General features: G+C 35.7%; 1 protein-coding gene and 1 long non-coding RNA gene across 2 annotated transcripts; one reads left to right on the top strand and one right to left on the bottom strand.

The window, feature by feature from the left end:
• The first annotated feature begins 1,301 nt into the window (after positions 1–1,301).
• On the top strand, positions 1,302–47,292 carry LOC138329979 (transforming growth factor-beta receptor-associated protein 1-like). The gene is made up of 22 exons (XM_069277292.1): positions 1,302–1,629; positions 6,043–6,095; positions 6,346–6,439; positions 7,664–7,762; positions 8,812–8,898; positions 11,366–11,470; positions 12,084–12,218; positions 12,546–12,706; positions 13,134–13,266; positions 15,041–15,136; positions 16,712–16,816; positions 17,185–17,376; positions 17,608–17,801; positions 18,776–18,844; positions 19,314–19,386; positions 20,027–20,161; positions 20,723–20,823; positions 22,743–22,854; positions 23,329–23,489; positions 25,021–25,093; positions 25,673–25,863; positions 45,557–47,292. The coding sequence occupies exons 1-22, from the start codon at positions 1,555–1,557 to the stop codon at positions 45,696–45,698; spliced, it is 2,586 nt and encodes an 861-aa protein (XP_069133393.1). The 5' UTR covers positions 1,302–1,554; the 3' UTR covers positions 45,699–47,292.
• On the bottom strand, positions 25,947–35,681 carry LOC138329980 (uncharacterized). Its single transcript, XR_011209503.1, has 3 exons — positions 35,384–35,681; positions 27,600–27,675; positions 25,947–26,574 (listed from the first exon to the last, which is right to left on the bottom strand). It is a non-coding gene; the product is annotated as an uncharacterized lncRNA (long non-coding RNA).
• Positions 47,293–56,165: the final 8,873 nt, after the last annotated feature.

Consider the following 56,165-nt stretch of genomic DNA (forward strand, 5'->3'; position numbering starts at 1 on the left):
AACTTCAATTATCGAAATCCAAGATGATTGCCTGGCGGCCATCTTGTTGACCGATCGGTCCCAAAATGCAATATGCACAACTAGGGCCCTAGAGAAACCTACATATGAAATTTGAGAGAGGTCCTTTCTGTATTTTCTGAGAAATATAGCGGTAACAAACTTGGTGTGTGTTGTGGGGATCCCATATGGAAGAGCAGTGTTCCAGTTTGGGTCGAACTAGTGCTTTGTATGCGTGTGCTTTTATATGTGGTGAATTATTTTTTAAGTTGCGCTTTAAGAACCCTAGTGATCTGTTTGTATTTGCGGTGATATTATTTATGTGCATGTCCCATTTTAGGTTTTTTTGTAGTGTTAGTCCTAGATATTTGCTTGAGTTTACTTGCTCGAGTGTATGATTGTGGAGTGTGTAGTTGTGAGTATTTTGTTGCGTTTTGGTGTAACACTGATTATGTTGCATTTATCTGAGTGAAATTTCATTAGCCAGTCTGTTTCCCATTGTGCTGATTCCACTCCGACGTTTTGCCATTCACTACAACTCTTTGTTTTCTTTAAAACAGAAAGGTTTGGATCCAGGTGGAAAACTGATCACCAATGCCATTTTTTGCGAGTTTATGTACAAATCGGCCATGAGGTACTTTATCGAAAGCCTTCATAAAGTCACAGTAAATAATATCCACGCATGCTCCGTTATCCAAAATAGCTGTCCATCTATCCATGACATTGATAAGTTGAAGAACCGTGGATCTACAGTCTATAGAATCAAACTGAGCGTTACTGAATAGCTTATTTCTTTTCATGTGACTGATTCTGTGTTTCTGATGATGGCGGGCTAAAAATGTCCAGAAATGAACGAACGGGAATCCTGATTTTCAGTATTTATTTGGATTTTATGTACTGCCCCATTGTTAAATATATAAAAAGCTGAGTCGTAGAAATTTGATCTGAGTTCCGGGATTGTTAGCACTGTTCCGTGACAAAGTGCTTTGGAGGGATAGTATTGCGTCCAAGTTGTTTCAACCCTGACTAAGTTAACGTTACACCTCTGAACAGTTACAGTCGTCTAAGCAGTAAACCATCTCAAAAATATAATATTAATACACGTTTATATATTAAAGATGCTCAACCGCTGACAAATGATATTTTTTCACTATCAAAAACAGGAGCAGACGATTTGGTATTTTTCTACAGTTACAAATGTTACTTACTTTACGCCATTGAAAAGGTCGAGCTTCTAATTTTACTTCAAGTTGAAAATATGAAAAATAATTAATTGCATCCCGAAAAAAATCCATTTATGCTCTGTCGGCGGTGGAGCATCTTTAATATCTGTTCTGGCTATAAAAAGGAACATTTTTACATAATCAGCTTACAATATCGGTATTTCACAATTTGGAAGAGTTGTCGTTACTGAAGCGAAGTGGGTGGAATCGACCGGAAGTTAGTGAGGGTGCTGAATCCAAAATGGCGCTGCCCTGTACAATATTTAGGGTGTCATCCTGCTGTCAGAATATCAGCATGTTTTTACGTTTTCTTTAATTCACAAAACGCGAAAAGATGAGTGTCAAGGCATTCGAATTGGTCCCCGCAATCGAGCGGATCAAGTTGATGTCTGATAAGGCAAAGACGCAGGTAAATATTGAGATGAACAGTGAAATTAGCGGAGTGAAATTCGACGGTTCTTTCCGTCTCTATCTGATTTTAGCACTGTAACGATTTAGGGGTAAAGTGGATACAAATACAATATCAGCCTCACATAAGATAAATCATGCACATCCTAACCACCACCAATATTATATGATATCGAATCAAAGTATACGTAGTTCACTCAATATCCAAATTAATTACTTTACTGTACAGCTGCTGAATGTGTAATCCAATAATATTAGATCTCGATATTGAGAAACTTCTGATGTGCAATACCTACACGACGTAAAGATCAAAAGTGTCTCGTCGTGCTATACTTGTACCTGTAACATTGTTGGAGTACGGAATGTAGTGTAAGTTTTATGTGATGAGATGGATTATATCCCACTAGTCTAATAAACTGGATAAAACCAAAGGATTCTTCGGGATGTACTAAAGCATTTAATTGCCTTCTTGGGGATTCATGGTCCTATATTTATAATTTTGCCAAGATTGTGCATGCATGCAGACAATTTGATAAAACGATCATTAACGAGTTAGGATTAATTTGCCTGCAATCCTGGGAGAATTCATCCTCAGTCCAGGTATATGTCACACTATCGCTGACCCCTGGGTCCATAAACTACATTTGCTAATAATTCATACAGATTGTAGTTCAAGTTATTGGCACTGTTGTGTAAATGAAACAATTAAACAAAATGAAAAACCATTTGATATTGGTCTGGATATGCACTCAAGCATGACACAGGTAAGTCAGCCTTCACATGCTGGGCTGGGTTCAATTTGACTAGGTGTTGTGAACCTAGTGTGGGATGACCCCAATACGACGGGAGTGTTGTGTAATTGGGTCTCGAACACACTTTCCACTTTGCCGGGAGTGAACAAGTCAGTTGGGATATCACAACAAAGTGGCAAATGAAATCCAGAAGTGAAGTGTTTAAGTGATGAAAATCACTTTTGATATCAAAAATGTTGATGTAACATCCAGAATTCAAAACTTTCATGGAAATAAAAAGGTGCTAATAGAAATTTTAATAAAATTTAGGCAAACATCTCTAGAATTAATCGCTTTCTAAAAATTCACCAAGGAAAAAATCCCAAAGCTGCCACTTGTTAAAACTCATGTTGTTCTCTGTGTTTCATTTGTAACTGAGATTAATCATACTTTTTTTTGGTTTGTTTAGTTTTACGTCCTATTAACAGCCAGGGTCATGTAAGGACGTGCCAGGTTCGTTGGTGGAGGAAAGCCGGAGTACCCGGAGAAAAACCACCGGCCAGCGGTCAGTACCTGGCAACTGCCCCATATGGGATTCGAACACGCATCCCAGAGGTGGAGGGCTTGTGGTAATATGTCAGGACATCTTAACCACTCGGCCACCGCGCGTGCGTTAACACACGGTTACTCCACACTCCAGTAACCAAATAAAGCGTAGCACAAGAGACAGGATAACAGAGCTGTAGCAGGCGATTATTTTGAGCTGAGAAACAAGTATTTGATATAAAACATATGTAATAAACAAACTTAAACAATGTACATATAGTTAACAAAGTTGAAAGTAATCACACATTTAAAGTTATGCAGAAGTTGCGAGTAGTATTAATTTTATTACAAAATATCAAAATTGCCGCTCGACAAGCCCTTTGGAAATATTACATCTTTGGGTAAATAAATCTTCATAGTGTAACGTTTACGTGTTCTTTTTGGGATGGAATGTGGTGCGATTAACTACTTGACAGCATGGATACAGTTCTGAACTTTATTAATCCACAGTGAATCCAAAGTACATACAGTTAACAACAAAGTATAAATCCTCATCATACTTTCACACTAATCTTGGCCAGGCTCTTTCACACAATGTTAACACAAGTCTATTTACAAGTTCATCCTCACAAAGTAACGGGACTTCTACCTACTTCTAAAACTACAGGAAAACACTCTTTATGTAAAGCGCGCACCTCTATTTATACGGCTTCCATGATAATTAATATTCATTAACTCCCAAATTGTTCTATTGACCAATCCTAACCTTTTACCTTATGCATGTGCTCAACATGTGCCTAATATGGACCAAGGCGATGTCCGCAATGCGACACTGACCAAAACCATGTATACATCTATACCTAGATGACCACTACGTGTAACCAATTGACTTTCAGTGTCTCCGTAAACTAAAGCGTTTAAATGGAAAGGTGCTATCTACGAACCAAAGTGAGATGCGTAAACCTATACCAGATTACTATTACAGCCTTTACAGTACTCAAAGGCCTCCGTACTTGAGTAGAACAGATTGACTTGACTATAACTATGTTCCCTATTTACACTAAATAAAATGTCTATCTTTCCTAAACATATAACTTTCTAATAAAACAAACTTTATTCTCAAAATCACTACAATAGCACACTGCCACCTGGGCTATAAATGCAGAATGAAAAAAATCACAGCCATCTAAACCTGGGGTATCTTTAAAAGCATGACCCTGGCAATTCATAGAATGTGAAACTAATAAAACCCTATCATGATGATAATCAGTGTCTGCAGTGTGATGTTTTTACATTTAATTATTTTCATGTGATGAATTGAAGGCATTCTCCTCTGCCTTTACTAATGTTGTATTATTGATGTCCTATATATAGATATGGTTATAATTAGAATGAATATCAAGAATACAACAGTAGTAAATTGTCGTAGGAAACGTTAAAGTTATTTTATATTAAAGATACTCCACGGCTGACAGAGCATAAATGACAGTCATCATTTGAATAATAATTGGTGTTTAATCGTGTATGTATATGTCTAAAATGAACACAAAAAATAATATGAAATAATTTATTTTGCCTTTGGTGCATGTGCAATCAGTACTTAATTCCATATAGGATATAGTTCCACGGAATTTTTCGGGATGCAATTAATTATTTTTAGCCCACCATCAACAGATGGTGGGCTTTTCAAATCGCCTTTTTGTCTGTGGTCCGTCCTTCCGTCCTTCTGTCCTTCCGTCCTTCCGTCCGTCCTGTAACAATTCTTGTTACCGCTATTTCTCGGAATGTACGCCAGGCAGCCATCTTGGATTTTGATAGTTAAAGTTTGTTACCGCTATTTTTCAGAATGTACTAAAGGGATCTTTCTCAAATTTCACATGTAAGTTCCCCTAGGGGCCTAGTTGTGCATATTGCATTTTGGGACCAATCGGTTAACAAGATGGCCGACAGGCAGCCATCTTGGATTTTGACAATTGAAGTTTGTTACCGCTATTTCTCAGAAAGTACTGAAGAGATCTGTCTCAAATTGCATGTGCAGGTTCCCCTAGGGGCCTAGTTGTGCATATTGCATTTTGGGACCGATCGATGAACAAGATGGCCGACAGGCCGCAATCTTGGATTTTGACAATTGAACTTTGTTACAGCTATTTCTCAGAAAGTACTGAAGGGATTTGTCTCAAATTGCCTGTGCAGATTCCCCTAGGGGTCTAGTTGTGCATATTGCATTTTGGGACCGATTGATTAACAAGATGGCCGACAGGCCGCCATCTTGGATTTTAATAGTTAAAGCTTGTTACCACTATTTGTCAGAAAGTACTCAAGGGATCTGTCTGAAACTTCATGTGCAGGTTCCCCTAGTTCTCTGGTTATGCATATTGCATTTTGGTACCGATCAGTGAACAAGATGGCTGACAGAACGCCATCTTGGATTTTGACAATTGAAGATTTTTTCCGCTATGTCTAAGAATGTACTGAAGGGATCTGTCTCAAATTGTATGTGCAGATTCTTCTAGGGGTCTAGTTGTGCATATTGCATTTTAGGACCGATTGGTGAACAAGATGGCCGACAAGTAGCCATCAAGGATTTTGATAATTAAAGTTTGTTACCGTTATATATCTCAGAAAGCAGTCAAAGGATCTTTCTGAAATTCCATGTGTGTAGTAATATGTAGTAAAAGCTTGAAAAGCTGAGAAAAGACAAAGATCGTTCCTAGGTGGGCGCCAAGATCCCTCTGGCATCTCTTGTTTATATTTGTAACTTGAAGTAAAATTAGATGCTGAAACTTTTCAATGGTGGTAATAGTGTCTTTTGTAACAGAAGAAAAATAGTGAATCGTCTGCTCCTGTTTTTGATAGTGAAAAAATACCATTTGTCAGCGCGCGCGCGCTGGAGCATCTTTAAATTTTGGTATTTATGTTATAAAACAGCTGCACGAATTTGTGCTCAGGTGATTATGAGAAACTTGAGTTCAGTAATATATGTGATATGTCCACTTCATGAATATAACACCGTATATTTTTTCTTATAAAAGTCTTTGTGCACATTTCCCTTAAAATTATTTATGACATGACAGATGGGTCTATATAGCTACTGTATAAGAAATGTATGCTATTTCTCATTTTCTGTTCTCTTACAGATCGAATGCATTGATTTTTGTGGGAAAAACTTTTACATTGGAACTAGTGATTGGTATGTATTGGAACTTAAAAGATTTTTTTTTTTTTTTTTTATCATGAGTTAAATTCTTTTGCACTATATATTCTCCTAGCATATTTCTTTGATCCGAAAAAATCACCAAATCTACGATGTGTACAAAATTACATTTTAATTGATCATTTCCCACATGAAGAATGATTCCTGTATTTATCATAAAATTACATTTTCACTGATAATTCCTATGTGTTATTAAATTTTCACTGTTATCTTTTTTTCGTTTCAGCTTTGTAGTTCACTACATGATTGAAGAGCGCCAGTCATCAAGTGGAAAAGTAGTATTTCATAATGAAAAACTTGGTCATAAGTATTTGGCGTTGGTAAGTGGGTCCGACTTCAACCTAGGCTGAGAGAAGGAAGAATTGGGTGTGTGCTAAGGGCTAATACTAGTTATAATCAAACTCTGTTTACAATAAGATATAATGAAAGTCTGGGGATCAACAAAAGTACTTCTTTATAAGCATAGTTTGTTATTGTACACATATTATAAACTTCTTATGAATGAACATTGGCAGAGAATGAAAATACTATGTTTTAACTATGAATTTGTTTCAAGTGTGTTCATTATATACATGCCTTACTGTAGCAGATTTCTTGACTTGTAAACAATGTCTATTCTCCCCAATTTAACGTTATGCATCAATACAGTAAGTCTAGATCTTGTGTATTTCGTGTTATTGAGAAGTGGTTGTTACATGAATGGTATGATATATTGTTTTAGACTCAAATATTTGTTTTTGCATCTTAAAACCTTCTCTGTTATTTAAGCATTGAAGTCACTATTTTTAGCTCACCTGGCCCAAAGGGCCAGTGAGCTTATGTCATGGCGCGGCATCCGTCGTCCGTCTGTCCGTCAACATTTCCTTTAAATCGCTACTAGTCATAGAGTTCTGCATGGATTGTAACCACATTTGGCCACAAACATCCCTTGGGAAAGGGGAACAGAACTTGTATAAATTTTGGCTCTGACCCCCCTCCTTCAGAAAAGAAACAATGAACCTGTATTTAGAACATTACTTGGCATTACAAACCAGGTGAGCGATACAGGCCCTCTGGGCCTCTTGTTTAATTTCATCGTGGTATGGAAGAAATTTTGTTTGCAAACTGTGTAAATCCACATAACGGATTCTCACAAAGGTTTGCAAACAAAATTTATTTCATACCCCGATGAAATTAAAAAATAGTGACTTCAATGCTTATAATTAATTTTCCAGACTACTTTATAAAATAAAATACATTTACATGTACGATTCTTTTGATTTTTCCAAGGGATTATTTTATGCCAAATCAATATGCAATGTAAATGTTTCTATTATGATGTCAGGATAATGTCGGATTTCCGCGCCATTCCGGATTTTTTTTCATCATGGAATGCAAAAAATGAATAGGCCAATCAGAAAGCCTGAAACAAAGAAAAATTAATTATTACAATATACAAATTATTTTGTAAGTTGGAACTCCTTAAAAAGCTAGTGCTTTTGTTTTCATATTCCTAGTTGGCTAGTATGATCAGGTACAATAATGATGATATTTTTCTGTTGTAGAAAAAGCCAGTTTCTCAGCTGAAGGCAGCGTCAGCTTTAAATCGAATTCTAGTCTTGTGTGATAATACTCTTACCTTACTCAACATGTTTGATTTAGAGGTGAGTAAATCAGGATTTTCTAGATCATCTGTCGTAAACAGTCAGGATGACCTATAGTCATAGAGCTATGTCTGTTAACGTTACCATCCACTAGCTATATATATGCATTATATTTTCACTTTCACAACTTGTTTCTCAATACTGAAGTCTTATTTTGACCAAAAAGTACCTGGAATGCTACAAAGTTAACAAGTAAGCTTACCTTCATGATCAGTATCAGTAACTGGGGTGATATAGGCTAAAATATTCAAACAACTTCCTTTCATTTCCATGTGAGCATGAGGCCGAGAGATCTGATATTTAGTCCGTAACATTCTGGTTCCAATGTTCAAATGTATGTTGTTGACCTTCATTTTTGGTCACAAAGATAGGCTAAAAATATTTTAAACAAACTTCTTCACATTACCTATAACTCAATAGACATTATGTTGGATGTGTAGCATTCTGGTACATGTATGATGAGTTCGGAAATCAGCTTGATTTGACAGTAATTTACAGAGTTATTGCCCTTTGCATTATAAATTATTATTGGACCTTGTGAACTTGGTAATTTGAGTAGATATATACAGGGCTTAATGAATCTTTGTTAGTATAGACTTACATTGGAAAGATCTTGGACAAGTTAGTAAATCAGCTAGATTCAACAGTAATTAACAGAGTTATTACCCTTTGCACTAATAATTATATGTTTCTTATTCGTGAACAAAAGACATCAGTTTGCTAGAAAATGACATAACTAATTTGTATCAAATATCAGGTGACAGTTAAGGCCCATTGGCCTCTTGTTAACTTTCTATCTGAAGAGTGCTTGAATTTTCCATGAAGATAATATCCTGCTTTCGCATACTAGTATTACAGAATTATGTGGGTAGGTATTGATTGTGACGTCATGTGTTTGCAAGCATAATGTCATAATATTCCGAGAAAACAACACGAACAAAATAATGATGTCACAATGGATACCTACCCAAAAGGGAGGTAACTGTATAATATGCAAAGATGGAATAACTGATATCATACAATGCTATAGACATCCGTTTTATTTTCAGCCAATCATGAGTGGAGCAAAGGTGAAAGGAGTGACATGTTTTTGTTTGAATGAGACAGCTGTCCGTAACAGTCCCTTCAGTGTAGAGGTAAATAGTGTATACTTACTATACTATGCAACAATATAGGCGTGATTGGAAATTCAAATGACCAATAGGTAGCTGATGTTGACCACCAACATAGTCAACAGGTTGCTGATTCTGAAAATCAACATGGCCAGCAGATGGCTGATTTTGACAACCAACATGGTCAATTGGTGGCTGATTTTGACAATCAACATGGCCAACAGGTGGCTGATTTTGACAATCAACATGGCCAACAGGTGGCTGATTCTGAAAATCAACATGGCCAGCAGATGGCTGATTTTGACAACCAACATGGTCAATTGGTGGCTGATTTTGACAATCAACATGGCCAGCAGATGGCTGATTTTGACAACCAACATGGTCAATTGGTGGCTGATTTTGACAATCAACATGGCCAACAGGTGGCTGATTTTGACAATCAACATGGCCAACAGGTGGCTGATTCTGAAAATCAACATGGCCAGCAGATGGCTGATTTTGACAACCAACATGGTCAATTGGTGGCTGATTTTGACAATCAACATGGCCAACAGGTGGCTGATTTTGAAAATCAATATGGCCAACAGTTTGCTGATTTTGAAAATTAACATGGCCAACAGTTTGCTGATTTTGACAATCAACATGGCCAACAGATCACTGATTCTGAAAATCAACATGGCCAACAGGTGGCTGATTTTGACAATCAAATGACCAGCAGATCGCTGATTCTGAAAATCAACATAGCCAACAGTGTGCTGATTTTGAAAATCAACATGGCCAACATTTTGCTGATTTTGAAAATCAATATGGCCAACAGTTTGCTGATTTTGAAAATCAATATGGCCAACAGGTGGCTGATTTTGAAAATTAACATGGCCAGCAAATCACTGATTCTGAAAATCAACATGGCAAACAGTTTGCTGATTTTGAAAATCAACATGGCCAACAGATCGCTGATTCTGAAAATCAACATGGCCAACAGGTTGCTGATTTTGAAAATCAACATGGCCAGCAGTTTGCTGATTTTGAAAATCAACATGGCAACCGGTTTGCTGATTTTGAAAATCAACATGGCCAACAGATCGCTGATTCTGAAAATCAACATGGCCAACAGGTGGCTGATTTTGAAAATCAACATGGCCAACAGATGGCTAATTTTGGAAATCAACATGGCCAACAGATCGCTGATTCTGAAAATCAACATGGCCATCAGGTGGCTGATTTTGACAATTATCATGGCCAACAGTTTGCTGATTTTGAAAATCAACATGGCCAACAGGTGGCTGATTTTGAAAATCAACATGGCCAACAGATCGCTGATTTTGATATCAACATGGCCAGCAGATCGCTGGTGCTGGTTTTGATATCAACATGGCCAATAGGTTTCTGATTTTGAAACTCAACATGGTCAATAGATGGCTAATTTTAGAAATCAACATGGCCAAGAGGTGGCTGATTTTGAAAATCAACATGGCCAACATTTGGCTGATTTTGAAAATCAACATGGCCAACAGGTGGCTAATTTTGAAAATCAACATGGCCAACAGTTTGCTGATTTTGAAAATCAACATGGCCAACAGATCGCTGATTCTGAAAATCAACATGGCCAACAGGTTGCTGATTTTGAAAATCAACATGGCCAGCAGTTTGCTGATTTTGAAAATCAACATGGCAACCGGTTTGCTGATTTTGAAAATCAACATGGCCAACAGATCGCTGATTCTGAAAATCAACATGGCCAACAGGTGGCTGATTTTGAAAATCAACATGGCCAACAGATGGCTAATTTTGGAAATCAACATGGCCAACAGATCGCTGATTCTGAAAATCAACATGGCCATCAGGTGGCTGATTTTGACAATTATCATGGCCAACAGTTTGCTGATTTTGAAAATCAACATGGCCAACAGGTGGCTGATTTTGAAAATCAACATGGCCAACAGATCGCTGATTTTGATATCAACATGGCCAGCAGATCGCTGGTGCTGGTTTTGATATCAACATGGCCAATAGGTTTCTGATTTTGAAACTCAACATGGTCAATAGATGGCTAATTTTAGAAATCAACATGGCCAAGAGGTGACTGATTTTGAAAATCAACATGGCCAACATTTGGCTGATTTTGAAAATCAACATGGCCAACAGGTGGCTAATTTTGAAAATCAACATGGCAAACAGGTGGCTGATTTTGACAATCAACATGGCCAACAGTTTGCTGATTTTGAAAATCAACATGGCCAACAGTTTGCTGATTTTGAAAATCAACATGGCAAGCAGGTTGACATTTAATTCACATGTTTTTTCACTTGAATTTCAAATGAAGAAAATATTCATATGAATTTCACTTAAAAAAAATTATGCGAAATTCATGTGAAAAAAATTTCTGTGAAGGCAGGGTTTACAGTAGTATTTATGCCTGTTAAACATCAGTTTTGAGTTTGAACGATTGCTTTAATACTAAATATTGACCATCGTTTATTTTTGTTAACAGATTTGTGTCGCTCTAAAGAAAAAACAGCTGCAGTACTACACTGCCACTGAAGACAAACTTATCCATGTGAAGGATATCTCCTTGTCTGAGCCAGCTGTTTCCTTGGTAAGGTGTCTTCTTAATACAGATCCATTCCTTGTCACAATGTTCCTACAATTTATATAAGGTGTCTGTAATAAGTGTATGATGACTGTTTATAACGAAGTGGTTATGTTGGTCCCCTGAAGTTCGTTATAACCATGTTTTACTGTATGTGTTGTTTGGGCCACAATATGGTAGGGAGAATGGAGGGGGTGTGTAGGGATGGGGTTTTGTCCCACTGTCTCATCTAAACCTGTCCTGTCTAATTTTGTTTTCTTTTGGTGATGGGTATTTACATACTTTGGTTATTTTTTTTTATTTTATAAACTAGTCATGTATGCATGGGAAACATAAGAATAATGTATACTCAGAATAAAAAAAAATGATGCTATATTTTTCTATTGTAAATTATTTTGGATTAAACAGTGGTTATTTTCAAAGCATTGTTACATACAGATATTTATGGGTTTGATAACTTAACACCCAAGTGGGTGTTTCAGGGTGTGTAAATTTGTTAAGGGGAGATAATCTGTTTATATTTCAGGATATATAAATTTGCTAAAGGGGAGATATACCTAATTGGATTTCATTTCAGGGTATGTAAATTTGTTAAGGAGAGATAATCTTTTAATTTCAGGGAGTGGATGGTAGTTTTATTTGTGTTGCCACTACAAGCCAATATTGCATGGTGAACTATGAAACAGGCCATACACAGGACCTTTTCCCCTTTGACAGTGAAAATGGAAAACCTCTGATTCGCCGCATCAGTAAGGTAACCATATGTGGTGACCATATTTCACACAAACTGGAAACAGCAATTTTTTTTTTCAATTTTTATAGTCATTGTAAAGAATGTTATCATTAACAGCTTTGCCTCAATATCATGGAATTTTGTAAAATTAATGCAAATTCTTAAATATGTATTTTTTCTCTACTCTAGAGTAATTTGCAAACCTTCAAATATGTCTATTCATATCATTGTGCTAACTTTTTCAAAATTGATTGATTAACATATTCACAAAACCAGACATTCCAGGCGTATTTTTATGAATTTTCATGAATATTTTTATGTAATTTTTTTTACTTGTATGGTTGTCAGGAGGAGTTCCTGTTGAGTGGGCCGAGTGCGTTAGGAATGTTTGTCACATCAGCTGGTATATCCCAGAGACCTCCGCTTCAATGGTCGGAAAATATACTCGGTGTCAGCTACATACATCCATACATCATAGCCCTCAACGATGAGTTCATCACCATACACAGGTGAGGGGTCAAGGTCATTAGCTCAGGGTCAAGGTCAACAGACAAGATATTTATATTACAGACAAATATCATCAAACAAAGGTACAGTAAAGGGTTTAGAATTGAAATCTACCCATAAGAGAAATGACTGTGATATATGCATAAATGGAATTCACTAAGATGTACTATCATATGAACAGGTGCTCCTTTGTAAGAATGATTCACCTTGATTCCTATATATATCTCAGTAGGGAGTATGCTGAGATAATTCATTTTTTCTTAAAATTTTGTCACCATTCAGAAAAACGAGCGTTTCACTTAGATCTAGAGACGTCCTTACCTTTTTGACAGACTCATATAAGATTTTGTTGATAAATTCTATTTAGATAACTCAGAAAAGATCAATATTTTGCTGCAGTAATTTACGAGAAAATATTTTGTATTCCAGTATCCTTGATCAGCAGCAGAAACAAGCCATCCCCTTCCAAGGAGGCTCCTTCATCGGGAACTTTGACGGCAAAATGTTTGTAGCTTCTCAGAAAGAAATTTACTCCCTCGTCCCTGTGGCCTGGGAAAAACAGGTAAAGATCTTAGGGCTGTTCCAGCAAAACATATATGGTAGGGGGGGAAGGCACTTTGAAATTGGGAGACCCACCGATAGAAGCGATTTTCAATTTTGTTGACCCCTCCACATATCTAAATTTTTTGTGTTCGAGACTATGGCAAAGAAGCGAATTAATTTTTTATTTGGATTGACATCTTTTTCGATTTACATATATTGATTTTTAGCATCACCAAAGAGTCCTAGGACAAAATTGTATCGTATAGGGTGCAGTGAACTATTGTTTAATGTGTTGCATCTATTATTAAATGTATAAAGGTACAATCTTCCTAGAACCAGTGGAAAATCTAAAGATACTGAAGTGTTCCACAACTTAGGGTTATGCAAGACTCATTGTCATGATAAAACACTATATAAAAACACTAAAAAAATATATTTTTTTATTAAAGATGAACAACACTAATAAATATTGTTAGAAATTAATATTTGTCTCAACAGTTATTTTTGTAGTCAGGATGACTGACAGCGACATTATAAAACACAAATTTTGCATTTTATTTCAAAAGGTTACAAATGCTTCAGATAGACCCACCCACAGAAGTGATTTTATTGAAATGCCACCCTGGCACAGAAGTAATTTTATTTTGAACCCACCATGGCACATACTAGTTTTTAAAGTGCCTTCCCTGGGTGCCATATATATTTTGCTGGAACAGCCCTTAGTTAGAATATCATCAGGTTTTTAATTTTGTAAGTCAGAGTTATATTTTCTCTGCAACCTCACTATGTAATTTTACGTAACGCAGTGTTGTTCAGCACATACCTGTATCAGTTTATTTTGATGTCACAATTGCTGTGCCAGCAATCACGGAAGATGGCCGTTCAAATGACTATTCCATGACAATAATGAATTGTTTCTTCATTATAGATGAAAAATCTCTCAACATTTTCTTATAGAATTGTTATCAAATGTAAATAAAATCATTAAACTGCATTTAGATGGCAATTGTGGTAGTATGAATGCCAACTGGACAGCGACAAATTCAACATGAAGCACTAACAGGCGTCATTAAATTTGTTGTTATCTAGTTTTCATACTCCATTAACTGCCATCTAAATGCAGTTCAATGCTTAAATACATTGTGAACAAGTTTTATTAGCATCTTGTCCATGATTTTCATTTTTAACCTCTGCTAATAATTAACTTCAAGGAAGATCCAAGCTCAAAGCTCATCCTGGTGTATGTGATGATCAAAAATCAAGAAGTGTACTTTCTACACTAGCATGGTATATGTCTATTGGTATATATCGCATGCAATAAGCCTTTGTATGCTGTTAATAATAACAGAAAATGACAAAATAATAAAATTATTGTAGCTATCATCTACTAAAAGATACTAAGATAACTGAAAAGATGACAATGCAACAAAAATAGTTCATCTTTATTCTTTATTTATAGCTGATTTAATATTTATGGGAGTCAAAATATTCCTATTTTACCTAAAAAATTATAAAATTGAACTTTAATTGTTTTGAAGTTTCTGGTTTTCATGGTCTATATGACTCAAACATCTCTCATACTTCGCAGATCAAACTTTTTGTGATCATAGCAATATACCGTGAAATCACAAAAACATTATCTCTGCAAAAATAACTAGCTTATACATGAAATATATGTATATTTTTACCCCAAAATCATCAAAACATAATTTATTCAATTAATGATATTGTGACATCTTTTTATTTGTTTTTATATATTCATACATATTAAATGATTAAATGAATTGTTTTAGGTGCAAGCACTACTTGCGGACAAGAGAGTTTCGGAGGCCTTAGATTTAGCTCGAAACGCCAACCGTGTAGGCCTCAGCAAGGATAAGTTTAACAAGGTAAATAACCTCCTCAAAATCAGTATGTGTAAAGGTATTCCACATGTCATTAATCAATGTAATATAAGATAATATAAAATATAAAAAGGAGTATGAAGGTTGAAAAAAAAATGTTATTTTTAAAGTAAGGCGTTGGTTTTATCTTTCCCTATTGGTTATAGTCTTTTTACTTTAAAGTTGTATTTCGTGTAATTTTCACCATCACAATCTCTTATAAAACATACAATGTGTGAATATGGATTCTTATTTAAGATGGTTCAGATCCATGAAAGCATCAATATACTATTGACATAGTAGTAAATATATAGCATGAAATATATCACACATTTTGAAAGAACCGCGCCACAGTCAACATCATGTTTCAAACTTTCAGGTAAGATCGGAAAACCGAGTTGCATCACATTACCGACATCGGCATTACCCGTATTGATCGGAACCTCCCGAGCCATATCACGTGGTCAATATCGACATTACCTGTTCAGATCGGAACAGATCCGAACAGTTTGGATTCTTCCAAGCTATTTTAAACATGTACACATTAAAAAACAATATTTTAATTTAACTCTTTAATAACTTTGTGAATACAAACTTTACAAATGTAGGTAAATATCGAAAGTTTAAAATTTAGAGGCAGAGAAAAATACATGTATGTTAAACTCTAAATTCTAAATACTTTTTCTATGCCAAAAATACAACAAGTCACAGACCATACAACTTTAATTTGTAAGATTAATTTAAATTTCATTTTGTCTTAACTGTTCTGTCCTTTTGCTTTCTGTTCCATCCAGTTGCCTCCCTTTACAATTTGTTCAGATTGCACATATTAACAATGGTATTTGATAAGTTTGCTGTCATACAGATATTTTTAATCTTTATCATTATCCAAATCACTTGTCATTAGTTGTCCGTCATCAGTCATCTGTCACTCAAACTTGGGATTGAACAGAAAACGATACAGTCAATCAGGCAACATTTTGAAAACTGAAGTTTAATTCTGCCATTTCACAGAAAATACTTTTTTGTAGCCATAGATTTCCTAAATTGTAAATATTTTGATTTAAAATGAAAAGTAGAAATTCAGACGACTGGTTCGCCTTTTGTCAGGATAATGTGACCGAGTGAGGTTTGTTGCTTGGTGTCTTCTACCGCATGCTTCAGTGATATAGCAGTATAAAAAGGGCTACAGGTGCACTATACAAGAAGACACAACATGAACATACCACAGTCTCCCAAAACACGCACTTCACATACGCTACACACTGCATACATGGCAGGCCGTCCTTACATGACCCTGGCTGTTAAGAGGACGTTAAAATAATCAAACAAACAAACAAGAAATTAAGATATATATCCTTCTGAAGTTGAAGTTTTGACAATTTGTTTAGTATTTATGTGTAGACCTCGTGTTCTCAAAATTTTAATTGAGAAGCAAAGAAAGATCCATCTTCCATTTGACTGATAAAGATCTGTGATCAATAGTGGTTGTCAAATTCCCAGAATAAAGATCCCTCAGAGATCTCTTGTAATTTTAAAGAGCTTAATATTTACATTTTTATGTTTTGCCTTTTTATACAGATATTCAGGAGATTTGAACAGCAGGCAGCGTTTATTGAGTTTTCTCAACAACATTTTGAGGAGGCTCGTGAGTTATTTAAGGAAGGACTAGTGGATGTTAGGGAGGTAGGTAACCTAGAGTCCATTTACTGTATACATGGTTATTTACGGGGTCCCTTTTTTGGGATTTTACCTAAAAACTAGAAAATTAGATTGCTGGTTTTACTATAAGTTCAAGATGTGGCGTAGTTGTTTAAATCATGACGTCACCATCCTGTTTGCCACAGCCAATGAACATACAAAAATAGAGCGTTAGTGAAATCATTGAAAGTGATTGAGTGATAATATCTGTTGGTAAGGTGAAATTATGTCAGTTTAATAGTTTATGTATACAATTATATTTGATGACATGAACATTTAGACAGAAAACGTGAATCTTATAGACTATTGATATATCAGTACTTCTTTATCCCTGCCTCTTGTTTTTTCCTCAGGTTTTAAGTTTGTATCCCCGCCTCTTGCCGTCCAATTGTAATTTTACAAGATCTGTGCCACCTCTCCATGAGATTGCTGACGTGAACCAGTTGTGTCGTGGAGACGAGTCCGTGATGAAGGAATATCGAAACTTTCTACGAGTCTACTTAGAAGATTTACGAGGCACAAAGGCTGCAGTTGGATATAAACAGGTCAGTTTAGACAAATACTGCTACCCTTAGGCTGGTGTAGTAGAAACCGATATCTCTCTATAAATTGTATCTTGTTTCTGTGTTATATTTGCCTGCATGTTTTAGATAAGCCTAAATTCCAGATATGAGACTACTGTATAGCTGCTAAGTGTAATATTCACCAGGTTTTTAATTTCGCTAAATTCGTGAATCCATCCAAATTTCCAAAATGTTATAAAACATTTTTTGCAGGAAATTGATGTTGCTTTACTGAAACTGTATGCTGAAGTGAATTCACCAGAGTTAGTTCCCCTGATAGCTGTAGATACAGGTTGTGACTTAAAGGATTGTGTGGAATGTCTGGAGAAGTATGAACGGCACCATGCATTAGCACTGCTGTACAAAGTCCACAAGGAGAACGACAAGGCCCTCGCCGTGTGGATCAGGTAAGTTAGATATTGTTATAAATAAATGCTGCCAGGTTTTTATCATGTGATGAGATAATATTGAATGAAACTGTAAGTAATTTTTAGAGAATAGATTATTAAGCTCATCTTATCAAGATCAAATGAAATGTTAAAAAATAAAGAAAGATGCCTTGAAGGTACATTCTTATGCAAAACTACTTCAGAATCAATATATGCTGTAACTTGTCTAAAGCAGATGTCAATAGCACCATTATATTTGACAGCTTTAGACAGGTTTTCGAATTATACTGGTTTTAATTACTATTAACAATGCCATACACTTTTGCTAGAATACACAGAAATCCAGAGTAGACAATGGCCAGTTTTGACAAGTTTGTACTACCGAGGTTATATAATATTATTGTCCTGTGTCTGTAGACAGCGTCAGACCCTTTGTTGAACATGGGTAGAGACTCTCCGAGATTCATTCACTAACTTATAAATGAAAGCCCATTGATTAAGATGTTATCATAACTAAATGTTAAAGATGTTCCACCGCCGACCGAGCATAAACAATACCCACTGATGTATAATCATGTTTATGTGTGTCTAATTAACACGAAAATTCATATAAAATAATTTATTTTGCTTTTGGTGCCCGCACAATCAGTAGTTAATTTCATATAGGCATAGTGCCATGGATTTTTTTCGGGATGCCATTAATTATTTTTAATATTTCTATCTTGAATTGAAATATTAAAGAAGCTCAAACTTTTCAGTGTTGGTAATGGTGTAAAGTAAGTAACTTTTGTAACTGAAGAAAATAACTAAATTAAATTTGTTTGCTCCTGTTTTTGATAGTGAAAAAATACCGTTTGTCAGTGGCGGAACATCTTTTGATAGAGAAAAAATACCATTTTTCAGTGGCGGAATATCTTTAAGAAAGCCTTGCTGTCATTTACTGTCTTGACCATTTTGTGTCCAGTGAAACCTTTTTGATTTCTATCTTCTAGGCTTGTCAACGGAGAAATTGTCGACGAAAGCTTTCCAGGCCTAGAGTTTGTCTCAGAGTTTCTAGCCAAGTAAGGTTTTTTTTTCTGTTTATTATTCTAAATCAATTGAAATAGAACTTTTTAATTTTCCTTAAGACAGACTCGCCTGTACATGTGTCTGTTGTCTCTCAGATATCTTTTCATGGTCAGACTTCTTTCTGTGACTGGGTAAAATAAACAGGCTTTTTGAAGTCTACATCTGTGAAATAATGACCACCTTTATGAGGTGTTCTGACCTGAACGGGTTATTTTTGTGTCGGTCTGAAATACAAGATGGCCGCCATCTGGAAAACACATTTTGAACTTGAGAAGGTGATAAAAATGGAAAATAGAAATTAACTCGCCATGAAACATCTTGATTTACATGTTAAAATAGCTAAGAAATGCTTGTTAGTCCTTAGCCAAAACCTGAATATTTGGTATTGGTAGATGTATTGTTTTCTTAGCCTGATTAACCATCAGCTGATTTAGTAACTGTCTATTGTAATCTTTGTTCCAGCCTAAATGATCATGAATTGGTGTGGAAGTATGTGGACGCTGTATTGGTCAAAGATGCACAACTTGGGGTCAGGGTACGTTTAACTTTGCAAGGTCTCAACCAGAGTTCAAGGTCATTCTAAGTCATAGACTATAAACCAGATGCACCAAGGGGCCAGTTGTTTTGACCTGTCCAAAGTACTAGTCTCCTGACTGTTGAATATCCTAGATTTTTAATTCAACAAGTATAAGGAGTCACACAGGTCATATAGGCACAGACTTCTAATGTTCATCAGCTCAAGGACAAAGATGACAGAACTACAGAATGATTAGTATTAATTTATTGCGGGAAATTTTTCTTGCTCCTGATTGAGTAAACTACACTTTCCTGCTCTGATACAACACAATATCAACCAGAAAATTCATAGCTTTGCATTGTGAAACACCCCAAGTTGACATAAGATTCCAAAAGTTCAAGGTCGTACTCAAATATAGAAATCTTGCATTGTGACGTCATGTTGTATAATGTCACAATCGTTTCAGGGTTGATACAGTACAAGATTCCAATAAGCTCATTTCATACTAAAATTTAGCGAAAAAGGGACTTTCTTAATTTACTTTCTTGAGTTGATTAATCACTTTCCTCCTTAAAGCAAGTTGTTATTTGTATGATATAGACTTAGTTTAGAACGAGGAATATGATATAACTATTGTTGTATTACTCTATCTCTACAGGTATTTACAGAGAGGCCTTCCCAGGAGCCACCATCAGAACGTTTACGACCCGAGGCAGTGATCGACTACTTACATCGGTTCCCCGAGGCTGTAATCACGTATTTAGAACATCTCGTCTTTCAGAAGAAGTTAGAGGTTAGAACGGCTCACTCAAACTACTTAACCTTAGCTGGTCAAAAAGTTAAAAACAAATATCTGTGTTCTCCTCTTTGGCAGACAAGCAGAGACTTGTTTAAAAAAAAAATCTTTTATGAAGTGTACTCATAAACTTTCAATCAGGGTTTTCAGGGACACTGAAAAGTTTGAAAAGGCCTGATTAACTGTAATGGTTGCAATTTCATCTAATGAGATCAGGATTAAAAAAAAATTGGATTCTATGAAAATTGGTGCAGGAGTGTTCAGGTTCTCTCAGACTTGTATGATGGAAAGGGTTTTAATTGTGTGAAAGAATTAATATGCTGCATGTTTGGCAGCTTAGGGTCAACTTTCAGTACCTTTCTCATGGCCATCTGTTTTCGAGTAAATATAATGTACTCTGTTCTAGCAAGTTCAACAAAAACAGTTGTTAAAGAATTTTAGGTTGGATTCTCTTTTAAAAACAAACTTAATTTTCTGTTACAGCTACTAACATTAGATTTTGTCACTATTATAATATGTCTATTGTGACTCAATGTGATACCTTAACACTGTTAACAGAAAGAGAAATACCATACGCATCTGGCTGTTCTCTACCTGGACGCAGTCTTACAACTAATGAAAGAAAACAATGTTAAAAAAGAAACACTAGATATTGCAAGGTAAGTATTACTCAACTCTTATTAAAATCAAACTTGTAATTGCACTCCACTACGATGCTCTATGATACGCTCCAATACAAGATCTAACAACTCTCCATTCAGGGTCACCCCAGCATGACTTTTACAGTTAGCCAATCAGTGTTTTACCTACAAAATCTTCTGTGTGGTTGCTTCTCTTGAAGTATAAACGACTAAGAGTATGTCCCGAGATGTTCAGATTCTAGGCCATGAGTCATGCTGAGGTGACCATAAATAGGGAGTTGTTGGATATTGTATTGAAGCATATCGTAGAGTATCGTAGTGCCGCAGAATTACAAGCATAATTTTAATTCGATTAGTATATACTCAATTTTTATATAAAATTTCACATCAATTCCAGAAATTGGGCCCATGTCTGAAAATATTTCTCATAGATGTAAAATTTTGGGCTGTGTAGTTGTTAGTTATCCCCTGCCCAACGAAGTTGGCGGGGGATATACAAATGGGTTCCGTCCGTCCGTCCGTCCGTACGAATGGTTTCTGGAGCATAACTCTAAAACCAGTAGAGATATTTCCACGAAACTTCATACACACATTGGTCTTATGGTCTAGTAGTGCCTTTTGCTATTTATAGGTTTTCATTTTTTGCATTTTTTCCGTAACCATGGAAACATTGCTGAAAATATCATATTTTTGTACCAGGTTCGTTTCCGGAGCATAACTCTAAAACCAGAAGAGATATTTCCACGAAACTTCATAGACACATTGGTCTTATGGTCTAGTAGTGCCTTTTGCTATTTTAAGGTTTTCACTTTTTGTACTTTTTTCTGTAACCATGGAAACATTTTTTTGTACCAGGTTCGTTTCCGCAGCATAACTGGAAAACCGGTTGAGATATATGCACGGAACTCCATAGGCACATTAGTCTTATGGTGTAATAGTGCCTTTTGCTATTTTAAGGTTTTCACTTTTTGTACTTTTTTCTGTAACCATGGAAACATTGCTGAAAATGGCAGATTTTTGTGTAAGAATCGTTTCCGGAGCACAACTCTAAAACCAGCAGAGATATTTCCATGAAACTTCATAGACACATTGTTCTTATGGTCTAGTAGTGCCTTTTGCTATTTTTAGGTTTTCACTTTTTGTGCTTTTTTCTGTAACCATAGAAACATTGCTGAAAATATCATATTTTTGTAGCAGGTTCATTTCCGGAGCATAACTCTAAAACCAGCAGAGATATTTCCACGAAACTTCATAGACACATTCTTTTTATGGTCTAGTAGTACCTTTTGCTATTTTTAGGTTTTCATTTTTTGCACTTTTTCCGTTACCATGGAAACATTGCTGAAAATATCATGGTAAATGGTAAATGTTACTTTGCAAAACTCCACCCATCTTTGTGTATATAGTCTAATATAAATGTCAAGGCTGTATACCTGATTCAACAATTGCAGCCCCGCTCTACTTGAATTATACTCCATCTTTCTTTAGCTCAACTTCCTTTTTCCTGGTTTTTTTCATACACATAAGTCTCCACAATCAAACTTACTTCAGCTTTGATATCTCCATTGGCGGGGGATCTGAATGACTATGTCCTTGTTAATTTTACGGAAACATTTCGCAATGTCAACTTCGATACTGATTTGCGGGGAGAAATTTTCACATATTTGTCAATTTCTGACAAAAATAAACTATAGAGGGGATCTCATTTGTCATTTTCTCTTTTTTTTTGTTCATAGGAATTAAAGTTCTCAAAAATGAATTTTGTTGTGAATATAAAGAAATTAAATCCCTTGCAGAAGCAGCTATATACAGTGATCAATTTTCTGAATAACATGAGCTGAATGAATCACACGTATTCTTTATTTAGTGGAATTACTTTTTGGATTGAATGTACATAGAGCTATATAATTGATTATTTTTTGTTTTTCATGCTCCAGGTCTAAACTACGACACATTTTACAGATGTCTAATTTATATCGTGTACAATTAATCCTGGGAAAAGTTAAACAGACCGACATGTATGCTGAATGTGCCATACTTTATGGAAAGGTAAACACTTTCATATTTCAACTCCATAAATCATATCTATATTGTTAATGTCAACTGTTAAATTCCTGCAGGAATAATTTCTTTTTTATTTAGAAAGTATAATTAAGTTAAAAATTCATATTTAAAACCTATTTAACTTTATCCCCGCCACGGTGTCCAAGTGGTTAAGATGTTTAGACATATGAATTACCAGTAGCCCTCTGCCTCTGTACTTTCAATATGAATACCATGTGGGTCAGTTTCCAAGTGTTGACCATTTGTTAGTGATGTTTCTTTGAGTACTCTGGCTTTCTTCAACCCCCTAAATAAATCTTGTTGGTCCTTAAATGACCCTAGCTGTTCCCTAGCTAAAACCAGATATTGTCTACTAGTTGCTGTGAATTATGGGTGAAATATTTATCTTGATCATACATGTCTGAATAACTTTAAACCTTTCATTCTTTTAAAATTTTATCCTCATTTTACATTTTACAGTTAGAAGAACATGACAAAGCCCTGCGTATACTGGTACACAAACTGAAAGATTACGGTGCTGCTGAAAATTATTGTCTTGTCAACTCTCAGGCCAAAGATGCGAGTGTGAGAAAGAGACTCTTCCACACATTGCTTAGTGTGTACTTAGACCCGTCCTACGAGTGAGTTCTACCAGTGATTGTATAAAATTTTTAGTGCGAGTGTACTCGTACTATTATTTTCCTTGTCGGGTGTAGAGTCTGTGTACATCCTCTATGCACAGATTCCAATTGGGCACGCGATACCGGTAGTCAGTATCTTATAGCGTTTAATAGATTTCGCCATGATTTAGTGACACCAAACTTTCAAAAACATAAATTAAGATATACTTGTCAGCAATAATCTACTATACATTAACAACAGTGACATTTCACAGTGCTAAACGCATTTGTTTTGTGTTAATTTCAAGCGGCATATCATACAAACTCTTGCATCGGTCACGATATTCTTAGCATCTGATTGACTTTGGAAACTTCCGGAACGATACAATGCAATTCATGTTTATATAGTCAATAAAAGAAAGTGACTAAATTAATTTATTTCACATCATCCTAGGTCCTAGGTGTACTTGCACTATCGCTTACTAAACCCTGTGACCATAGACCGCATTTGCTGCAGTTCTAATTAATATTTATAGAATTACAAAGCTTTGTGTAAGAGAAACAGAATAAAAAACACATTATAAAATATCAGTCTGAGTGTCTGAGCTCTAGAAAGGCGTTCAAACATGACACAGGTAAGTCACCACATGCACAGAGACTGGATGGTGTTCTAGCGGACGACTATTTTGAACAACGAAACAAGTTTATTGTATCAATATCAATATGATAATAAACACACTTTTATGTAACAAAGAACTTCAAAGTAATTTCACATTTAAAGTTCTGATGAAGTAAAGGAAAGTATTTATTACAATGCACCAAGGGCGTTAACCATTTCCTTGCAATAGTCCCAAGGATAATGAGCGAAAGTGCCTGGTACACCTATTGCAGAGGATGGTTTCATAAAGGAAATTAAGGTTAGGAAGTGTTTAGCAAGCACTTAATGTCTAACAGCCATATTTCTAGTTTATATTTGTTGGTATATTTTGAAAGTGTGTTAATTACATTTTACATATTTATTCTGTCAAAATAAGAAAGATATCAGTTATATTAAAACTAGCCTGTTTCCAAAACTGATATGGTCTGTATCAAGTATTTCTGCTCTCATGAAATTTTGTACCTTATGATAATGTATCAGATGTTAATGATCTATGTCGATCCTGCTGTCTTAGAGTGAACAGAGTTTCTAGATATTGGTTCATACACTTATGTTACATGAAAATGTAGGGGTTTGCTAATTTAAAATTAGATTAATATTAGAAGTGTTTCTATCACATCTGTTTTAGAGTTATTGCCCTTTGCCTTCAAATGTTTGAAGTGTGTTGATTCTTCAGCACATGATATGTCATATGTGTAAAGTATATGGAAATAGCACAAAATGCATTTTTGTTTTTAAATTTTAAATAATTATTATAATTATGCTATTGAGGTAATTAAGACATGGAAAGAGTTAAGAAATTTAGTATTGGTTTCCAATCCAATAAATATATGTGTATTATTTACTTGTATGTACATGTATACAAATAAAGTTAAAATTTGTATTTGTTTATAGACAGAGGGATTCCCTAATTCAGCCAGCTGTAACTCTGCTAAATAGTAACCTGTCTGAGTTTGACAGTGTAAAGGTAGGTAGTTCTATTTCTACATCACATGACAGATTACAGAGTTCCCCATTACGTACTGATGGGAGGTGATGGTGCTGCTTTTTCCAAACCATTCACAAGTGTAACATAAGATGGTTTTTGTCATAACTACACCTTATTATCAATGGTACTATGGATATATGAAATGGAATCGCTCTCAAATACAGAAGAAAAGTTCCAAAACATGCTTCAAACTCAATGTGCTGCAGAATGCTTTAGTGATTCTCTCTCTTCCCATGTAGTAATGAAAAAAATTCTATGAGATGCTGATCATGAACTAGATAAAAAAAACTCATTCCTTCTTTTATTTCAATATTTTTTGTACTGTACAATACATTATCTAAATACAATTAAAAAACATCATTAATAACAAACATTACAAACAATTTCTTCATTTTTGGACAAGAAAGCTTTTTTTGAAGTTTGTGTGAAATAACATGTAGATGAATATGAAGAAGATGAGAAAGTTAAGATCTATAAACATATATGAAATTACATGTACCAATGTACTAAGAAAATGAGAAAGTTCAGATGTAAAACCATATTGATTTCTTGTTGTAGGTGATACAGTCTATTCCAGAGAACTGGTCCGTAAGTTTATTGTCGCAGTTTCTGATGAGAACGACAAGGAAAAGTATGAACTCTTGTAGAAATAAACGTATAGAACGAATGATGTCTCGAGGAGAAAATCTACAGATCACACAAAATTCAATAGAAATGCAGCGTAATTATGTCACCATGAACGACGACAGGTAAGGAATTTTCTATTTTAAGATGCTCCACCGCCGACAGAGCATAAATGATATTCATCATTCGAACAATAATTTGTGTTTAATCGTGTATATATATGCCTAATTAACACAAAAAATAATATAAAATAATTTATTTCGCCTTTGGTGCATGCGCAATCAGTACTTCATTTCATATAGAATATAGTGCCACGGAATTTTTTCGGGATGCAATTAATTATTTTTCATATTTTTAACCTGAAGTAAAACTAGAAGCTCAAACTTTTCAATGGTGGTAATGGTGTAAAGTAAGTAACTTTTGTAACAGAAGAAAAATACTAAATCGTCTGCTCCTGTGTTTGATAGTGAAAAAATACCATTTGTCAGCGGTGGAGCATCTTTAAGGCTCTATTATCAATATTCCTTAAGTAAAACTTTAAAACTTGCCTTATTGAATCTATTCATAAAAAATCTTCATAGGTAGGTCATTACCTATAGTCATTATGTTCCATCCATCTACCATGTGCAGCGCATAAATTTTTCATTCAATTGACTATTCAAATACTGAAAAGCCCAGGATGATAGGATGAAATGTTACAAAGTATATAATAACAGTACGTTTTACCATTTTTATGCCCGATTGAGGTGGAACTTCACAGTAGTTGCTGGTAGTACTTTAAACCTAATCACCTAACCAATCTCTGGTACCACGTGTTGGATTGTGCTGAGATTTCTCTGGAACGACACGGAGATGATCCTGATCATGTGTAACTCATAAAACTGTAGGAATAGAGTTGATAGGAGGATATGCATTTCCCTATTGGTGGAATTTGCATTCTGTTGTATATCAATAAAAATAGTAACCCGTTGTTATCCTGGCTATTGTTACTAAACCAGAGATACTTATCACAGGTTGAGTTTGGTCAGTATAGCCAGGTTTCTGGATTATACAGGTTTTAATTATAGTAACTATACTAAATTAAGCAAGAAGAGATACCATACAATTATGTCAAAATAGACAGGTATTCGGATTAGACAAGGGCCGGTTTTAATAAGTTAATTAACTGTACTTTTTAGAATAATTTTTTCATGACAACCATCTCAATCTACACTTAGATACAATATAACACTTCTTCTGTAATTTAAAGTTTTCAACCAAATTAGATTTTATTTTTATTTATATATAATTTTGGATTATTGCAAGGATATATTGTTGAAAAATTGAAAATGTCTTGAATAGCATAAGTTTGAAAGAAATGTAAGAAAACATAGTGAATAGGTAGCTTACGAACAGATGTCAAAATTAACCTTTTACCATGGTATTGATTGATGTACTGAAACTTTGAATTCTAAATAGATGATTTGAATAATTTATGAATTATATGACTTAGCATTTATATTTCAATTTGAGGTTAAATCAAAAGATTTAAGATTATAATTGCTTTCAGAAAGTTTGACTAAGAGCAATAACTGATTAATCAGTGAAACCTAATCTTTATTAAGAAATAACATGTTGTATATAAGCTAGCTGTATTCCCATAAAGCAGACATAAAAATCTTATTAAAGTGATCTGTTAGGTCTCATTAATTCTGACAGATTAATTAATTATCATGTTACCTAATTTGATATTAGCCACTTGTATATACATATGACTTAGTTAGTTTGAACATGACAGAAAATAAATTGCTGAAACTTGTTGAATCACTTTAGTAAGATTATAAATAATACAGTATAACATGAAATATTTGTATGTACTTACTTTTGGGGTTTGGAGAAGTCAAACGGAGAAATCTTCGTAGTTTTCATAGTTTCAGGCTGTATTTAAGTCAGTGTAACTGAAATTGTAGAGTCAGGGGAACTTATTAGGTTGAATTAAGGGCACTAAATTTGAAGATGTCTCCAAGAAATTTGCATCAGAGCAGTAATTAATAATCACTGCACTACTGTGTCACTAAGACCCTATTTTAAATGTCAAAGTTCAAAATGATGCATTGTTTATCATTATAGTTCTTATCAACTACTCTTGTCAAACAATTCCTTTGGGTTGAGTTAGGATGTTACTGTGATAAAACTTTATATACCTGAATCACCAATAGACATTGTGTCGTGCAACTGTCATAAGAATAGTTTAACTTGTCCCAAAGATCATGCAGAGATCTGTCATGTCTAATTAGTTTGAGGTGTACTGTGGGGATATATACAACACAAAAAACCCACCAATTTCTTCATCACTAATGTAACCCATAGTATTAAATACTTGGTCTTATTTACCCCTGATGCACCCCTTATTTAATGATCACTCCTGATTTACCCCCTATTTAATGATAACCCCTGATGTACCCCTTATCTAATGATCACCCCTGTATACCCCTTATTTAATGATAACCCCTGATGTACCCCTTATCTAATGATCACCCCTGTATACCCCTTATTTAATGATCACCCCTGATGTACCCCTTATTTAATGATCACCCCAGATGTACCCCTTATTTAATGATAACCACTGATGTACCCCTTTTTTAATGATAATCCCTGATGTACTCCTTATTTAATGATAACCCCTGATGTACTCCTTATTTAATGATAACCCCTGATGTACATCTTATTTGATGATCACACCTGATGTATCCCTATAAATTTATCACCCCTGATGTACCCCTTATTTAATGATAACCCCAGATATACCCCTTATTTAATGATAACCCCTGATGTACATCTTATTTCATTATCACCCCTGATGTACCCCTTATATAATGGTTACCCCTTAAAAACTCCCTTTATTAATGGTCCCCCCCTGATGTACCCCTATTTAATGATAACCCCTGATGTACCCCTTATTTAATGATAACCCCTGATGTACCCCTTATTTAATGATAAACCCTGATGTACCCTTATTTAATGATAACCCCTGATGTACCCCTATTTAATGATAACCCCTGATGTACCCCTTATTTAATGATAACCCCTGATGTACCCCTTATTTAATGATAACCCCTGATGTACCACTTATTTAATGATAACCCCTGATGTACCCCTTATTTAATGATAACCCCTGATGTACCACTTATTTAATGATAACCCCTGATGCACCCCTATAAATTTATCACCCCTGATGTACCCCTTATTTAATGATAACCCCAGATGTACCCCTTATTTAATGATAACCCCTGATGTACCCCTTATTTAATGATCACCCCTGATGTACCCCTTATTTAATGATAACCCCTGATGTACCCCTTATTTAATTATCACCCCTGATGTACCCCTTATTTAATGATAACCCAAATGTACCCCTTATTTAATGATAACCCCTGATGTACATCTTATTTCATTATCACCCCTGATGTACCCCTTATATAATGGTTACCCCTTAAAAACTCCCTTTATCAATTGTCCCCCTGATGTACCCCTATTTAACGATAACCCTGATGTACCCCTTATTTAATGATAACCCCAGATGTACCCCTTATTTAATGATAACCCCTGATGTACATCTTATTTCATTATCATCCCTGATGTACCCCTTATTTAATGATAACCCCTGATGTACCCCTTATTTAATGATCATCCCTGATGTACCCCTTATTTAATGATAACCCCTGATGTACCCCTTATTTAATGATAACCCCTGATGCACCCCTTATTTAATGATAACCCCAGATGTACCACTTATTTAACGATAACCCCTGATGTACCCCTTATTTAATGATAACCCCAGATGTACCCCTTATTTAATGATAACCCCTGATGTACATCTTATTTCATTATCACCCCTGATGTACCCCTTATATAATGGTTACCCCTTAAAAACTCCCTTTATCAATGGTCCCCCCTGATGTACCCCTATTTAATGATCACCCCTGATGTACCCCTTATTTAATGATAACACCTGATGTACCCCTTATTTAATGATCAACCCTGATGTACCCCTTATTTAATGATCACCCCTGATGTACCCCTTATTTAATGATAACCCCTGATGTACCCTTATTTAATGATCATCCCTGATGTACCCCTTATTTAATGATAACCCCTGATGTACCCTTATTTAATGATAACCCCTGATGTACCCTTATTTAATGATAACACCTGATGTACCCCTTATTTGATGATCCCCTGATGTACCCTATAATTTATCACCCCTGATGTACCCCTTATTTAATGATCACCCCTGATATACCCCTTATTTAATGATAACCCCTAATGTACATCTTATTTAATTATCACCCCTGATGTACCCCTTATATAATGGTTACCCCTTAAAAACCCCTTTATTTAATGGTAACCCCTGATGTACCCCCTATTTAATGATCACCCCAGATGTACCCCTTATTTAATGATAACCCTGATGTACCCCTTATTTAATGATCAACCCGATGTACCCTTTATGATAATGAGTACCACCCTGATGTACCCCTTATTTAATGATAACCCCTGATGTACCCCTTATTTAATGATAACCCCTGATGTACCCCTTATTTAATGATAACCCCTGATGTACCCCTTATTTAATGATAACCCCTGATGTAACCCTTATTTAATGATAACCCCTGATGTACCCCTTATTTAATGATAACCCCTGATGTACCCCTTATTTAATGATAACCCCTGATGTACCCCTTATTTAATGATAACCCCTGATGTACCCTTATTTAATGATAACCCCTGATGTACCCCTTATTTAATGATCACCCCTGATGTACCCCTTATTTAATGATAACCCCTGATGTACCCCTTATTTAATGATAACCCCTGATGTACCCCTTATTTAATGATAACCCCTGATGTACCCCTTATTTAATGATAACCCCTGATGTACCCCTTATTTAATGATCACCCCTGATGTACCCCTTATTTAATGATAACCCCTGATGTACCCCTTATTTAATGATCATCCCTGATGTACTCCTTATTTAATGATAACCCCTGATGTACCCCTTATTTAATGATCACCCCTGATGTACCCCTTATTTAATGATCACCCCTGATGTACGCCTTATTTAATGATCACCCCTGATGTACCCCTTATTTAATTATCACCCCTGATATACCCTTATTTAATGATAACCCCAGATGTACCCCTTATTTAATAATAACCCCTGATGTACCCCTTATTTAATGATAACCCCTGATGTACCCCTTATTTAATGATAACCCCAGATGTACCCCTTATTTAACGATAACCCCTGATGTACCCCTTGTTTAATGATCACCCCTGATGTACCCCTTATTTAATGATAACCCCTGATGTACCCCTTATTTAATTGTCCCCCCTGATGTACCCCTATATAATGATACCCCTGATGTACCCCTTATTTAATGATAACCCCTGATGTACCCCTTATTTAATGATAACCCCTGCTTATTTGATGATCACACCTGATGTATCCCTATAAATTTATCCCCCCTGATGTACCCCTTATTTAATGATAACCCCAGATGTACCCCTTATTTAATGATAACCCCTGATGTACATCTTATTTCATTATCACCCCTGATGTACCCCTTATATAATGGTCACCCCTTAAAAACTCCCTTTATTAATGGTCACCCCTGATGTACCCCCTATTTAAAGATCACCCCAGATGTAGCCCTTATTTAAAGATCCCCTGACCCCTTATTTAATGATACCCCAGATTTACCCCTTATTAATGAAACCCCTGATGTACATCTTATTTCATTATCAACCCCTGATGTACCCCTTATATAATGATCACCCCTTAAAACCCTTTATTAATGGTCACCCCTGATGTACCCCTATTTAATGTAACCCCTGATGTACCCCTTATTTGATGATAACCCTGATGTACCCTTATTTAATGATCAACCTGATGTACCCCTTATTTAATGATAACCCCTGATGTACCCCTATTTAATGATCACCCCTGATGTACCCTTTATTTAATGATAACCCCTGATGTACCCTTCTAATGTCACCCTGATGTACCTATTTAATGATAACCCCTGATGTACCCCTATTTAATGATCAAACCCTGATGTACCCCTTATTTAATAATCAACTCGATGTACCCTTATTCAATGATAACCCCTGATGTACCCCTTATTTAATTATAACCCCTGAAGTACCCTTTATTTAATGATAACCCCTGATGTACCCCTATTTAATGATCACCCTGATGTCCCCTTTATTTAATGATAATCCCTGATGTACCCCTTATTTAATTATCACCCCTGATGCACCCCTTGTTTAATAACCTCAGATGTACCCCTTATTTAAGGATAACCCCTGATGTACCCCTTATTTAATGATCACCCCCTGATAAACCCCCATTATTAATGATCACCCTTGATGAACCCCTTATTTAATTATCACCCCTGATGCACCCCTTATTTAATAACCCCAGATGTACCCCTTATTTAACGATAACCCCTGATGTACCACTTATTTAATGATCACCCCCTGATAAACCCCCATTATTAATGATCACCCTTGATGAACCTCTTATTTAATTATCACACCTGATGTTTCCCTATAAATTTATCACCCCTGATGTAACCCTTATTTAATGATAACCCCAGATGTACCCCTTATTTAATGATAACCCCTGATGTACATCTTATTTCATTATCACCCCTGATGTACCCCTTATATAATGGTCACCCCTGATGTACCCCCTATTTAATGATCACCCCAGATGTACCCCTTATTTAATGATAACCCCTGATGTACCCCTTATTTAATGATCAACCCTGATGTACCCTTATTTAATGATAACCCCTGATGTACCCCTTATCTAATGATCACCCGATGACCCTTTATTTAATATAACCCCTGATTGATAACCCCCTTATTTAATGATACCCCTGATAAACCCCCATTATTAATGATCACCCTTGATGAACCCCTTATTTAATTATCACCCCTGATGCACCCCTTATTTAATAACCCAGATGTACCCTTATTTAACATAACCCTGATGTACCCCTTATTTAATGATAACCCCTGATAAAACCCCATTATTAATGATCACCTTGATGACCTCTTATTTATCACACCTGATGTTTCCCTATAAATTTATCACCCCTGATGTACCCTTATTTAATGATAACCCCTGATGTACCCCTTATTTAATGATAACCCTTGATGTACATCTTATTTCATTATCACCCCTGATGTACCCCTTATATAATGGTCACCCCTGATGTACCCCCTATTTAATGATCACCCCTGATGTACCCTTATTTAATGATAACCCCTGATGTACCCCTTATTTAATGATCATCCCTGATGTACCCTTTATTTAATGATAACCCCTGATGTACCCCTATTTAATGATCACCCTGATGTACCCTTTATTTAATGATCATCCCTGATGTACCCTTTATTTAATGATCACCCCTGATGTACCCTATTTAATGATCATCCCTGATGTATCCTTATTTAATGATAACCCCTGATGTATCCCTATTTAATGATACCCTATTAATATACCCCTGATGTACCCTATTTAATGATCATCCCTGATGTACCCTTATTCCTTATTGATATACACCACTGATAACCCGATTATTTAATGATCATCATGTCCCTTATGTATACCCCTATATGATTTGAATTAATGATCACACCTGATGTAACACTTATTTTAATATCACCCCTGATGTACCACTTATTTTAATTATACCCCTGATGTACCCTATTTAATTTATGATGAACCCCTGATGTACCCTATTTAATTATCACCCCTGATGTACCCCTATTTAATGATCACACCTGATGTACCACTTATTTTAATTATCACCCCTGATGTACCCCTATTTAATTATCACCCCTGATGTACCCCTATTTAATTATCACCCCTGATGTACCCCTATTTAATTATCACCCCTGATGTACCCCTATTTAATTATCACCCCTGATGTACCCTATTTAATGATCATCCCTGATGTACCCTTTATTTAGTGATCACCCCTGATAAACCTCCTTTATTAATTATCACACCTGATGTACCACTTATTTAATTATCACCCCTGATGTACCCTTATTTAATTATCACACCTTATGTATACCTATTAAATGATCATCCCTGATGTACCCCTATTTAATGATAACCCCTGATGTACCCGTAATTTAATGATAACCCCTGATGTACCCCTATTCAATGATAACCCTTGATGTACCCCTTATTTAATGATCACCTCTGATGTACCCCTATTTAATGATCACCCCTGATGTACCCCTATTTAGTGATCACCCCTGATGTACCCCTTATTTAATGATAACCCCTGATGTACCCCTTATTTAATGGTCACACCTGATGTACTCCTATTTAATGATCACCCCTCATGTACCTCTATTTAGTGATCACCCCTGATGTACCCCTTATTTAATGGTTACCCCTGATGTACCCCTTACTAAAGATATTTATTTACTTTGATTGTCCTCGATGTAAACTCATGTTGCACAAAGGATCTGTAGTAATGTTTGTCCAACATCTGTTTACTGTAATAAATTTGATAAATTGACTCCCTTTTATTGTATGCTATCAAAGAATAACATTTTCTGTCCTGATAAGCTTTCCTTTACATGTTGTTGTTGATAGTTTTAATCCTGAAATATCTAACGGTGTTACATTTCACCATAAATTTGTTAGACTTAATACAACTTTGTGAAATGCACAACATTTCATGACAAGCTTTTCATTACATTTCCTTTGAGATTTTAAATTAACTTTAGAATTTTAAAACCTAACACAGCCTAAAAATAGATTCTAGTAGACTTAATAAGTCTGCTGCCTTGAGTTTATGAATAAAGAAATGTCATTGTGGTGAGCTGGGTTTACTGTCATGTTACAATATCACATTCAGTCTTTACAAGGCTTCCCATGACTGACTGAACTTTAATGAACAATGAGAAAAAAGACGATGTATGTAGTATTATACATGCCTAGTGCAACTTTAAGATGATATCTCATACTGGTATATCAATAGAACTTAAACTAGAGTTAGGGACAGTACATTTTGCAATTTGGTTTCAGAAAACAACAGCTAGCTTTTATCTGCTGTATTCAGTGGTCCTTGGCTTAGTGTATAGTGGTTAAGGTATTCTGAAGCATTATGTCGAAGGTTGTGATTTTGAAACTCGATCGCATCAGGCAGTCGTCAGGTACTCCCCGTAAATAGATTGGTGGTTTTTCTACAGGTACTATGGCTTTCCTCCACCTCATTAATCTGACACGCCCTTAAATGACCTGGCTGTAAATAGGATGTAAACAAAAACAAACGAAGTTAAATTCATGTGGGGCATTTTCCACCTTGATTATTTGCCATAGATAGGTGGTTTTTCTCCAGTTACTCTGGCTTTCCTCCACCTCATTAACCTGACACGCCCTTAAATGACCTGGCTGTAAATAGGATGTAAACAAAAACAAACAAAGTGAAATTCATGTGGGGCATTTTCCACCTTGATTACTTGCCATAGGTAGGTGTTTTTTCTCCAGGTACTCTGACTTTCCCCACCTCTTTAATCTGCCAGGCCCTTAAATGAGGCTCTAAATAGGATGCAAACAAAAACAAACCAACCTGTGTAAGGCAGTTACTACCTAGTTAATTTACCATAGGTAGGTGGCTCTTCTCCAGGTACTTTGGGTTTCCTCGACCTCCTGGCACGTCATTAATAGTCATGACCTGGCTGTTTATCCGTCTTTGCATATTACAGAGTTAGCTCCCTTGCAGGTAGGTATCCATTGTTACGTCATTATTTTGTGAGCGCAATTCACATCTTTTTATCCGAAACGTATGACGCTACGCTCGCAAACACATGACGTCACAATCAATACCTACCTGCAAGTGCAGATAACTCTGTAATATGCAAATTCGGAATAGGACACTAAACAAACAAACAAATCGTGTGGGACAGTCAGTTGCTAGGTATTGACCATAGGGTGTTTTTTTTTTACAGGAACTCTGACTTTCATCCACCTGCTTAACCTGGCATGTGATTTAAATGATGTTGGTTGTATACAGAATGTTAGGTGAAATTTCAGCCCATTGCCTCTTTGTCAATAACTTGAATATTTCTGAAGTACTTCCTGGGAGTCTGATATCTGAAAACATATCACTAAAGATATAGAATACCTTCCTTAGTGAAGAGGAAAAAAAAATGTAAAAATGAAACCATAGTTATCTGATGTCACAATGGTAATAAATGTCAATTGTAGTTGTTTCCTTGCGGTATCTAATTTACACAGATGGTTTTTGTATCTCGTTTCATTCTGACACTCTTAGTTACTGTATTTATTCCAATAATTACCGCAAAAGGTTTTGATTTTAAATTTAACAAGAAAATTAAAACTTGTAAGCCTATTTAGTCATTTTTGAATTATAAAAGTGTTAACCTAAATTAATGAAAGTAGAATAAAGTTTTACTGTTGGAAGAAAGCTAATTAGTAAAAATAGGTTAGGGGGAGTAGGAGAATTGTATATCGGGGAGATAAACAAACAACTTACAGAAGGTATTATATAGGGTGCTGTAATGTCCCCTATTGTTGGAGACATTTTGTGCTGGTGGGGTTACTACTGTATTTTCAGGACTATGAGTCATGACTTTTTTCCCTGAAAATCAAGAGGGCGACTTATACAACAGTGCGACTTATCCGTTGAAGGAAACCAAAATTTGACAATGTTTTTGCAATATTACATCATGATTCATGTCAGCAGTTAAGTAAAGTTTTACATAAAAAATCGCTGTAAAAGTGTTTAAAAGATATGATATGTAATGGAAATATAATAAAGATTAAAATAATTACATAGTATATTCACTCAGGTGACAGCTACTTATATCATGACCATGTGTATGATGGGCTGTTAAGCTCCACATGTAATTAAGTTTAAATAAAGTTAATTATAGCTGATGTGACTGCATGACTCTGATGTAGGCCTTGAACCAATGACCCAGATTGGATGGGCTACCCAGTGATACCTGTATAGTGTTTATATATACACACCTTTACCAATTAGCTACTTTGACCACTTAAAATCTAAGTCTGAAACAGATTTTTCAACAACATCAGCATCATATGTCATCATTAAAGGCTTCCTTCCTATTTATAAGAATTTCTGAGTTATATGTGATGCTGTTATACAAGTTCTTTCACATATCAAAGATCCCCAGAAGCCTTGGAATTTGCAGGGAAGAAATGCTCATTTTTTCCATACTGAAATGCAATCTGAGATTGTTTATCTTGACAGTTTTGTTGGTGTGAGCGTGTCATTGAGACCACACCTAGTATTTAATACTTGGACAAATTCTTTAAAGATTTCACTTGTTTGGACAATCAGACATTAGGTCACAAATATATGAGATCCACCCCCGTAATATATAGCCAATACCATAGACCGGAAATTTGTTAAGAGAGGTTTGTATAGTCTCAATAGTTATAAAATATCTAGGTCAATCATTCAACTCAACAGATCCATTCATCTATTTTTATTTTAAACTCTTCTGTTAGAGTTTAAATGTGCATTTCAGGTGAAAGAGTTGATACCTTAATCAGCATTTTTTATTCTGAAATCAGTTTAAATTTGGTAAAGATGAGGTGTTCAACTTTAATTATCAAATAAAAAGCAGTTTTTTTGAAAATGTTCATGTACAGTAAAGCGACCACTTCTGTGTTAAGACCACTTGCTTAATCAGGCTACTTTTCTAGGGTCACAAATGACTAATTTCAGCACAATTCAACCTGTATATTAAGACCACCCGGCCATAAAGACCATGTTTTCCTTTCTTCCATGGGTGGGATAGAGAAAAAAAAATTTATACACAAGTTTGACTGAAAATGACTAAGGGTTTTATCATAGTAATATGGGAGTGAGTTTCCATACTTCATAATTATTTGGTTTTAAAAATAGTTTGATTTGGTTATTTCAACGTCCATTTAATGATCATTTTAGGCCAGGTTTATGTGTTGAAGGAAAGCTGGATTAGCCAGAGAAAAAATGCTGACCAGCGGTTAGTACCTGGCAAATACCCCACATGGGATTCAAACTCATGACCTAGAGGTGGAGGGCTTGTGATGATATATCGTGACCACTCTATTACCATGACCATCTTGTTGATATATCTATAGTGTTATATTGTGTTATTATCTATGTGTTAGATGTTCAGGTTTTGTTTTGGAAATGTAGTGGGTAATTACCTTTAGTTTGGACACAGCTGGAGTATGTCTGGTAAAGTAATCTAGATAAAACAGTGACCATAAAACATTTTATTACTGTACTCATATACCTTGTTTACTCAGTTTATGATTACATAAACAACATTGCTAACTCATTTTGTAGTCATTAATTATATTGTTTACATACGTGTTGTAGACAAAGACGTCATCATTTTCATATAATTTGTTTTTACATTTGACAACAGGACAAGGTGACAGGTATTTTTTTTTGTAATGAATGTTAAGTCAAAAACTGAGAGCAATCACCTTATAATTGTTTATGTTTGTCTCAGGTTGTAGTATATTATATCTAGAATGTCAAATAGAACAGGTAAATGACCATTAGGTTATATATAGGATATCAGATTGGGCAGGTAAATCTGACCGGTATGTTATAGATATGATGTCAGTTTGGACAGGTAAATCTGACCAGTATGTTATATGTTGGATGTCAGTTTTGCCAGCTAAAGCTTATCAGTATGTTAAAGATAGGATGTCAGATTGGACAGGTAAATCTGACATCCATATTTGACATCCTATCTAGAAATTGGACAGATAAGTCCTACCAGCAGGGTGTATCTGGGATGTCAGTTTGGACAGGTAAATCTGACCAGTATGTTATATAAAGGATGTCATATTGGACAGGTAAATCTTATCAGCAGGTTATAGTAATAGATAGGATGTCAGATTGCACAGGTGAAGCTGATCAGTATGTTAAATATAGAATGTCAGATTAGACAGGTAAATCTGACCAGTATATTAAAGATAGGATGTCAGATTTTACAGATAAAATCTGAACAGTATGGTATAGTTAGGATGTCAGATTGGACAGGTAAATCTGAACCAAATAGGCAGTTGTATTTTATGAAGCTGTAATGTATACAGTTCTTGTTTGGAATCAGTTTTTGGAATAACTGCATCTTGACATTTTATTCAATGAATACTTTATATAAATTGCTATTTCTTATAGGGATGTATCAATGAGATTAATTATAATGCTATGTTGAAATGGAAGGGTTTATAATGTCAGATTAGACAGGCTTATTATTTAATTGCAAATCAGTGAAAGTATTGCAGTGTCGTATTAGACAGGTTTATTAAGACAAATCAGTGATAGTAATGGTATTTCATATTATACAAATTTATGAAGACAAATCAATGATAGTAATACTACATGTATGTCGTATTATAAAGGTTTATTAAGACAAATTCGTGATAGTAATACTATGTCGCATTAGACAGGTTTGTTAAGACAAATATTTCCCTGCACTCATGCCCTACGGAGTGTCAGTTTAAACAGTTTACAATGTGTACAGTTTCCATCAAATTCAATATTAATTAAAACCAAGTATTTCCTCTAGCTGACAAAATCTACCCAGAGTAGTTTGTCAAAGTTATACCTGGCTTTGTGAAGAGGTTGTGAAAGGGCCATGCATGTATTAGAGATAAGGCTTCGTAGTAACGGGCTGTCCCTGATAACATTCTATAGTGGGAGGATCAAGATAGGAAAGGTTTCGTGTAATTTGCTTCCTCAGATTGTGGCTGTCGACAGGTCTGTGTGTGACGGTGACCCAGGGACATTCCAGCCGCGCTAGGACACGTTGATATTTATATTGTTGTGTTGTGTGATTATGTCTGAGGGTGTGTTATCGTAGATGTGCACCGATAGTAAATAAACCTCATCCTTGTACGACCCACCAATCAACATTTGGCTGCAAATAAAATCCTGAACATTTCATCATTACAGGATTTTTACTGCTACATCATTTAACTTATACATTTACCGTGACTCATACATTCTCAAATCATCATCTTCTTTTTTTTTTTTTTTTTTAAAGAATCTTTACCTTAAGGTGATTCACTTGATATGTGAAGGTGTGATACTGAACTTTTACATCAAATCTTTTCTCCCTTGGATCTGTATTTAGTTGGATTTTTCTGGCCCCAGTGGGTGGGATTCATTCAAAGTTATAATAAATATTTGTTAATTTTCTATGTCAACTAATTGAATTTTAAAAACTTATCTTTGTTGAAAAGTTATAAGTACCGTAATTCTTCTGTTACAACAGAACAATGGTTCCAGTGTATACATAGCATAAGGAATAAATAACGACCCACTCGCCCCGGAGATGCAGTATAGTCCTCTACCACAGTGTCCATCTGTCATTCAGTCTGAAACTGGTATAACAAGCATTCCCTAAAGGGCCCTCTCTGATGAAGATAGATAAAAATGTACAAAATAAACCAGTTAATTGTGTAAAGATTCATCTTGTGGACTAACCAACGCATTTTGGAAATACTAATTACAATTTTCAGTTCATAACTTTGAATATTCATCAAAAACATCCCCCCTCCCCCCACATGTAGCTCTCTACGATTCAGCATCTTGTAATATATTGGTATCATGCTATCAAAGAAGGCAGACATCTTCGATTCTTACACTGATCTAATTCATCTGATCAAAAATATTGACACTTAAGGGCAAGGTCATCTCATCATTATATCATGCAAATCTCATACTAATACCATAATTATGTAACAGGAGACGAGAAATTGTAGCGGCAAGACCGGGGCTCGAACCTGGGACCTCCAAGCACTAGCCAGATACTGACTACTGACTGAGCTACATACATGGTCACAGGTGATTGACCCAGTCCAGTTCTGCTACATTGCTCCCTCTTTCCTCCAAGTCTTGGCCCTAAAAACACAACAACTCACAAGTTTGCATATCCCCATTTTATGCTGGAAGTAGGGGTCGATAAGCTTGCCAATTTTGTAACAGAAGAGGAGAAAATGTACAGCCAGAATGGGGCTGTAACCCAGGACCTCCAAACATTAGCCGGAGGCTCTAGATCGATTCAGTCTAATTCCGCTACAAAATATGTTAATCCTGAGAAGATGTATAACAGGGCGTAACATTAGATACAAAGGCACCTGCATATTTTTACATGTATACATACATACATGAACACCAATTATGTCACATATATAAATTGAGCTAAATGGGAATTCTCTCTAACGTGAAGATAAAAGGTGACGATGTGGCATATATTGTACATTTTTTACAATTAAAACCTGCTGCACTACTCCCCACCTTACCCTCTTCAAAATCACCCCAACTGGGGTTCTATCTCCAACGAAGCCTCTAAATTCTTCCATTTGGAATGCACACTGCTACCAAATGTAATTATAAAAAAAATCAAGGGTGAGTTAGAAGTCGACTGTTTTACATAATATGTACACTATTTACATTGGAAACCTGCTACAGATTTTACGCTGACTAAACAGGATTTTGCAACCCTTTCAAATTAAAAAAAAAGCTCTGAAAGTATTTCTTTACACACGGATGAACCTTTCCTATTTTAAGGTTTATAAATTCATAAGCTCTCTTTAAAAAATAGAGAGTGAATGTGACCATATTAGAGCTATCAACAGCTTGTATAGAGCTTTGTGTAAGAGACCTGAATTACTGATTTACCTTAATGAGAAAGAGGGGCCAAGAAGTATAGCTAGGTTTGTCATTGGTCTGGAGGGAATATATCTAATATGCATCAAATTAGCTTAGATATACCGTATTTACTTGTATAAACACACCATTTCCTTTATTATCAAGTTTTAAGGAAAGGATGCATGTTTTATATAATGTATTGTACGGTGTATGTAATGAACCTGTATTCTTTATTCATGGGTGATTTTTATAAACACTGGTTTGATAATGGTAGTGACTTTCAATATTAGATGTATACTAATTACAAGGTAATAGCCATGGGGATGTCGTGGTTATGAATACTCACTCGATGATTCTATCCTCAGAATCACCGAAGCAATATTGCACTTAATTGTGACATCGTTATCCCCTGACGTTCAGTTTCCTGTCCTTGAAATGAAATCGATAAGTGCATTACTGCGTGCCAATTATTCCAGAAGACTTTAGAAAAAAAAATGATAAAGTCTTGTATGACATAAACATTGACTTTATACTCTACATATTTTGAAATGAAATTGACACATGCCGTGAATACAGTCTGGTTTGCTCACTGTAGTTTATTTTTCTATAGTTCAAACACAACCAACTCAATACATATCTCTAAGTATTGAAATCTTACACCCTTCGCTAATTCCACTGTGGATCTGGTATAGAGCAGGAGAAGCTCCATGTAAATGCATTTATGCACAGACAGGTGCGGAACAGGTATTTCATGACAGGTACGCCTGAGGGTTGAATTGAACTTTTACTGCAGGTACATTCACTCCCAGTGGTTGTCAGACATTTCACTCTTGCAATGAAACATTACATCATAGCTCTGCAGTAGGTACAGAATAAAAATTTATATATTAGGTATTAAACATGTTTTCGTTTAAACATGGAGTGGAGTAGCTGCCTTTTATGTCGCTGTCTTGCCATGAATAATGCAGTTTAAGATAAGGAAGCTATAATGAATTCTGATGTATCAAAATTCCCATCGTTGGAAACCCATTTGTAACAAACGATAGAAAGGTGATTTGTGTGTTTCTGGTGATGTGAAATTCCTTAATTTGTGCAACAGATATACCAATTTTGTAATTAACACACACAGAATATTCCTTTATACACAGATTATATTCATGGAAAGCATTCATATAAATTTTGATTAAAAAAAATGCTATTGGTTTATCAGATTCAAATATATTTATGAATCAATGATTATCAATTATGGACCTTTGCTGAGGTCCATATGATGTTATACTACCCTGGTAGAAGAAATAATGACCGAGGGCGTAGACAGAAGTTCATGTGAATCTTAAGTTGTGAAAGAACAGTAAAATCTGATACTACCTCTTGTCTGTACATATGTGTGATCCAATTACATGCTGCCCGTGAGTACTTTTGTACAGGGTACAAACTGGTAACATCATCAGGCCGTGATCCACTTATTGAATTTGACATTTTGTGTGATAGATGTCAAAATCTAAAGTCACAAGATTATCTCAGTAGACAAAAATGTAAAGTCCAAGCCTGATTTTGCCATTTTTAGCTCACCATCATCAGATGGTGTGCTATTCAAATCGCTTTTCATCCGTGGTCCGTCTGTTCTTCCTTCAGTCCGTCCGTTCATTAACAATTCTATTTACCGCTATTTCTCAGAAAATACTGAGGGGATCTTTCCCAAATTTCATGTGCAGGTTCCCCTAGGACCCTAGTTGTGCATATTGCATTTTGGGAGCATTTGGTGTACAAACTGGCCGACATGGATTTTGATAAATGAAGTTTGTTTTGACTATTTCTCAGAAAGTAGTGACATTATCTGTCTCAAATTTTATATGTAGGATGTAGTCGAAGTTTGATGACATAGAAAAGATCCCTCTTTCCTTTGTCAGACATAAATAATTCTTTGGTGGGCGCCAAGATCCCTCAGGGATCTCTTGTTATATCTATAGAAACAAAAAAAGTTTTGTCTATTTTTCCATTATATGTTGTGTGATAAATGGAACCTTTCACTTGTGGCTATGCAATATGAAATTTCTTATACTCCACAAGTACACTTAAATCTCGATAATAAACCACGGCGTATATTCTATTTTGGCAGGCTATCCCAGGCTTGTTATCGAGATGTATATATGCATATAATAAAATACCAACAACACCACAGAATGTAGACTTATAGATGATTTGATATTGATCACATGTCAGATAAAGTCACTTAATACTTTATGGAACTTATACAATAATATTAGGCCTGTAGCATGCTTGGATGGAGGGCTATCAAGTTTGTTCCAATGAATGACATTGACTTTCGTTCTAGAGTATTACAAAGCCACTGCAGTTTGATGACCCTCTGTTTGCAATTAGTTGTCAGGTTACTATAATGAATTTAGATCTTTAAAGCATCATCATTTAAAACGTTAAAGGAGGAATGTGGTTGATTTACTCTATATTTGTTATATTTTGTGATTCAATCCTTACTGTGTTGATATGAAATATGAAATGTGGGTGATTACAAGATTATTTTGTGGTTTGGAAATTTAAAATGATTTCATGGGTTGAGATATTTGTCGATAACTGATGCCATAGCGCTTTGAATAATGTATAAAACAACTTTCATATTACTTAATGTATGTTTTGTAATTTAAAATCACTTTATTGGTTGAAAAATTCTTTATAGCTGATACAAATTGCTTCGTGGTACATTAGCAACCACAAAAAAAATAAATTTCTTCACAACAAAAATTTCATGTTATACAGTATAATTGGGCTGCCGTAGCCACATGGTTAAGGTGTCACCTTATTCTAACATTAGCCATATTACATGTACCCATGTGTAAGGTCGTTGGTTTTTCTCTGGGTACTCTGGCTTTCCCCCACCTCATAAACCTGGAGGTTCATTAAATGACACCTAGCCTTTAAATAAGGCAAGCATTTCACTATATTATGCTGAGATGTTAATGTGTATAGTGAAGGTCACCTTGACATTTTAACCTACATATATGTACAAGGAGTGTGGTACAGGATTTAGGCAATGTGGTATATTTGTCATTTTTCCTCCTTGATTAACAATATAATGAAAAAGTTCATACTCTAACAGGAAGTGTAACCCCTGGAAACTCAAAAACAAATTCTTTTCTGGAGGGATAGTGTGTAACCCAAGCTGCAATATAGGTATATATATGCCTCTGCATGGGAGAACTTTCTTAATTTGATTGACTTACTATAATCTAAAGGTCCTGAGTTTGATCTTGTTGTGAAGACAAAGATAAAATTTGTAAAATTTGGCTCCCCAGTTCCATTCCTTATTAGGTCATCTGACTGACCCAAAAGATAAGGATGACCTATAGCCTTCATGGGTCTTCTGTTGTCATGTGTTGTGTGTCTGTCTGTAAACTTCTTCTCTATAATGGAAAAGGCCAAGGGTACTATGTTGGGTATGTAGCCTGCTGGGATTAAGGGCTACCAAGTTCGTTCAAATGAATGACCTTGACCTTCATTCAGGGTCACACTTCAGGAGTCAAATAAGCTTAAATCTTTATTTTTTGGAATCTGTCGATAACTGAGAAACCTTAGGGGGTGTGATATTGAGCCTTTAGCATGCTTTGTAATTAAAATACCGTATTCGCTGTAATTAGCGTCCAGAAAACTGATGGGGGACACTTCAAGGAACCAAAATGTAAGTTGTGGGCAAAAACCTCTAAGAAGTCAGTAATATTTTAACCTATTCCAAACTCAGTCACTGTTACAGTAAATATGTATATGCCTCTTTTCCTTTGAAATGCATTATTATGTTGTGATTCACATGTAAAAGACTCACAAGTTCACGTAATATGGGATACAATGCAGCTAGATACTATAAGCATCACACAGTTTTCAAACATCGTTAAATCCATGGGATGGGGGCATTTATATAACTTCAACACCTTCTCAAGCAAAGGGAGGGGCACTTACAGGGGGAGGGACGCTAATTACCGCGAATATGGTATGCAAATAAAAATATTATGATACATTTTAAATGTTTGATACATTTAGATTGTCTTCTAAGTAATTCAAGAATCCTCTTTTGTTTTGCAGGATGTGTGCAATGTGTAACCGGGCTTTCAGTGACACATCATTTGTGAGGTATCCCAATGGAGTAGTGACTCACGTTCATTGTGCAAAAAATAAACATGTGTGCCCAGTGACAGGGAAACTTTTCAGCACAAAACAATCTTGATGATCCCGAGTGTGGCACTGGAAGTTCTATAGCAATTTCATCACCGTTTCATGGTGGGAAAATCCTGTCGCAAAGATTTCAACATTCAAAATCCTATCGTAAAAATTTGAAAAATCCTCATTGCAATGATTTCAACACTGAAATATAATCTTATTTGAAAAATCCTATCGCAATGATTTCAACACTGAAAGGTCCAATCACTAAGATTTGAGAAATATTCATCAAAAAGATTTCAACACTGAAAAATCCTCGTCGCAAAGATATAAACACTGAAAATCCTATCGCAAATATTAAACACAGAAAATTGTTATTGCAGAAATAATGATATAGAAAAATCCATGATAGGAAAACTGATGACCTAGTCACATCCCTAATCGTTACTGCAAAAAAAAAATCTTTGGTACCAGGGTGCCAGTGTAAATGACATCAATATGGGGAGAAAATTTGTGAGGATCGTGAATGTTATATAACATGTGTGATAGCTATATAGTGTGATCATTGGAGGGATTTAATTGTAGAGTTAGAATATTACACTAAATGTTAACTGTAAGAAATGGAGCTTATTAGTCCATTATACATTAGTAGCTCAGCATCACCATGTTAGAATTGCCTTTCATCTGTGGCCTGTGGTCCATGATCAGTTTGTTCATAAACAATTTGATCTTTCTTATTTAATATGGAGATTCATCTTCGGACATCCACAAGTCACTGATCTATTATTTGTGACACAAATGGTATGATCTATTGTTAGTGACATAATGAAAGCAAAAATGTGGAAATCTGATGATGAGATAGATTCCATATACGTATATACGTAGTCCTTATTCATGCATATAACATTTTGAGAATGAAAAAGAAGAATCAAAATGTGTTCATCTCCAATTGGAAACAAGATGGCTACATTTAATTGTGTTCATCTTAGATTTTAACAAATGATCATATGATGGAAACTTTTAATCAAGTTTCATAATTTTGTAGACGCCCCTAGGTCCCTAGTTATATATTACATTCAGGGACTGATTAAATCATCAGGCAACCATCTTGAATTTTGATAAATGAAGTTAATTATGATCTGTCTTCCCCAGAAATTACTGTTAGGGTTTTTGGGGTTCTTTTTGTTCCCCTAGGCTAGTTAAACAGATTTGTTTTGCAGATGTATTAAGCCATCTTATGTTTTGACACAGTCGTTTTTTGGAATGTTTTCAATGGATATTAAGAGCAAATAAGAGAGAACTGAATTAAAATTGACTTTATTTGACAGATATATCCTGTAAATCTGTTTTCTTTCCTGGCTACCAAATATCATGATTTAAGTATATCAGACACAGAGATGATGTTTTAGCGGGTTAGATTTAAATTTAAATACCTTTGAAAATAATTGATGGAAAATATCAATTTGCATAAATAAACGTTCATGAAATAACCTTCATTGCAAAACTCACGAAAAATAAAGGGCACTCAAAAGAAAATTTGTTTATATTTAATAATGGTGAGTGCCATCTGGGATTTCCAGTTTTAGGGTAAATACCCTGCCTAGTGAAAAGAGTTAATTTAAAGTTAAAACACGTATCCTGAAATAACATTTTCTTTCGAAAACTATCGTCCGTCGTCCGTCCGTCCGTTGGAAAAGATTCCCAGCAAATATAGCAAGTCAATGTGTTTGTAGCAAATTGGCCAGAAACATCCTTGGGGGAAGGGGAATAGAACTTGTATAAATATTGGCTCTGACCCCGACCCCCCGGGGGCAGGAGGGGGCGGGGGCCCAATAGGTGAAATTGAGGTAAATCCTATAAATCGCTACCTGTCCTAGTGTTCTGCATGGATTGTAACCAAAATTTGGCCAGAAACATCCTTGGGGGAAGGGGAACAGAACTTGTATAAATTTTTGGCTCTGACCCCCCGGGGACAGGAGGGGCGGGGCCCAATAAGGGAAATTTAGGTAAATCCTATAAATCGCTACTTGTCCTAGAGTTCTGCATGGATTGTAACCAAAATTGGCCAGAAACATCCTTGGGGGAAGGGGAATAGAACTTGTATAAATTTTGGCTCTGACCCCCCCCGGGGACAGGAGGGGCGGGGCCCAATAGGGAAATTAAGGTAAATCCTATAAATCGCTACTTGTCCTAGAGTTCTGCATGGATTGTAACCAAATTTGGCCAGAAACATCCTTGGGGGAAGGGGAACAGAACTTGTATAAATTTTTGCTCTGACCCCCCTGGGGACAGGAGGGGCGGGGCCCAATAGGGGAAATAGAGGTAAATCCTATAAATCGCTACTTGTCCTAGAGTTCTGCATGGATTGTAACCAAATTTGGCCAGAAACATCCTTGAGGGAAGGGGAATAGAACTTGTATAAATTTTGGCTCTGACCCCCCCCCGGGGACAGGAGGGGCGGGGCCAAATAGGGAAATTAAGGTAAATCCTATAAATCGCTACTTGTCCTAGAGTTCTGCATGGATTGTAACCAAATTTGGCCAGAAACATCCTTGGGGGAAGGAGAACAGAACTTGTATAAATTTTGGCTCTGACCCCCCGGGGACAGGAGGGGCGGGGCCCAATAGGGGAAATTTAGGTAAATCCTATAAATTGCTACTTGTTCTAGAGTTCTGCATGGATTGTAACCAAATTTGGCCAGAAACATCCTAGGGGGAAAGGGAACAGAACTTGTATAAATTTTTGCTCTGACCCCCTGGGGACAGGAGGGGTGGGGCCCAATAGGGGAAATAGAGGTAAATCCTATAAATCGCTACTTGTCCTAGAGTTCTGCATGGATTGTAACCAAATTTGGCCAGAAACATTCTTAGGGGAATAGGAACAGAACTTATATAAATTTTGGCTCTGACCCCCCGGGGCAGGAGGGGCGGGGCCCAATAGAGGAAATAGAGAGGATAAATCCTATAAATCGCTACTTGTCCTAGAGTTCTGCATGGATTGAAACCAAATTTGGCCAGAAACATCCTTGGGGGAAGGAGAATAGAACTTGTATAAATTTTGGCTCTGACCCCCCTGGGGGCAGGAGGGGCGGGGCCCAATAGGGAAATTTAGGTAAATCCTATAAATCGCTACTAGTCTTAGAGTTCTGCTTGGAGTTTAACCAAATTTGGCCCAGAAACATCCTTGGGGTTAACAGAATTCCTATAATTTTTGGCTCTGACCCCCCTTGAGCAGAAAGAGTGGGGCCCAATAGGGGAATTAGAGGTAAATATTCAAATTCCTTCAGAAAAGAAACAATGAACCTTACTAGGCATTACAAACCAGGTGAGCGATACAGGCCCTCTGGGCCTCTTGTTGAATAGTGTGCAATAAAAAGGACTATAATTGTATTATGTGGTGTTCCTCAGATACTCAGTGGGGATGAACCAGATACTGACGTTAGACCAGGCTTTAGTTGTTACTGTTACCTGACTCTCTATATAAATGAGATTTTATTGTAAGTTAGTAAAAACTATTGACCATGTAGCTTTTACTGTCTACCTTATTGTAAGTTAGTAAAAACTATTGACCATGTAGATTTTACTGTCTACCTTATTGTAAGTTAGGAAAAACTATTGACCATGTAGCTCTTACTGTCTACCTTACCATAAGTTAGTAAAAACTATTGACTATGTAGCTCTTACTGTCTACCTTATTGTAAGTTAGTAAAAACTATTGACCATGTAGCTCTTACTGTCTACCTTATTGTAAGTTAGTAAAAACTATTGACCATGTAGCTCTTACTGTCTACCTTATTGTAAGTTAGTAAAAACTATTGACCATGTAGCTCTTACTGTCTACCTTATTGTAAGTTAGTAAAAACTATTAACCATGTAGCTCTTACTGTCCTACCTTACCATAAGTTAGTAAAAACTATTGACCATGTAGCTCTTACTGTCTACCTTACCGTAAGTTAGTAAAAACTATTGACCATGTAGCTCTTATCGTCTACCTTACCGAAAGTTAGTAAAAACTATTGACCATGTAGCTCTTACTGTCTACCTTACCATAAGTTAGTAAAAAATATTAACCATGTAGCTCTTACTGTCTACCTTACCATAAGTTAGTAAAAACTATTGACCATGTAGCTCTTGCTGTCTACCTTATTGTAAGTATAGTAAAAACTATTGACCATGTAGCTCTTGCTGTCTACCTTATTGTAAGTATGTAAAAACTATTAACTACGTAGCTCTTACTGTCTACCTTATTGTAAGTTAGTAAAAACTATTAACCATGTAGCTCTTACTGTCTACCTTACCATAAGTTAGTAAAAACTATTAACCATGTAGCTCTTACTGTCTACCTTACCGTAAGTTAGTAAAAACTATTGACCATGTAGCTCTTACTGTCTACCTTACCATAAGTTAGTAAAAACTAGCTCTTTTGACCACCATAAAGTAGCTCATTACTGTCTACCTTAACCGTAAGTTTAGTAAAAAAACTATTGACCATGTAGCTCTTATCGTCTACCTTACCGAAAGTTAGTAAAAACTATTGACCATGTAGCTCTTACTGTCTACCTTACCATAAGTTAGTAAAAACTATTAACCATGTAGCTCTTACTGTCTACCTTACCATAAGTTAGTAAAAACTATTGACCATGTAGCTCTTGCTGTCTACCTTATTGTAAGTAAAAACTATTGACCATGTAGCTCTTGCTGTCTACCTTATTGTAAGTATGTAAAAACTATTAACTATGTAGCTCTTACTGTCTACCTTACCATAAGTTAGTAAAAACTATTAACCATGTAGCTCTTACTGTCTACCTTACCATAAGTTAGTAAAAACTATTGCCCATGTAGCTCTTGCTGTCTACCTTACCGAAAGTAACTAAAAACTATTGCCCATGTAGCTCTTACTGTCTACCTTACCGTAAGTTAGTAAAAACTATTAACCATGTAGCTCTTACTGTCTGCCTTACCGTAAGTTAGTAAAAACTATTGCCCATGTAGCTCTTGCTGTCTACCTTACCGAAAGTTAGTAAAAACTATTGCCCATGTAGCTCTTACTGTCCTACCTTACCATAAGTTAGTAAAAACTATTGACCATGTAGCTCTTACTGTCTACCTTACCGTAAGTTAGTAAAAACTATTGACCATGTAGCTCTTATCGTCTACCTTACCGAAAGTTAGTAAAAACTATTGACCATGTAGCTCTTACTGTCTACCTTACCATAAGTTAGTAAAAACTATTAACCATGTAGCTCTTACTGTCTACCTTACCATAAGTTAGTAAAAACTATTGACCATGTAGCTCTTGCTGTCTACCTTATTGTAAGTAAAAACTATTGACCATGTAGCTCTTGCTGTCTACCTTATTGTAAGTATGTAAAAACTATTAACTATGTAGCTCTTACTGTCTACCTTACCATAAGTTAGTAAAAAACTATTAACCATGTAGCTCTTACTGTCTACCTTACCATAAGTTAGTAAAAACTATTGACCATGTAGCTCTTACTGTCTACCTTACCATAAGTTAGTAAAAACTATTGCCCATGTAGCTCTTACTGTCTACCTTACCGTAAGTTAGTAAAAACTATTAACCATGTAGCTCTTACTGTCCTACCTTACCATAAGTTAGTAAAAAACTATTGACCATGTAGCTCTTACTGTCTACCTTACCATAAGTTAGTAAAAACTATTGACCATGTAGCTCTTACTGTCTACCTTACCATAAGTTAGTAAAAACTATTAACCATGTAGCTCTTACTGTCTACCTTACCGTAAGTTAGTAAAAACTATTGACCATGTAGCTCTTACTGTCTACCTTACCATAAGTTAGTAAAAACTATTAACCATGTAGCTCTTACTGTCTACCTTACCATAAGTTAGTAAAAACTATTAACCATGTAGCTCTTACTGTCTACCTTACCATAAGTTAGTAAAAACTATTGACCATGTAGCTCTTACTGTCTACCTTACCGTAAGTTAGTAAAAACTATTAACCATGTAGCTCTTACTGTCCTACCTTACCATAAGTTAGTAAAAAAACTATTGACCATGTAGCTCTTACTGTCTACCTTACCATAAGTTAGTAAAAACTATTAACTGTCTACCTACCATAGTTTAGTAAAAAACTATTAACCATCTATAGCTCTTACTGTCTACCTTACCATAAGTTAGTAAAAACTATTAACCATGTAGCTCTTACTGTCTACCTTACCGTAAGTTAGTAAAAACTATTGACCATGTAGCTCTTACTGTCTACCTTACCATTAGTTAGTAAAAACTATTAACCATATAGCTCTTACTGTCTACCTTACCATAAGTTAGTAAAAACTATTAACCATGTAGCTCTTACTGTCTACCTTACCATAAGTTAGTAAAAACTATTGACCATGTAGCTCTTACTGTCTACCTTACCATAAGTTAGTAAAAACTATTAACCATGTAGCTCTTACTGTCCTACCTTACCATAAGTTAGTAAAAACTATTGACCATGTAGCTCTTATCGTCTACCTTACCATAAGATTGTAAATATACAGTTAAAGTATGGGGTCGAGGGATATAGGCAAGTTTGAGGAAAACAGACACTTGCTTTATCCCTCAACCCCATACTTTAACTGTTTAATATACTGATACATACAAAGCTATGATTAGACTAAAAATAGATTTCTCTCATACGCTATATTCCTGTAGCGTACGGCCATGGTCATTAGAGATTGAGATAATTTTACATTGTAATAGTTCTACATAGTCTTATCTTCAAACATTCAAATTATTCCAAGATGATAATTGTGATTCCATGTCCGTCTTGTTTTGCTTCTATTCAAACCGCAGGTTATAATTTGATTCCGCTATGATTCTCAATACATTTGTATTTCAACATTTTGTACCACTAGGCAATAATGCTAAATTTATATACATGTATTGTGGAAATTCCGAGATGTTAAGCACTTAAAGGTAGCCTAAAAATATACATAACAACTGTAAGTACATGTACATAAAAAAGGTTTTGTCCTCTGACCCCATTACATTTTTAGCCCACCATCATCAGATGGTGGGCTATTCAAATCGTCCGTCCGTAAACAATGCTTGTTATCACTATTTCTTAAAAACTGCTGCAGGGATTTTGTTCAAACTTCACATGGAGGGTCCCCTTAGTCCATATTTGTGCCATACAGATTTTGAGGCTGATCGGAAAAACAAGATGGCCGCCAGGCAGCCATCTTTGATTTTGGCAGTTGAAGTTTGTTATCGATATTTCTTGAGAACTACTGAAGGGATTTTGTTCAAACCTCACATGAAGGTTACCCTTGGTCCCTAGTTGGGCCATACAGATTTTGAGGCTGATCGGAAAAACAAGATGGCCACCAGGCAGCCATCTTTGATTTTGGCAGTTGAAGTTTGTTATCGATATTTCTTGAGAACTACTGAAGGGATTTTGTTCAAACTTCACATGAAGGTTACCCTTGGTCCCTAGTTGGGCCATACAGAAATGAGGCTGATCGGAAAAACAAGATGGCCGCCAGGCAGCCATCATTGATTTTGGCAGTTGAAGTTTGTTATCGATATTTCTTGAGAACTACTGAAGGAATTTTGTTCAAACTTCACATGGAGGTTACCCTTGGTCCCTATTTGTGCCATACAGATTTTGAGGCTGATAGGAAAAACAAGATGGCCGCCAGGCGGCCATCTTGGATTTTGATAGTGAAGGTTTGATATCCCTATTTCTCAAAAAGTGCTGAAGGGATCTGTCTCAAATTTCATATGTAGGTTCCCCTAGGGACCTAGTTGTGCATATTGCATTTTGAGACCGATCGGTCAACAAGATGGCCGTCAGGCAGCCATCTTGTATTTTGTTATTCAAAGTTTGTTATCGCTATTTCTCAGAAAGTACTGAAGGGATCTGTCTCAAAATTCATATGTAGGTTCCCCTAGGGCCCTAGTTGTGCACATTGTGATTTGGGACCGATCGGTCAACAAAATTACTGCCAGGCAGCCATCTTGGATTTTTATATTCAAAGTTTGTTATCGCTATTTCTCAGAAAGTATTGAATGGATCTTTCTCAAATTTCACATGTAGGTTCCCCTAGGGCCCTAGTTGTGCATATTGTGATTTGGGACCGATTGATCAACAAGATGGCCGCCATGGAGTCATCTTGGATTTTGATAGTTGAAGTTTGTTACCACTATTTCTCAAAAGGTACTGAAGCGATCTGTCTCAAATTTTTTATATGTAGTATGTTTGAAAAAGTTTAAAAAGTAGAGAAAAGATATATCTTTCCTTTGTCAGATATAGATCATTCTTTGGTGGGCGCCAAGATCCCTCTAGGATCTCTTGTTCACAAACCTCACACTTACAAGATAAACATGATGACGTGTTCGGTAACAGTTTACGATTGATTCTAACATTGTTTGATTACATCAACGGAGATGGCGTGATCGGAAACTAGCCCCGCCCAATTATTATGTTGCCTAGCAACTGATGGCATGATCGGAAACAAGTCCCGCCCACCTCAAATCTGATTGGTTAAATGGAAATAGCCGAGCCTGGGTGTGTGCTAGCTTCCAGGGGTATCTAACACACAGCTGAGTAAGGGTTTTGGAAAAAAGAAGGAAGCTAGTCAACTTAACCAAGTAACTTTTATATAGGGTAAATAAAGTAGAGGTATATCAAAACTATTTACCATGTAGATCTTACTGTCTACCTTACACTGTATGTTAGTAAAAACTATTGACTGTGTGGCTCTGTCTACCTTACCATAAGTTAGTAAAAACTACTGACCAAGTGTCATGAAATGAAAAAGTAATCAAGATATCTACAGTATAATGTAAATATAAGCTCATTTCTGTCATAAATCAAAATACAGTCTGTAATAATAAACATGGGTTACTGAATGGTTCTTTGAAATTGTAGATGATATACAGACCTGTTGGTATACACCTAATACTGACAGAAAAGGTTGGGATTAGTCTTGTACTGCAAAGCACAATATGCAAATCAGTAAAGTGATCAATAAAATCCCATCTCAATGTATGTAATGTCAAGGTCATGACCTTTGAGGGTGACATGAATAGTTCAATGTCTTGTTTATATGTGTATGTAAGTTATATAGCACTGATGTATGAACAGGAAAAATTAAAAGTAATGAAATTAAATTTTAGTTTTGTTTTCTTCATTTTAAAATAAACTTGTCATTTACTATAACAATAAAACAATTTATTTATCATGATGACACAACACAATTCTACCACACACTACACATATACATGTATGTATGTGTACACCTATGATAAATACAGTATATACACATACTACACATGTATACACATACATGTATGCATGACAAATATATATATAGCTGCAATATTGTAGCTCAAAAGACTTTTTGACAGAAAATGATGTCGTCTTTAGAGCTACAAGTAGCGCCTATTACTGCTAATGGAGCAAAGTAATGATTTTGCAAACCATTATAAAACGTTAGTTTGCATTTTTATCGTACTTGTTTGACATCACTTACCTACTAGGCAATAAAACTGAACCATATAAAATATCGAATTCTCATCGAGGCATTATCTTTTTACATAATACATATGAAGGTCTTTCTGAAGGGAATTTATACAGCAAGTCCACAAATTAAAAATTTGACGTCTTGTGAGCGGTACAATAGATATTAAGAATGGTAGTTATGTTTGTTTTGGACAAAAATAATATGTAAATGCATGTATACGCATAAAATAATTGGAAACCTACAAAAAAGTATAGAAAACTATGCCCGAGTGATTTTCGGAGGCAGTGCTCCACTACGACACATATATAGGGACCAATTCGTACCCGGCCGAAAGGTAAAGTAGGCCGGGTACGTATATTAGTTCTAATATATATACAGTCCCATTGTGTAGGAGTCTATAGACAAGCTTTTTCCCCAAATGTAGGTCACAGTGACCTGATTGTGGTATGTCACACACCACTTCACATATGGACCTGTAATATTATATGTAACTATACTGTAAGAAGTTTGAGGGCCTCATGGTTTCAAATAAAGGTGACAGTGATGTCATTTTGGTACACGATATACACAACTTGAACTCCATTACGTACACTGGCCTTTATAATCGGGGTATACTAATAAGTTCTGGTTCATGTCGTAGGAAATTAACCTCCAGGTTTTAGTACCAGACATGTGTACAGCCCCACCAAGTAGAATTACGTTAACAAGTCTGAAGTTCCATTAATGCCTTACAGTATAGGAGTTAAGAGTCTGGACAAGACAGAGGATCTTTCGTTCCCTACCTTGAGGGTACGTAGGACAGAGAAATCTCTATCCTCAGAGGAGAGGCACAACTGTCTAACCTGTGGCAGATAGAGCGCAAACGAGAACAAACTCAACATTTACTGTGAATATGCAGGCACTTTAAAGATTTATTTTTAGGAGAAACAAAGTTTGTTCAGTAATGCACTCTATCATTGACAGAATCGGTATAGTACCATATCCATTTAGTTAATTATACAAAACACTCCAAATCAATGAATTTTTTCTCATATGTTTATT

The sequence above is a fragment of the Argopecten irradians genome, chromosome 8, assembly GCF_041381155.1.
Source record: "Argopecten irradians isolate NY chromosome 8, Ai_NY, whole genome shotgun sequence".
Taxonomy (NCBI): domain Eukaryota; kingdom Metazoa; phylum Mollusca; class Bivalvia; order Pectinida; family Pectinidae; genus Argopecten; species Argopecten irradians.

Coding starts and splice junctions, on each gene's coding strand:
- LOC138329979 (XM_069277292.1), top strand. CDS start 1,555: ATGAGTGTCAAGGCATTCGAATTGGTCCCCGCAATCGAGCGGATCAAG. Junction 6,096..6,345: donor TACATTGGAACTAGTGATTG/GTATGTATTGGA, acceptor TTTTCGTTTCAG/CTTTGTAGTTCACTACATGA. Junction 15,137..16,711: donor GCAAGGATAAGTTTAACAAG/GTAAATAACCTC, acceptor CTTTTTATACAG/ATATTCAGGAGATTTGAACA.